The sequence below is a fragment of the Elgaria multicarinata genome, chromosome 14 (assembly GCF_023053635.1).
Source record: "Elgaria multicarinata webbii isolate HBS135686 ecotype San Diego chromosome 14, rElgMul1.1.pri, whole genome shotgun sequence".
NCBI lineage: Eukaryota > Metazoa > Chordata > Lepidosauria > Squamata > Anguidae > Elgaria > Elgaria multicarinata.
In genome coordinates, this window is record NC_086184.1 from 5,363,762 (window position 1) to 5,429,474 (window position 65,713).

Here is a 65,713-nt window from a genome sequence, read left to right on the forward strand (position 1 = left end):
CCATAGGGGTATGCAGGTCAGGTTGTTGTGTTGTGTTTTTGTTTTTAAGATACAATAAATCATTTTTATTAATTTAGAATCATAGAACAGTAGAGTAGGAAGGGGCCTATTATGCCATCAAGTCCAACCCCCTGCTCCATGTAAGAATCCACCTTAAAGCATCCCTGACAGAAGGTTGTCTAGCTGCCTCTTGAAAGCCTCTTGTGTGGAAAAGCCCATGACCTCCCTAGGTAACTGGTTCCATTGTCGTACTGCTCTAACAGTCAGGACGTTTTTCCTGATGTCCAGCTGGAATCTGTCTTCACTGTGTCCATGAGGTTGAAACCTGCAGTAACATCTTCAGCCAGTCTCATACGTCCTACTTGACAGACTTCCCCAATCAGCACATAGCTTTGCAGGCCATACAGCTGGAAGCCCTGAATGATTAGAAAGCCGAGGGGCACAGTTATACACCTTCCCTTTAATCCTTCAGGGGAATGTCTGGGGTCAAGGGGGGTTGGAACATACAGTCCAGTCATCAGCCACTCTGTTTCTTAATTCACAACATTAATGCAAAGGCACTGATATGAAATCTACTCATTTGCAAAATGTGGAGAGCATCTACTTACTCTCACAGCCATTCAGTGTGGGGCTATTGAACTTTCACGAGATCCACAGGAGCTGAATAATGCAAGGAGGCTCTACTGGTTGTTTCTCATGTATAGGAAGACATTTACCCTCATTTACCCAAGAAAAGGAAAGACAAGCCTGGATGGCAAAAAACAATATATAGAAGAAGGGGGTAGGACTCATCACTCCTGCATAGTGATAAAGAACAGATGCCCTTTCTCCCTGCCAGCGATCCAGCCTTGGCATCCATTCCTGTCTCTCCTTTGGACCGCACAATTATATAAGCAACCCTAAACTAATCCTGTTGTGGATTTTTGTTTTTAGAAATAAACGTTGTTGTTGTTATTGCTAACTAATGATGGTGCCAAAATTCGGAATTGGGGGACGTTTAGAAATGAACAATACAAGCTGCTGCCAAATGCCCTCTGAAGTTTGGGTTTGGATGTCAGTGGGTTGAGCGTGGCAAAGGCTCTCCCTAACACTGCTGACCCCTTCTTTCCCCATCCAGACTTGCCATACAGTTATGGCTGGGAGGGGTCCTTGTTATGAGACTTCTGTTGGAATTCCAACACCACCCACAATAGACTGCCAGGTGCAAGAGACCCTGGGAGGTGTTGTTCTCATGGATCCTTATATCCTAACAGCGTCATCAGGATTCATGGGAATGGGATTTCCCATGGATCTTTAGGATCCATGGGAAATACCCATAGGCCTTTATACCTGAGATGCTGCTTCTGCTCATGCTCACGACAGCATCCTAGATGTGAGGACCACGGGCGTCATAGTTCCAATGACCCAACTGGATCCATGCATCTCCCATGGTTTCTTGAACCGAAATTATAAGGCTGAAGGTCTAATGGAGTCCCCAATATGCGAGCTTGCCACACCACCACCATAACGGGGCAACTTTTGGGGTAAAGGGAGCTAAGTGTGAAGGTTGAGCCTCCAAGCCAGGTGGCACTACTGCTAACATCGCAAGAGGGTCTTACCTCCAAACAAGGCCAAACTTTTGAAAGTTTAATTTTAGCCAGAGTGCAATTGAGCCCAAAGTCACTTGTTTGAAGTGTGGCCATTTCAAATCCAACTTGGGATGGGGTTGTAGAGTTCACCCATCACTCAATCTTCAAGAACAAAGCCTCTATTAATTTGACCACCTTCATTGGGGAGGATCAGTTTATGTGAGAATGTGGAAAACTCCATCCCCGTTGTACCTAACAGTTTGTTATCACCACAGACTAGCACAATGAAAGGCCTATTGCCCCTATGATGCCACCAGGGAGAGAGAAATGCCATCACCTCCTTGCTTACCCTGTGATCAGAGTGGCCACCTTCTTCTTTTTTAACTGGCCCATGCTACTGTACCTTTAATAGCAGTTTGATCTTCAGTGGAACCAAAGGCAAAGAGTCCAATGCCAAAAGAGAAACTTATTTTTAGTTTAAAGACACAATCCTATGCATGTTTAGAAAGGAAAACAACTCCTACAACTCCCAGCAGGTCTTTTTCCTCACTTAAAATGCATAGGATTGACCCCCTAAACCTCTTTCGCACAGTAACAAAGCCTTAAAAGAGGCATTTCGATTTGTCAGAATGGGAAATGAACTGCACAATAGCTGGGGGACTATTAAATGATTGCAGTCAGGGGGGAAAGGGGGGAACCCCAGAGGGCCAGATTGGGCCCCCAGGTAGGTTGACTTTGGCCCATGAGCTTGAGGTTCAACACCTTGGGTGCAACACAATATCAGGCAAGCACAGTCCAAGATTAAGGCAATTTCTCATATTCCCTTCTTAAAGTACACAGAGGAGGAAACCCTTATGTCTCCTAGAGATGGGCTGGCTTTGAGAGCTACAAACTTTTATCAGCTTAGGCTGATATACCAACTGTGCCCTTATCTGGACAGAGATAGCCTAGCTACAGTGATCCATGCTCTGATAACCTCTCATTTGGATTACTGCAATGCATTATACGTGGGGCTGCCTTTGAAAACGGTCTGGAAACTTCAACTGGTACAAAACAGGGCAGCACGTTTACTAACAGGGACTGGCCGACGAGACCACATCACACCAGTCCTTTTCCAGCTTTATTGGCTGCCAGTCCGGGCCTGATACAAAGTGCTGATATTAACATTTAAAGCCCTTGGGGCCAGGCTGTCTGAAGGAACGCCTCCTCCCATATGTACCTGCCCGGACCCTAAGGTCATCCTCAGGGGTCCTTCTCCAAGAGCCCCTGCCAAAGGAAGTGAGGCAGGTGGCTACCAGGAGGAGGGCCTTCTCTGCTGTGGCACCCCGGCTGTGGAATGAGCTCCCTAAGGAGGTTCGCTTGGCACCTACATTATATGCTTTTAGACACCAGGTGAAGACCTTTTTATTCTCCCAGCATTTTAACAGTCTATAAATCAATTTTAACTTGGTGTTTTAAATTTGTAATTTTGCATTGCTGCTGTTTTTATCTGGTTGAGCTTTTATATTGTATTTTATATTATGGTTTTATACTGTTGTTTTATACTTTGAATGTTTTTAATTTTTGTGAACTGCCCAGAGAGCTCCGGCTATTGGGCGGTATAGAAATGTAATAATAAATAAATAAAATAATAAACTGGCAGCCATCCGACTGCCTGCACCAGGTCGCAGCTTGGGGCCCGGGGCAGTGCAGTTCACAGAATGTCCTTTCTCTCCCAGCTTGAAAGAATCCACATTTTAAAAGAAGAACTCTATTAAGGAAAACCTGGATCTTGGAAGGAGAAAAGTCTTCACCTGCTTGGCTCATATATATATTTCCCTCCACTTACCTGTGCAGTCCTCCACAAAATATGTTTTAAGGGGAACTAGGGCCACAAATGTACTCTAATGTCCTCTTTGCTAGTCACCCCTTGCCTTGCATCTCCCCTCACAGTGACTCAGAATGCTTCTGCTAAATGTCCTGAGTCCCACTTCACCAGGGCCATCCCTACTATTAGGCAGTGTGAAGCAGTCACCTCAGGCGGCAGATGCTGAGAAGTGGCAGCAAGTTTTGGAGGAGAGATTTCTGCGTCATTCAACTTGTTCTGCGCCCCCTAAGTTAGCAGGCTGGCTTCAGGGGCAGCGGAGGACACCATCAATGTGGAGGGCAGATTCATCGGACAGCTTCTGTACATGGAATTGGAGAAGGGTGCCATCTTATTCTTCATCTTGGGCAGCAAAATGTCTTAGGTCTGCCCTGCCCCATCACTGCATTTGTACTCCCCTTCTCCTTAAGTTACACTAGTTGCCAATTTAGTCCTTTATCCAACCCAGTGTTGTCAGAAGATCACTTTGATCCACAGGCTCACATTTCTCTGCTTGTGTCTATAATTCAATGGAAATTGGAATGGCTCTTGGCAAACCCCAGACAATAGTAGAGTAATGGCCTATATTACGGCAACATCTCCTGGCAGCTGTGAAATGCTGACAAAAATAAATGTATTGATGACGATGCGGTTGGCTAGGAGATGGGTAATTGCTTTTAACGCGCTTACATAAGTTCGGTTTTAATTTCCATGGTTTGTGTTATTCTTAGGTTTGAAAAAACGTATTGCAAACTGAATAAACATAATTAACTTACTTAATTTGTTGGTGTTTATTCAGATTTCTCCTCTGAATGTAAGAAGATCTATGACGTTCTACCTTGTCCAACAGCCTGTTTTCCACAGAGCCTAACCAGATGCCTCTATGGTAGGGATGGTGGAGAAATTCATTTGGTTCTTGTTTTAATGCAAACTTACCAAATTTAATACTCTCAAACCAATGTGGCAACCGAAACTTAGTTATCCTTCCAAATTTGTAGTTCTCGGAATTCTGCAATTGAGTTTGTCTATACAAAAATGCATGTATCAAGGTGAAATGCGTACAAATATGTTCAAAAATGCATTCTATTAAGAAAATGTCTTGGAGAAATGTGTATATTAAGCAAAACTGCATACAAAAATTCAGTCTATTAGGAGAAAAACTGAATCTGCTGATTCCATATGGCCATCATAACTAACGAGGTTCCTAAAAGGATGTTCTCCAAATATTGTTGGACTACAACTCACATCATCCTTGGCTATTTGCCATTCTGGCTGGGGATGATGGGGAAAGGATAGGATGGCCACTTAAAAGGGGGGAAAGCAGACACTGATTTGCATAAAATTTGCGTACGCTTATAAATATGTATAGCTGCAAATTTAGTAATTATTATAATCATTCTAAATAGAAATACTGTGCATCTCATCATAGCGTAGAAGGCAGGGACCAGGTGATCTGTCTACCTGTCTGTTCAGTCTATTGCTCAGGTGCTAAATGTTGATGGCCAACAATTGTTATGATTCTTGATGATTAAACCAGACTTGGACAGGACAGCCCTCAAAGAAAGGCCACCATCAAGTAGAGGATGTTCTCTCGCAGCCCTTTGAATAGTGGATTGTCCTCTGTAAAAGAAGATGCATGGCCTTTGTAGAGCAGGACCCCTGCCCCAAGGTGAGATGCATGGCAAAAAGAGACATAGCCTTTTCGGTTGCAGCACCTTGTGTCTGGAACACTCTTACTCTCTACATTCACAAGGCTTTCATCAGTCGCAAACTCACTGCAAATATGAGATATGATGAATTAACTTAATTTTACTCAACATATGTCACAGAAACATGACAGAAGGAGAAGAAGGAGAAGTTGTGACCCTTTTATTTAGTACTTTCCATTTTTAAAGTCCGGTCTATTACTCATATTTAGACTCCCAATTTCTGAATTGCTAATATTTGGCTTTGGGCAAACACAGGTTTACTTAGGGATGATCTTTTTATAAACTTCGACCAGTCTCCCCATTGACAGTACTACTGAAGGAAGCTCTTTTCTGCCTCTGCCAAGGAAACCTTCCCTGAACAATCCACCTTGCTGACTGTTTAAAGTTCAGCTGTTGGAACCTTGGCAGAAGCCAAGTTTCCAAAGGCTGCATCCCTCAAAATGGGCATGGCCATTCTCTGTGGGATTCCGGTGGTGCTAATTTTAAAAAACTGGATCACAGAACAGAAGGGGAGGGAGAGGAAACCAGAGGTTTTCCCAGCTGTCCTGCCATAGCTGAATGCTACCCTCTGAGAAGGGACCACACAAAAATCCTTCATTTATTTATTGAGATCACATATGATGTAAAGGGCTGGGCAAGTTTACAGTGCAATAAATAAGCTATTCTATAAATCTGTTACACTGGAAGTTTTGGGATTCTTTTTTTATACTGGAATTAACAGCTAGGGTGGCACCTTTTTTTCCTTTTTTGTAGGATAACTTTTGTTCCCTTGGGATTAGGAAACTTTCAGATGGAACATGACTCATTGATCAAGAAGAATTAAAAGTAGAAATTAAAAATAGTGCCATTTCCAACTGCAGAGACAATGTCTAGGTTCAGACAACACGATAACCAGTGGTGGGTTAATTCTGTACAGCACCATGTACATTGATGGTGCTATATAAATAAATAAATAATAATAATAATAATAATAATAATAATAATAATAATAATAATAATAAATAATAGTCAATGGTGGGTTAAATAGTCAACAGTTGGCTGGTGATTGTGTCATCTGTCAGGACTTTTTCATACTATGGTTGGTTATACAGCCGAAATAACCAATGCAAATAACCAACACTGCACAGAGTTGATTATTTGAACAACTATTGGTTCTCATGTCCTGTGCCAGGCACTATTGACTATTTTGTCACACACAGTTGGTTATTTTCGGTGACTACAGAGTCCCCTGGCAAGAGCGGCAGCTGCCACTCTAGTCCAGCTGGCCTCACTCACAATGGCTGAACAGGAAGACTGAGGGGAGAGAGAGGTTGAGGGATGTGTCAATCAAACACTCCATGTTGACTAATAATCAACTCAACACTGGCCTCAGTCCACACCATGGTTGATTGTAACAATGTCTTGTGGAGAGTACCGCCATGATAATCAACCATGGAGTTGACTGTTAAACCACCATTGATTATTGGGTTGTCCGAATGCAGTTAAAGTTGGTTACTAGTCCAATTTACAAAGGCATTTCACCTAATCAGGAGTGGGCAATTGAGGGTGGGTCCAGGGGCCATGTTCCACTCTCCACAAGCCACACTCTTTAGGGCCTAGGTAGTTATCCAGCCTGATAGCTGACCAGTCTTGACAATATTCTTAAACAACAAGATGCTGACTTCATTTGACTAAATGTCCTTGTGAGCACACTCTTCCTGGAATCTGAATCACAATTACAGATGGCTTTCTGAACTAGGGTGACCAACTGTCAGGATTTCCCCGGATTTGTCCTGGTTTTTGTTCTTTCCATGGTGTCAGGGGGGATTTTCTATAATTTTCAATAATGTCCTGGAATGACACACCTTCCCCTTTAAGGCTGCCATTAGCATGGCAGGAGGGAATGACATGCTTTCTTGAGGCACATCATTCCCCCATCCCGAGCTCCAATTGAGGTCTTAAAGGGGAAAGTGGGTCATTCGTGGACATTATAGAAAAGGCCCCAATTGGAGTGGATGGTGGTGGTGCAGAATGAAATCCTTTCCCCTCCTCCACTCCAATCGGGTTCTTTAAGGTGGCGGGGGAATAACGTACTTTCTGCAGGACTCAGAAAGCTGCTTCTTCACACACACACACTAGGTGTCCTCTTTTTTGTTTTCCCAAATATGGTCACCCTACTGTTGGGGCCCATGACACATACCATATACCACTTTCATAGTGTTATATTCTGCTTGGTGTAGATGTGTCAATGGGCCCCAACAGTTGTCAGTGCACTTCAGTACCACTATAAAGCAGTAGTGTAGCTCCTGCAGTGCAGTTGAATACCTCTATAAAGTAATAGTGTGACTCCTGCCTTTTATATACCACTTTCATAGTGAAATAGCCTGCTTGGTGTAGCTGAGCACACTGTATAGCAAAAGCTTCAACGTACAGCAAAAGCTACAGAAGTAGGAATGAGTGAAGTTAATTTCAGATACATTGAATGTCTCACTTATACTTTATTCCAGTGATTTTAACGTGAAGATGTTATGTAGATCAGGTTTGTCTTAATTGTGTGCTGTGAAATCAGACCTGTGACCAAGGCCATGTTTGGATGGGCATGCCCCCTTGGGGGCTGGACATGTTGATGAGCATGCCTCCTTGGGGGCTGGACATGTTGGTGGGCACACCCCCATGGGGCGGCCATTTTGTCCTCCTTTTTGGTTTCCAAAATATGGTCACCCTACTGGAATCTGAATCACAATTACAGATGGCCTCATGAACCTAAAATTGAGTGCATACGAATGCTATGTGATGCCAGCAGTGGTGTGTTGCAAACCGCCCAGAGAGCTTCGGCTATTGGGCGGTATAAAAATGTAATAAATAAATAAATTAATAAATCTCTTTTTAAAAGCATAGGCCTGTATGTCATACTTTTGATACCCACAATGTTCAAAAGATAAGTTTGCATGAGGTTATGCCATCTCAAGGAGATATTTAGGTCCCCAAGTCAATAGGGGTGTTTGTTACAAATCAATTTGGTTCCACAGGACAATATTTCTAAAGTCTTTAAAACAAAAAGGTCAACTTTTTGTTATCTTTTCGGCGCCAGGTCAAGACTTTTCTCTTCTCTCAGGCATTTTAACAGCATTTAACAATGTTGTTTTTAATGGACCCCAGAATTGTTGCTTTTAAATGGATACTGTTGTTTTTATACTGTTTTTATGTTTTTTAAATTTTTGTATACTTTTAATGTTTACTATTTTTAATTGTTGTAAACCGCCCAGAGAGCTTCGGCTGTGGGGCGGTATATAAATGTAATAAATAAATAAACTAAATGATCAAGGGGCTGGAACAACTCCCTTATAAGGAAAAATCACAATGTCATGGACTGTTTAGCTTACGGGGGGAGGGGGAGGTGAATAAGGGGAGACATGATAGACATGTACAAAATTAGGCGTTGGGGTGGAAAAAGTGAACGGGAGACATTTTTCTCCCTCTCTTATAATACTAAAGTCATCCAATGAAGCTGAGTGGTGGAAGATTCAGGATGGACTTCTTCGCAAATTGCATAATTAACCTATGGCATTTTCTACCATAAGATGTAGTGATGGCCGCCGACTTGGATGGCTTTAAAAGGGGATTAGATGTATTCATGGAGGAGAAGGCTATCAATGGCTATGACTCCTGATGGCTATATACTGCTTCCAATATCACAGGCAGTATGCCTACACACAGCAGTTGCTGGGGAACATGGGTAAGAGAACAATGATGCGCTCATGTTCTGGTTGTGGATTTCCCATGGCAGCTGGTTGGCCATTGTGTGAACATAATGCTGGACTTGATGGCCTTGTAGGCCCCTTCCAACTCTACTATTCTCTGATTCTCTGATTCTATGACCCTTGGTCTGATCCAGCTGGGCTATTCTTTTATTTTTTTTTATGTTTAAGTCTGTGAAGAAACAGCAAACAAAATACATGCTGGAGGTTTGATGTAATTCTCAAAGGTTTTATTCCAACAAATGTCATAAATCAAAATAGCAAGAAATTGGGTAATTTTGCTGTATAGATATTTTTGCAGAGGGGGGAAAAGGAGCCGTTTGAAAACTAGAAACCCAGCCCATTAAAAAGATCATGCAAAGAGAAAACAAAGCCATTTACAGTCACCTTTTTTTTACACAGAGGAAATAGTAAAAAATACATCATTTTTCATAGAAAAAAAAAGCAATATACAAAAACTGCAGGCTATTGCTGCCTACAAATAAGATCTATGCAGATCCATACATGCTTCAAAACAGATAAAATGTCACCCAGGCAGGGAAAGGTTTTTCCTGGTTCTCTGATTGTTTCATATTTGAATGTATCGTGTCTATGGAGTATACTCCTTTTGTTCCTTTTCCACACTCATGGAATAAACTACTCAATGGGAGCTACAGTGATGAATTAATTCCATGGATTACTATGGAGGTCAGTGAACTCTGCCAAACCTGGATGTATTACTGATCTGGCGAGCCTGCAAGTTTCCATTTCAGTCTGGAGTCCAGACAAAAAATTGAGCCAGGTTGTGCCCTTACTGGCCTCTCAGCCTTGGTATATGGCACAGGTGGGCAATTTCTGAGGGTTGGAGTGCATTGCCCACACCCCCAAGAACACACTAGGGGACACATCCCACCCCACCGCTGGTGAATGTGCTGTGGCGGCAAAAATCACCATGATTTTTGCCACTGCGGTGAATTCAATGGTGCAATGGCAGAGGAACACAGTGAGAACCACAAAAATGGTCTCGAGTGTTGACCACCCCTGGTATACAGCAATGACATCATCACCGTGCGCCTAGGTGTGAGGCCTCAGTTCCTTAATGTGGCCTTCACACAGCTCGACTGTCCTCTCCCTTTGCCACCTCCGATAAATATGCCCCCTCCCCTGTTGTATGAAGTCCTCAATGGGGCTGAGTCTTTCCAGCTCAGATTCATGGTGATGATGTCATTGCCTCAGACCAGGACTTCATGCTCAATGGACACTTAGGAAATACATCCATTTGGAGGAAACCTGTTCATCCCTAATTAGCACCGCTTTAGCACCATGGCTGACGAACAATCTCACACACTGAGGGAACAATTTAATTGTCTGCATTGGGGGGAGGGGGGTGCGCATGGAAGTGTTGACCACTGTGAAAGACTACTTCAAAAGGAATTGTTGCCCACTTAAAAGACTGAAAAAAGAAAGGAACCTCTCGTGCAAGCACTGAGTCATTACTGACTCTTGGAGGGACGCCAGCTTTCGCTGACATTTTCTTGGCAGGCCTTATAGCGGGGTGGTTTGCCGTTGCCTTCCCTGGCCATTATTACCTTTCCCCCAGCTAACTGGGTACTCATTTTACCGACCTCGGGAGGATGGAAGGCTGAGTCGACCTGAGCCGGCTGCCGGAAACCAGCTTCTGCTGGGATCGAACTCAGGCCGTGGGGAGAGTTTTCAATAAAAAGATGTTTCATATTCAGATTATAGTATTTGTCCCATTTGTGGTATAGTGCAGGCTCAAAGTCTGATAGTGAAATGGAAATACATCCAAAACGCCACCAGGCACATGCTAGCCAAATCTTTGGAACCTAGTTATGATTGATGTAAAGTTTTTAAGGATAAATATAATGGGTGATAAATTCTGAAAATCCAACCCTTTGAATAACTGGATGAACATTGGACACTATTCTCTATAGACACAGTTAAGACCTGCATGTGACACACACACACACACACACACACACACACACACTGAATACAAGAAAGCAGACCTGCTCTAACAGCTCTGTATAATATATATGTTGTAGTTAACCTCAACATATATTTTATATAGTCCTGAATCTATACAAACAAAAAAGGTGAAGCAAACACTATTTATGATTCTAACAAAATAAAGATCAACTTTTAGAGATCACTGCTTACTTAAGATATAACCAGCTCTGCTGAATAAAATAAGTTGCATTTAATTGTAAATAAAATAACGCTGCCTATTGTACTATGGATCAAAATGTGCCTGGACAGGAGTCCTAATTCCTTGGCTTCTTGCTAGTAGCCCCACCTGCCTGACTTCCTGCAATTGTTTGGCCAGCAAACTCAGCTATCCCACATTGATCTTTGGGTTGGAGAGAAACCCCCAGTTTCCAGAGATGGTGCTCTTTTAGTAAGGCGGCTTCCTTTTTGACCGCCTCGCGTGCCCTTTCCAATATCCAAAGAAATGCCTGACTGTATTGTTTCGGCGTTGTATGTCGAAACTGAACTCATCCCTCCGTTGACCCAAATCAAGACTTACCAGAGTGATTTGGATCCATGCATACACAGAAAAATACATTACCAAAACCTAGAGGTGTCTCACCCTCCATAAGGGGCTGCGTTGAAGGACAGATGGATTTTATACTGGGGAAAAGGGGGTGAAGACAGGGGAAGTGGGCACGGCCATTTAGGAAACCTTGGTAGGTGAGATTTGGCCCACGGGCCTGAGGTTCATCACCATTCACCCATCTAAGTTCATCCATTTGTTAAAAATACATCCCCTGCTTTGGAAGTGGTAGATTCTATGAAGGACTTTGTACAATTAAAACTGTCCACCAAGGGGGAAGGCAAGGTGTCCACCACCCCTCTCTTATAATTAGAACCCACAACCTTTGCTGAATGTCCAAAACATTTGAAAGTCAAAATAATAATAATAAAACACTGAGCCAATGCTGATGAGTTAAGTCACAATGTGATTTCTCATGGCCGTCTATTTCTTCCCTGAAAGAGTTTTGGCTAAGAGGGCTTCGTCATACAGCATGCCAGGACAAACTCCACCATGCATGAGCTACCCATCGCTTGGGTACAGTGCCTCATGCGCTTCCCAGTGGAAGGGTTCCTCTTTCTTGAATGTTTATTGCTTCACGGCAAAGATGCGGAAGGCTTTTCCTTCTCTTGGAGGCTTTAAGCTGCAGGGGGAAATCAAAAATAAAGAGAGAGAAAAACGCTGATTTAAATCCACGAGAGATTCTTTCACTAGAGCAAAAGAAGTTGTGGGGTTTTTTTTATGATGTCATCAGAACATGAGTATAAGAAGTCCCATGCTGGATGAGACCAAGGGTCCATCTAGTCCAGTACTCTGTTCACACAGTGACCAACCAGCTGTCGCAGGATGTGGTGCAACAGCACCCTCCCACCCATGTTCCCCAGCAACTGGCGCACACAGGCTTACTGCCTCGAATACTGGAGGTAGCACATGGTCGAAAGACGCATGAAGCATTTCACCTGTTGAAAAGAAACTCAGGTCTGGCCCTCTCAACTGTCTGGATGGGAGACCTGCTGAGAATCATATGTAAGTTGCATGAAATCAGACTGTGATCATCGGCCCTTTCTACACCTAAGGATTATCCCAGGAAAACGGAGGGATTGTCCCTGCCTGCTCCCGGGATCCCCTGTTTGTCATTTGAACGCACAGGGATGATCCCGGGACGATCCCAGGGGAAAAGGCAGGGGTAGAAACGGCCAATGACGAGGGGCATCAGTCTACCAGATAGTTGTGCTGGATGTATGTTATTGAAGCTGGTTGACTGAAGCTAGAACTTCTGGAGCAAAACGTTCCAGTTATACCTTATGTTCTTTGTCTATGGGGAAGGCAATGGAAAACCACCCCGCTACAAAGTCTGCCAAGAAAACGTCAGCGAAAGCAGGCGTCCCTCTAGGAGTCAGCAATGACTCAAGTGCTTGCACGAGAGGTTCCTTTCCTTTCCTTCTTTGTCTATGACTTGGGAAGTCTCCATTGCAATACGTGGAAACATGTGGGGCAGAGGTAAGAAATAAAAGTATTACCCACATTTAATGCCCCAGTATACTGGTTCATATTTGCATTTATATTAGGGGTGTGCACGGACTCCCCAATCCGCTTCGTGGACTGATCCGGAAAATCCGGATCAGGCTGGATCCTCTACGTGCTGCTCCGCCCGTCTCCCGCTCCGCGGAGCGAGATCCGGCTTCACCGCCATCACTATATCGACAGAGAAACCACCCACCCACCCCGCCCCCTTACCTTCCTCCGTCGCGGGATTCAATTGAGGCCCCGGTTGAAGCCGGAAGAGGCCTCGGCCTACACTTCCAGCTTCAACCGGGGCCTCAATTGAAGCTGGCGATGGACGAAGGTAAGCGTCCCTCCTCCCTGCTCCCCTACCTGGTGCTGCCGCCGCTGCCGGCAGCGCCAGATTAGTCCCCCTCCCCCCCACTTACCTTCAGGTGAAGCTCCGGATTGAGGCGATCCTCTTCGCCTCGATCCGCCGGCCCCCCAATCCTCTTCGCCTCCGCCTTAAGGATAGGCGAAGCCCCCCGCTCCACTCCTGCTTCTCCGGTTCGAGGAGAAGCGGAGCACATCCCTAATTTATATCCTGATGCCAAAGTTCACATCCTGTATCTTTCAAAGGACTTATCTCCTAACATGCCCAAATTTTGAATCCCTGAGCATCATTTGAATCTTTAGAGGGAAATTCTTCCTTTAGCATTTTTTTTTCATCTGTAGCATGAGCATGTGTAGCTCTGTGTTATGTTTGTTATGTTCTATTGTGTGTGTATGTCATTGTTGCTGTTGTTTTCTATTTAGCATTTGCTTGTGTTTTCTTAATGTTCTTATCGGTTGCTGGTCTGATCCGATATTTTTTTTTCATTATTGATTATTAATAATACATAGTACATATTTTGTTAATTGCGCCTTTTTCAAAATTCCATACATCTATTTGACATGCTCTTAAATGTTTGTTTATGGAAGCACTTCAACACTGAAGGAAAGGAAAGGAACCTCTCGTGCAAGCACTGAGTCATTACTGACTCTTGGAGGGACGCCAGCTTTCACTGACGTTTTCTTGGCAGGCCTTATACCGGGGTGGTTTGCCGTTGCCTTCCCTGGCTGTTATTACCTTTCCCCCAGCTAACTGGGTACTCATTTTACCAACTTCGGGAGGATGGAAGGCTGAGTCGACCAGAGCCGGCTGCCTGAAACCAGCTTCCGCTGGGATCGAACTCAGGCCGTGGGGAGCGTTTCAGCTGCAGAAACTGCTGCTTTACCGCTCTGCGCCACACTGAACCTTCCCTTAAATGCCCTCTTCACACAAAACAGCTTACAATACAACAAAGCAAGTAACAACAAAACACAAAATAATACACTACACAAATCTAAATCTTTGGCGAGTGTGGCGGACCTGTTCCATTCTGGAAATTAGCATTTTGGCTCATTGCCGGGTTGGCTTTAGGAGGTCCTAGCTTCCCCATATGCTGGCAAAGAGTCCCAAAGGTGCATGAGTCATGTCGGATTCTGCCCCAAAATGTGTCGCCCCCAAATTTAAAACAGTATTACATTAATTGGAGGGGAGAAATCTAATATTAAAAATAGATGCATTTATTCATTTGACATATGCCCTTCCTTTCCACCAACTGCTAAAGATGCCTAACGTTAATAAGAATAACAAGAATAAGAATATATAATTCTAAGAATACACACACACACAAATACTTATAAAAAGCAACAAAATGAAATTGCTATCATGTTCAAGGCCCATATCCCTCAACTTCCTAGCTAACCTCTGGCTCACATATGGTGTTCATATCGAATTTCATCTCCAGGGAAGCATTCACGTTCCACCCAGCCCCAATTTGTCATTTAGCAAGTAAAACCGATGTCATTAGCAGTGAAAGTCAATGAGGGAAGATTTGTGGCAACACTGTCCATGTGCTTCTCTGGGTGAAGGAGCTGCTTTGAGATGCGGAGTAGCAGCAGGCACAGGGTCGGGGGGGGGGGGAGAAGAAAAAATCAGAGAGGAAACGGGAACGTCCCTCATCCATGCCATAATCATCCAGTTCATCTCTCTGAGGCAACCGCGACACATTTTTTTTTTGTTTTCCGAAGCAATCAGGCACTCATCCAAGCCAGACAACAAATGCACTCTGTTGTATGGAGCAAAGCTTTTACCATTTCCACAGGACTGCCAGTATTGCTAAGGGAGCTCTTGGCAAATTTGGAAAAAAATAATAACCTGTGATGTAATAGATCCATAGAGGTAGTCCCCTTGGTTATGCATTTGCACAACAATCTAATCTAAAACACCAGCAGTGTACAGTCAGGGCTGTGTGAGTACACTTTGCATGGGTGGAATTTGGCACTGGAAACAAAACCCAGGCTCTGTGGGACAGATTCCAGCTTTCTTTCATTTAAAAGCAATTTGGGGTGTTCCTTGTGACTGTAAAGATAAGCTAGACAATAACCAATCATTTATTTTTTTTGAAACCCGGAGGAAGGCTGAGAAAAACTTCCAGCAGGCTATGAGTGTGGGTTCAAATGGAGATACACATTTCTTATTATCTGTCTCCAGCATGTGGGTCATCAGACATCTACTGCTTTTAAAGGTTGTGTATTAGGACCAATAATTCGCTGATAGACTTATCCATGAATCTCATCCCCTTGTAAATATCTCCAGCCTCCAAAAAAGAAAGAAAGAAGAAGAAAAGATTGGTACTGTCCCCCAAAGACTTTTTGATGGCTGTGAGACAGGAAATAAAATTCAAAAGGCAGCTAGTAGATACAGCAAACCCAATGGGAATTTAACTTAGCAGCTCAAGAGAGAGAATGAAGATTGCTGCTTTTCAGGTCAACCTCGCTTCTTTCATTCTTCTATGTCAAAACAGACTCATTTAAAGGAAACGGGAGTCTTATTCTGTGTCTGAAAGCACGAGATTTCCCCCTTCCTGTGCTCAATTTTATTCCAACATTGCTTTGCTGGTTTCATTCCACCCCACCCTTGCCCTTTTTGAGTCCAGGGGTGAAAAAAGGTAAATGAATCTTTGCAGTCAATCACAATCCTGAACATTCCAGTTCTTACAAAAGTACTGATCTCTGCTATCTTGGGAAATTCCCAACAGTCTTCCCCCCCCCCCCCAGGAATGATGCAGTGATGGATTCTGTAGGTCTGAGAAGAACAGGAGGAAAGCAGAACTTTCACAGATGTTCCCATGGGACCAGAGACAGGAATGATGGAGATGTTGTTCCTGGTAACTTAACCACATCGGAGTCTCAAAGACCTCTTCTACAAACTAACTCATATACTGCATTCTTGCAGCAGGAGCTGAGCGAGCGCCCCAGAAGGAAAGGCGTGACTGCCTTACCTTTCAGATCGGATCCCATTCTTCAAAGAACCATTGTAGTATTTTTTCTTCTCCACAGGCATCACATCCACGTAACCACCAGAAGTGTCTCCAATGACCCCTGCATGTACAGCAGTTTTGCAGATACTGGAATTCTGAAAGATTGGAGAGCAATCACTGTTACGAGAGACCCAGAACTCACCAGCGTAACACTAAAGAAAACCAGGGGTGTCAAACCTCCAGCCGGGGGGCCAAATCCACCCCTCTGGCCTCCCCCATGCTCACGTGACCAGGTGGTTCTCAACTGCCCTTCCTGATCACTGATTCTTTGGTGGATTCCCCAGCTCTTGTGCATTTTCCCTCATCCAAAAAGGTTGAAATGCCTCTCCTAAGGCATTTACTTGCAGTAAGAGCTTTTGCGAGCGGAGAAGGAAGTTTCAGAAATAAACACACGGACAACAGAGTATGGGATTAAACAGGGCCTCTTTATTTATGCATGGAGATTCTCCCCTCCATGGATCTGTGCGTGACCGTGTGGGAATCGAACTTAACTCTTCAGGCAACTAGCCTGACCCCAGGTCGAGCCACTCCGCTGAAACAGGGGGTCAGGTAAGCCGGCCCCCCTTTTCCAACCACACTTGTGTGTTTGGAGAGACCAACCTGCGTCAACTCCACTCGGGCTGCACAGGCGAGTAGATGAGGCAAGAAGGTCCCCAAAGGCAAACCATATCCTGGCACGCAAGCCCACGAGGAGCAGGCCTCTGGATTGCCAATCATCATAAAGGTGCCAGAGTGCTCACCATCCCTGTCCTGACTACCCAAAATTCCTGCACTACTAGAAGGAGGGCTTTCTCCGCTGTGGCACCCCGGTTGTGGAATGAGCTCCCCAGAGAGGTCCGCCTGGCGCCTACACTGTACTGCTTTCGTCGCCAGCTGAAGACCTTTTTATTCTCTCAGTATTTTAACACTTAATTTTAACTTAAATTTAAATCTTACTGTTTTAACTCTGTATTTTAATCTTACATCAATTTTGCTGCGTGGTTTTATCCTGGTTGTGCTTTTTGTACTGTATTTCGTAATTGTGCTTTTAACCTGTCTGGTTGTTTTATTGTGGTTTTAATTTTTGTGAACCGCCCAGAGAGCTTCGGCTATTGGGCGGTATAAAAATGTAATAAATAAATAAATAAATAAATAAACCCTGCCATTATAATTCACCTAATTACCCTCCATGTCTAAAGATCAGCTCCAGTATAGAGTAGGCGAAAACCTGCACATTGCTAAAAGGCAGGGAAAATTCCTACTCAGCCCCTTCTCCAAAGAAGACGACTGGTTATTCCTACACTGGTTTATAGGTGGGGGCGAAAACAAAAGAGGCCAAGTGCCACGTGGGGGTGAGCCTTTATAGCCCTGGCTCCACCCCCACCCCACGAGGCAGCACACGTGCAGCTCGTGCTGCGTTTGTTTCTGCCTCCTCCCCGTCCGCAAAAACCAGCCACTTGCCAAGCCGTTCCTCCTGGGCGGTGAACGGGCTTAGCTAAAAAATGCTGGTATTTTGGGTATTTTAGCCCCGCCCCTTTTGCCTTCAGTCCCATCCACCACTGGAATGTAGCTCTTGAGAGCGTCTCCAAAACTGAATTCAGCCCTTCGCTGACAGAGCTTTGGCACCCTGAAACAGACCTATTTTTTCACATTAGCTGGGCGCCGTCAGTAACGAACAAAATGGCACTTTTCACATGCTCATAGCCCCAAGTTATAACTCTTGTTATTGCTGGACATGTGCCAGGATTGAGGCCTGGCATTCAAAACCAGTGCCCAGGTCCAAACGTATTATCTCCGTCTGTTTTCATCAGTGATGACCCAACTTTTGGTGATGCCAACAACACACTGTTCCCCAGGATCTTTCTAAAAGGTCTGCAGATGGCGAGTCACCGTTGAAACAAAAAATTAAAAACAAAAAATAGTGCCAAGGCTTCTGAATTCCCAGTTTAGTTTAGATTGTCTTGAAATTTACAGGGACGTCATGTCTGACTTTAAAAGAATGCAAGAACCCTTGATGGATGAGTGTCCCCCCGAACTATTCAGGAAATGGCGTAGAGAAACAGAGTCTTGGAATTCTAGAGGATTTATGGACACACAACTGCAGAGGAACGAATAGACATTATGCATTCGCTCCTTTGTAGTGTCTGCAAACAGCAGGAAAAGAACATTTATCCTTCTCGACCATTAAAACTACAGTAGTATTACAGGTACCAAAAGGAATTTATGTTGCTAGCATATAATGTGTGTAGATCACACACACACACACACACACACACACACACACACACACTATAGATCATGTTCTCACTCTCCCTCCTGCCCAAGCCATAAAAGGCAGGTTCTCTTTGACCCTTTTATACATTCATCACTGCCTCCATGTTGGCAGCTTTCACAATTTCAATTGCCAATTTGATTTGGGGCTGTCTATATATGGTCAAGGAGAGTGAAGGAACACTACGGAAGCAGCAATCCTTTGAATTTGCCCTAGTGTGCGATTGCAAGGCATCTAACATTGGCTCGTAAAAGTCACCCTGCCCTCAAGGGACTCCAACGGACCATTCTGTAACACCCCATATTCCCTGCTGGGAAGCTTCCTGTTCCAATTCTCTTTCCAAATCGTTCATTTCCAGGCTGCACTGCCTGCCGAAATTCAGCACCAGTGTGGCCAACACACCCTTTCGGTCCCTGATCTCTCCCTGCCAGCAGAAGTTTCTTATCTTCACAAGCAATTTACAAAGCTCTTTGAAGAGGATAATCCCAGGAAAAGAACAGGAAGGAATTTCCTCCCTTCGTTAAAAAACAAACAAAGCCCAGCAATTATACAAAAGGGTTGCCAAAAAGCAGATGAAGTTCTTTACAACCAGGACCACCATGATGTCCCTCACTTGGTCAATGCCAGAGTGATTGAACTTTAGATCTACAGGCCAAATCTGACTTTCCAAGGTTCCCCAGATAACCGCGTCTCTTGCAAATTAATTCCCCTGCAAATGAATTTGCATACATTTTGCAAAAGTATATATCTGGCATTCTGCAGATTCCGTGCAGGCGGGGGAAACTGGTCCACAACGGATTCCGCAGGTCAGACTCTTAGAAATACAAACTCATTTTAGTCCGTCTCGAATTTCTCCAGCCTCTGCCCACTGGATTTCCAACTCAAGACACTTGGCTTCTTTCTAAAACATTGAAGGGAACCGGCAGCACACCACAGGGCTGAAGGCTGCACACTTGTTCCATTTCAGGGGCCCACAGATTGTGCATTTCATGCCTGGCTTTTAAAGAGGAAGCGCTTAACCTGGAAGGCATTGCTGCAGGAATGAGATTATCTTAGAGCATCAAGGGTTGGCTTCATGATGCATAGATTTGTTATAGCAGGGGTGTGTGAGTATCTCACTCACAGAAGAGTGAGATACACACTTGGGTCTACACAAGGAAAGAAGGTCATCAGTGGGGCCAGTCCAAACTCAGCTAATTTCATCAGTTTCCTCTCATTTATAGGATGGTCATGTGCCCTACTTTACAGATGCCAGCTCTCTCTTTAAAGATGCCATCTATTTAAAGGGCTGTCTAGTCCAAGTCTAGGTTAAAGGGGGTACCTTAAGAAGGGAAAGTAGGGGGTTTGCAATTCATAGAATCATAGAATAGTAGAGTTGGAAGGGGCCTATGAGGTCATCAAGTCCAACCCCCTGCTCAATGCAGGAATCCACCCTAAAGCATCCCCGACAGATGGTTGTCCAGCTGCATCTCGAATGCCTCTAGGGTGAGAGATCCCACCACCTCCCTAGGTCATTGGTTCCATTGTCATACAGCTCTAACAGTCAGGATTTTTTCCTGATGTCCAGCCAGAATCTGGCTTCCTGTAACTTGTCAGTACCTGGACAGCAGACTGAGAAGGCACAGGGATCTACACTACTGCTTTAAAGCACTTTATAATAGTTTTGACAACTGTATATAGAGTGTGTCCTGGGCCCCAACAGTTGTTAAAACTGTTATAAAGCGCTTTAAAGCAGTATTGTAGATCCGGCCTTAATCACAGCCTTCCCCATTACAGCGAGATACATTGTGTTTCTATTTAAACTGTAGCAATTATTTCTAAATTTGCACCTATACCTACGCATTAGCATATGCAGATTTTATGCACATCTGTGCCCCTGTGTCCTCTTTTGGGGTGATGCCACCCTTCTGATTAAGAGGGAGCTACAGTACTTAAAAATCCTCGCCACTCCACTGGATTGAAACAATTCACTGTCCATGAAAAACCAAGCCAGAGAAGCTTCTGTTCTTCATGGTGTTGTGCATTTGCATCTGAATATGCTTTTCCGTTCCTTTTTCCCCTCCTTGAACTATTTTAGAAGCAGCTGACCACCATCCTGTGTTCCCTGCAGGGTTATAAGTTGACATTTCTGCTTTGGAAACCCGCTTTTGATGATGAGGTTTTGTTGCTTTCAAACGTTTGCTCCCTCAGTTCACCCAGCGCTTTCAAAAAGCTTGGAGTGCAGCTCCAGCATGTTTGCAGACTCATTATTTTGCCATTGATTACAAGAACCTTTGGCTCTTTGGCCCCGCGAGAGCATTTCCAAACCCAACGTGACCTCTTTTCTTGCAAACATACCTTTCCCAAGGCCTCAGCATGGCGCAAGCTAAAATAGCGCACTGATTTCTATGGGAAAAAAACAAGCTTTTTCTCATACAAGTCCCCCCAGGCAGGAACTAATCGTTCTTGGTCCCTATGGACAAAATCACAGCGAACCAGGCTGGGGGAGGGGGAGGAGACCTCTACCATTTATAGTGCTGTAGACATGACAGATCCCTCAAGGCCCAGGTCCTCTACGAAGACTGGCTCTGACTTCTTATGCAGCTCTTTTTTCATGTACAGCATGCCAATACACTGTAGCACTGAGCTCAAGAAAAGAGATTGAGGGGAGACATGAGAGCACTCTTCAAATATTTAAAAGGTGGTCACACAGAGGAAGGCCAGGATCTCTTCTCGATCCTCCCAGAGTGCGGGACACGGAATAACAGGCTCAAGTTAAAGGAAGCCAGATTCCAGCTGGACATCAGGAAAAACTTCCTGACTGTCAGAGCAGTATGACAATGGAACCAATGGCCTAGGGAGGTTGTGGGCTCTCCCTCACTAGAGGCCTTCAAGAGGCAGCTGGACAACTATCTGTCAGGGATGCTTTAGGGTGGATTCCTGCATTGAGCAGGGGGTTGGACTCGATGGCCTTGTAGGACCCTTCCAACTCTACTATTCTATGATTCTATGATTCTTAGCCATGACCTGGCAGCTGAAAATTCTGAAGTCTCCGCTAGAGACAGGTAGAGTAAGCTGGAGAGGACAGAGTTGTGGCAAACTGGCTGTCTGACCTCTCTCTCTCTCACACACACACACACATACACACACACAATTTTTTTCCTAAGGAATTGGTAGGTGGAAGAGGAGGAACAATTAGCCACTGAAGGAGAAATAAGGTAGCAAAGGTGAACAATGGATGGAGGAAGGCAACCAGAGACTCTAAAATCCCCTCCTGTTTTCTCTGCCTGACTCCAGAGGTTGCTCTAGAATCCCATTTCCAGGGGCTAATCTTCCCTAAATGTTGGGATGGAGAAAAGCAGAGACAATCAGCTGCTGAAGGAGCGATAAGGGAAGAATAAGCAAACAATTCCCTACAACTTTCTCCACTTGTCTCCAGGGGAGACATCAGAATCCTCAGTAAGTCAGAGCCTGGCTTACTGCTTTTCTTCTTTGATGCCATGGATGTCACAAGCTGCAGAAGATGCACACACCTGTCATTCATAAAACTCTTAGAAAAAAGCACTCTCAGATTTCCACAGGGCCCGTTACGCCAAGTAGGAAGGGGAAGGGGATTACTCACATCCGCGTAAACATTTGTGCCGTACACTGGCGCCCAGTAGGATGGCTCATCTTTGCAGTAAGCTGGACAGTAGGACCTAAAACGCAATGCAGTGAGATGGAAATGTTACACCAAGGAGCTTTGCATGCAGGAAGTTCAAGGTTCTGCCCCCCCCCCCAACGTTTATGGGCGCATAAATATTGGAATAGCCTTACAGGATCAAAACGAGTGTTAGAGGCCATTGGTGAAGGGGTTTGCTGATGGGAAATGCCAGCTCCTGCACTGCTGCAGAGTGAGCAAGTGGAGAGGGGACAGTAGACCCTTCCTTGTGGGGAGGCAACAGGGAATCAGGCTGAGTGGGTCAGCGAGCCCTGTGCAAGCCCTGTGGTTGCTGACTGGCTAGACCCTGCTGGCATTAACAGCTTGAGAACTGCTAACTGTGTTTCTCCCACACTAGAGGCCTTCAAGAGGCAGCAGGACAAGCATCTGTCGGGGATGCTTTAGGGTGGATTCCTGCACTGAGCAGGGGGTTGGACTCAATGGCCTTGTAGGCCCCTTCCAGCTCTGCTATTCTATGATTCTGTGTTGCTGACTGAAATTCTCCCTTCCTCCACTCTTGCCTGCCAAGTGTAGCCAGTAAGGCGCGCTTTTCCTTCTTAAATGGATAACCATCAGAAGGTGGTTCCCACCAGAGAACTGTGGCACCAGCTAGCTGCTGTTGCTGTTGCTGTTGCTTGCCATCCAACCCAGCCTTCATGCACAATTTCAGCGGGGCTGACCCACCAAGCACAAGCAATGGCAGGGGAGGCTGGTGACTCCAATTTTTGGTGGGGCTCTGAACCCACACTGGGTTTATTTATTTTTATTTATTTATTTATTTATTACATTTCTATACCGCCCAATAGCCGGAGCTCTCAAAATAGATCTCTCAAAATAGTCCCAAAATAGATTCAGAACATTGGACAGCTCCTTTAGAGTTCTGGCTGGTTCTTATTGAAACCCGGAATGAATTCACAGCCCCACCGAAATCGGAGCCACCAGCCTCCACTGAGCAATGGTGCAGTGGAGCCAGGACTGACAGGGATGAAGTCCCAGGATGCTTTGATTCTCAGGGATGACCACCCTCTCTGGCTTCCCCGTTCCCTCTGAACCCAGCTCCAATTCTCTCAATTGCTGGGGGGTAATTTGACTTTCCCAGCAAGGATATGTTGCCATGATCTATCAATGTTGTAATGTAAAGTATTTTGGTGAGACTTGTTCATGAATGGGCAATTAAGGCCTATTCACTTTACCTCCTCTTGGTAGAGATGAAAACTGCTAGAACCAGTTTGTTGACAGAGATCAGCACCATTCTCTGCATTTTGGCGTGCTTCTTGAGGGCACAGCTGCACTGCCAAATTGACCATGACACCACTGAGGATACGTTTACAGACACACATACACGACTTACCTTGGGCAATGAGTGGCCGGCTTCTTGAACGGACACAGCTCCTCTACCGTGGTGTAACAATCCAGGGTCTGCACTGTGGAAATGAATACAAGGATAAACTGTGACTTCCCACAACAGTTTGGAAGGGAACACGTGACACAATCTCCTTGTTCATGCACCCATTGCATCCAGCCAGGGACACATTCATAGGGCTGAGAAGGTTTCCTTTGTCAGCCAGATGACCTGGCTGCAGTGGCAAAGCACTGAATAGCACCAAGGAGTTGGATCAAGGGACCTTTTAAAATTTTAAGAACATCAGAAGAGCCCTGCTGGATCAGACCAAGGGTCCATCTAGTCACACACAGTGGCCAGCCAGCTGTCAACCCCCACAAGCAGGACATGGTGCAACAGCACCCTCCCACCCATGTTCCCCAGCAACTGGTGCACACAGGCTTACTGCCTCGAATACTGGAGATAGCACAACCATCAGGGCTAGTAGCCATTGATAGCCTTCACCTCCAGGAATTTATCCAACCCCCTTTTAAAGCCATCCAAATTGGTGCTCATCACTAAATTCTGGGTGGGAACGCCAGCCCTGCCTGTTCATTCCAAAAGCAGTAATTGTGTCATTTCAAACACATTTTGCACAAAAGAGACACTTCAAATGTCTTCTTCCTCTTCTTTTTAAATTCCAGAGATCTGCCAAATTGCAAAAAAAGATCTCTTCGTCTAAATGGGTTGGGAGAAGAAGAAAAAAATCCCCCTAAAACCCCTGCTTTTTGGAAACGGCCTCATTCTTCCCTGCAGGTGTCTTCTGAAGTCTCCTGGCAGGTTTTAAATCAAATCCGAACTTGAAAAGGCTCTTGATGGCATCTCTTCTGAAATGCCTTTGCTTTTCCTGTCTAATCCCTTTGTTCAAGGCAAACAGAGGTCTGGCAAAAAGCAGTGTTTTGCCTGGATTGTAGCTGAAACTGAATGGAAAACGGGCCCATTTGGGGACAATATTGGTCTTGTTTGATTTGCAGAGATTTCTTGCTTTGCTCTTGTTATAATTATAAAGATCGTCTCTTTCAGGGGCTTGTGAAAACAAACGTCTCCACGGATGAAGGGAGGAGGAAAACCAACAGGAAGAGATTGTCTCGGTTCAAAATAAATTGCATGACACATTTTGGACCAACCTAACTGAGATGTTCATGTTTTAGGAAAGCAAATCTTTGTTTGTTTGTGGGATGGGGTTAAACACAATCTGATTAGGCAACTAGGATGATGATGGCGATGATGATTTTAATTGACAGTTTTAATTAGGGCTGTGCATGGCCTAATTTCAGATCGGGCCCGAACTGCTTCGGGTCGATCCGACCCTCCCCCGCTCCGCTCCACGGAGCGAGATCCGGAGGAGCGGATCAAGATTTTGCCCCCCTTCCCTACTTACTTGCCTCTACAGCAGAGGCAGTAAAGAGGGGAAGGGGGGACAAAATGGAGGCCAAATAAGCCCCCCTCCCCTGCCCCCTTACCTGGCTCCACTGCCGTCGCTGCACGGACTGTGGTGGCGGAACCAGGTAAGCCCCCCTCCCCCCAACTTACCTGCCTCCAATGCGGTCTGGCGCTGGCTTCAACTGAGGCCCAGGCCTCAGTTGAAGCCGGCGCCAGACCTCGACAGACACAGGTAAGCCCCTCTCACCTGGCTCCGTCGCCGCTGCTGCACAGACTGCAGCGACGGCACCACCGCCAGATGACCCCCCTCCCCCCCACTTACCTGCGTTCGGAGCTCCGGATGGAGGTGAACCGCTTCGCCTCGATCTGCAGTTCCCCCAACCCAATTCGAATCCGCCTTTGGCGGAGGCGGATCGGGTCGCTCCACTCCGGATTCACTATCCGAATCGGAGTGGAGCACAGCCCTAGTTTTAATATCCATAATTTTTCACAATGTTAATTGTACTTCTCTCTCTCTCTCTCTCTCTCTCTCTTTTTCTCACTCCCTTTGCTTTTTTTTCTGCCTCTTTCTTAACAAGAAGAGCTGTTCAACAGTGGAACAAGCTGTCTCAGGAGAATAGTTTGGATGTAGGCCAAGAACCAGTTCTATTCCAAGGTAAGCCACCAGGAAGCCCGGCCTTAAACCACTAGAGATAACCTCCTAAGTGATTGCATTCTCTTCAAACATTACAGGCTCCCCATAAGAAAATACTTACCCGTGACTTTTGAAACGGTGAAGGAATTGGAAGGTTTGAATTTACTGTGAAATGCAAAAGGGAAAAGATTAATTCATTGTTTAAAAGTAAAAGAGATGCATTCAAACATCAAACCTCCATGCACCATAGTAGAAGGCGGATTAACAATTTTAGGGCAGAACCCTATGCAGGTTTAGACAGAAAAATGTCCCACAACTCCCAGTATGTCCCAGACTTTTTTCTGTCCAAACCTACCTAGGATGCACCCTTAGATACCGTAATATGTAGCAGGAAGGCCCTAGAATAACAAGTCAAGGGTTCAGGTTTACTAAGGTGACCAACTGTCAGGATCTCCCCGGATTTGTCCTGGTTTTTGTTCTTTCCATGGTGTCGGGGGATTTTCTATAATTTTCAGTAATGTCCTGGAATGACACACCTTCTCCTTTAAGGCTGCCATTAGCATGGCAGGAGGGAATGACATGCTTTCTTGAGGCACATCATTCCCCCACCCCGAGCTCCAATTGAGGTCTTAAAGGGGAAAGTGGGTCATTCGTGGACATTATAGAAAAGGCCCCAATTGGAGTGGATGGTGGTGGTGCAGAATTAAATCCTTTCCCCTCCTCCACTCCAATCGGGTTCTTTAAGGTGGCGGGAGAATAACGTACTTTCTGCAGGACTCAGAAAGCTGCTTTCCCCCCCCCCCACTAGGTGTCCTCTTTTTTGGTTTCCCAAATATGGTCACCCTAGGTTTACCAACATTTAAACTAACATCAGTAGATGGGCCTTGAAAAGCTGGTAACAATCTACAGGAAATAGCAAAAAAAATTCCTTGCTTCACTGACTGATTTTGGCAAATTGAGCTGCACTTTAAGGCAGAAGAGCAGAATAGGCCATTTTTTTTCCTGGTCAGTTGGCAACTGTATAAGAGTTTGGATGCATGCACCCAAAATGGCAGGCTCCAAGTAGCTCAAATCAAGGGCCTTGGTTATTTTCCCAGGGGCAAATTACCTTAACGATTCTACGCCGTTCCTTGGAGATTTCATGAAGACGTTCGTTCTGCCTTTCCGGGTGATATCGACCAGGCCTCCTCGGTTATCTAACACCCCGGAATGAATGGCAGCCCGACATATACTGGACGACTGCAAGGAATAAATGTTTTAAAATGAAGTTCCGCAGAGTTATTTCCAACAATATTCCTAGCTGATGAACAGCTTGCTGCGGCTTCTTCTTCTTTTCTTCTTCTTTTTTGTGCCAGCGGTGTTTCCTTTGCTTAGAGCAAGACTGTGGGCCAAATGCAGCAGCAAGTCCCACCAGCCCCACTAAACAGTCTCCTTAATTTCTTTTTATTTTCTCCCTCTTCCCTCCCCATCCCCTTTTCCTTGTGTGACATGTCTTTTTTAGAATGTAAGCCTGAGGGCAGGGACTGTCTTCTTTACTGATTTATTTATTTATTTATTACATTTTTATACCGCCCAATAGCCGAAGCTCTCTGGGCGGTTCACAAAAATTAAAACCATAATAAAACAACCCACAGGTTAAAAGCACAAATACAAAATACAATATAAAAAGCACAACCAGGATAAAAACCACGCAGCAAAATTGATATAAGATTAAAATACAGAGTTAGAACTGTAAAATTTAAATGTAAGTTAAAATTAAGTGTTAAAATACTGAGAGAATGAAAAGGTCTTCAGCTGGCGACAAAAGGAGCACAGTGTAGGCGCCAGGCGGACCTCTCTGGGGAGCTCGTTCCACAGTCAGGGTGCCACAGCGGAGAAGGCCCTCCTCCTAGTAGCCACCTGCCTCACTTCCTTTGGCAGGGGCTCATGGAGAAGGGCCCCTGTAGATGATCTTAAGGTCCGGGCAGTTACATATGTGAGGAGGCGTTCCTTCAAATAACCTGGCCCCAAACCATTTAGGGCTTTAAATGTCAATACTGATCGATTGTAAGCCGCTCCGAGAGCCTTTTTGGCTGAGGTGCGGGATAAAAAATACTCTAAATAAATAAAGATAAATAAAATATGTGGAGTCCCAAACTAGTTCTCTGGGCAGTGGAGGCTGGTGACTCTGGTGTTATGGGGCAGGGAATCCATTCCAAGCTTCCGTCAGAATTCTAAAGGAGCTCTCAAAGGTACTTCTGTATATATGTTAGCTTCTGCAACTTTGATCGCTCCTTTAGAGTTCTGATTGGTTCTGACTGAAACCCGGAGCAGATTCACCGCCCCACTGACATTGGAGCCACCAGCTTCCACTGCCTCCAGGACTTCCCAGTTGGGTATATCCACTTCCCCTGCCCCCCCCATACTTTCCCCCAACAGCTGATTGTTTGATGGGTCCCTGGTCCCATTCGTCAGACCCCACCGTCACCCCCATACTGATGACCAGACATAGTATGGTTTTCCCGGCAACTTACAAATGACTTCCCCTTGGAAATGACTTTCTTTTTCTTTTTTTTTACTTACGCTCTCGTAGTTGAAGATCCCAAACACTTTTGCATTACTATTCAAGCAGCCGGCAGGACACAAGTATCTAGTCAAAGAAATGGGGACAATTGAGGTCATCAAGATGTGTGAGTTGGTAGCAAGGCGTTCTAAGCATGATTTGGAAGGTGTGGACGAAATAGGAACGGCCCTTGGGGAAAGAGACGTTCTCGAAACGGGAACCATAAACATTGGTGAAGCTGTCGGGTGTAAGTGGGGTGTGGGTGGGGAGTAGCTTTGTCTTGGTTTGGATTTTTGCTTCCAGATGGGGTTTTGCTTTTGCTTCCAGATGGGGTTTTCAACCTGCCATCACACTGCCTCGTTCATTGAATGGGTCTACCATTGATTGATTGATTGATTACATTTCTATACCGCCCAATAGCCGGAGCTCTCTGGGCGGTTCACAAAAATTAAAACCATTCAAAGTATAAAACAACAGTATAAAACCATAATATAAAATACAATATAAAAGCTCAACCAGATGAAAACAGCAGCAATGCAAAATTACAAATTTTAAACCATGTTATTTAAAATTTATAGATTGTTAAAATGCTGGGAGAATAAAAAGGTCTTCACCTGGCGTCTAAAAGCATATAATGTAGGTGCCAAGCGAACCTCCTTAGGGAGCTCATTCCACAGCTGGGGTGCCACAGCAGAGAAGGCCCTCCTCCTGGTAGCCACCTGCCTCACTTCCTTTGGCAGGGGCTCACGGAGAAGGACCCCTGAGGATGACCTTAGGGTACGGGCAGGTACATACGGGAGGAGGCGTTCCTTCAGATAGCCTGGCCCCAAGCCGTTTAGGGCTTTAAATGTTAATACCAGCACTTTGAATCGGGCCCAGACCTGGACTGGCAGCCAGTGAAGCTGGAAAAGGACTGGCGTAATGTGGTCTCGTCGGCCAGTCCCTGTTAGTAACCGTGCTGCCCTGTTTTGTACCAGTTGAAGTTTCCGGACCGTTTTCAAAGGCAGACCCACGTATAACGCATTGCAATAATCCAAGCGAGAGGTTATCAGAGCATGGATAACTGTAGCTAAGCTACAGTTGAGCTTGTCACGGGGGCAGTGGGGAGGAAAAGACAAGTACTGTACATAATGCCTTGGTAATGTTAGGAGCCCCCCCCCCCTTTGCCATGAGGGCTGGATTGGGACCTCCAGAGGGCCAGATTTAGCCCTAGGGGCTGAGGTTCTGCACGCCTCCTCCAGCCCAAAAGAGCCAACAGGCATGGTCTTCCAGTGATCTCCCATCCAAATTGCTGATCCGGTCAACCCCAGTTGAGCTTCAGTGACTCTACAGCATGAGGTGCCCTCAGACTATTCAATGGATGTTCTTACATGCCATCGTTTTTAGGGCTGTGCACCGCCTCGGCCCCGAACCCTGAATCCGAAGCAGATCCGAGTGGTTCGGACCCAATTGGCTTCGAAGCTTCGGGCCACCTCGGCGCTTCGGAGATGGCCCCGGCCGCCACCCACCCCCACCAGTCTCCTTACCTGCTGCCTCCGTCAGCAGCGCCATCTTTCTTCTGATGGCTTCCAGTGCCACCGCTGCCTCTGGAAATGAAAGGGAGTGGGCTGCGCGATTTTAAGTTATTGCTCGGCCTACTCCCTTTCATTTCCGGTGGCACCGAAAGCCGCCAGAAGAAAGATGGTGGCGGCGACGGAGGCAGCAGGTAAGTCCCCTCCCCACCTGCCCCACTTACCTGGATCCACCACCACCACTGCCAGCTTGTGTCCAGCGGCTTCCACTTGAGGACGCTGAAGCGTCCTTGAGTGGAAGCCAGCAGCGGCAGATGGCAGCCGTAGGTAAGTGGAGAAGGGGGGAGGGGGGCTTACCTGTTGTCTCCGTGGCAGCAGATGGCAGAGGCACCAGGTAGGTGGGGAGAGTTTTATGGGTGCCAACTGTGCAGCCGGCACCCAGAAAACTCCAAGTTACCTCGGAGGGTCAGGATTTTGCCTCAGCTTCGGCGCCGAGGCGTATTGGGAACCCCTGAGGCAGCTCCGAGATGGATCGGGGCTGCTACAGGGGCTCCAAGGCGGATCAAGAGGTCCCTGCACAGCCCTAATCTTTTTAATGTGATTTATTCATATACGTCTGTTGCATCCCAGGCCATGAATGATGGAGCAACCTTACTGAAGCAAAACAAGTCTCAATCTACTCAGTGCCTAGAGGGCAGACAACACTGAAAGCCACCTTGTGCCTTCCCAATGCCTCACACGAATTGACCTTACACACTCTTTAGAACAACTTTCCCCAACCAGGAGCCCTCCAGATGTCTTGGACTACAATATCCATTATCCCCAATCATGCCGGTAGTGATAATGGGGGGGGGGGGGTTGTAGTCCAAAATATCTGGAATGCTCCAGGTTGGGAAGAGCTGCTCTAGAAGGTGTACACCAGATCTCTGAACCAACTGGCTGACGTGGGAAGTGTTCTGTGAAGGTAGAAAAAAATTGGAAAACCACGACATTAGAGCATGCAAAATAAAAGGGAGGGAGGAAAAACAGGTGGGGGAGGATTTTACAAACTTCCCAATACACACTGGACTTGCTAACCTCATTTAAACTACATATATATATATATATATATATATATATATATATATATAAAGGCTCCTCTCTAGATTTTAAAACAGCCCTCTCTTTAAGAATCTGGCCAATATTTACTTTGGGCTTGGCTTGTTTGTCTTCCTCCCGCAAGCCCCCAAAGCGATAAACTGTACTGTACTTAAACGAAAGCCATCACACGCAGGCTGGGTGGACATAACTGATGGCCCAGCTGAGACGAGTAAACATTGCCGGAGCGGGATGCTGGAAGGTCGGTGCCAACCGTGAGCCAAGCCCCGTCGGGCACCCAAAGAACTGTGGGATGTCGTAGTCGCTCATCATTTGGGGCATGAAGAAACAGAGTCCCCGTTCTTCCCTGGCTGCAGAGGAACCTGGGCTGCATCATTGACATGAAGGGGCCTGAAGATTTGCTTGGATTCGTGTCGCACAAATTTTGACCTTGAAATTTATATTTAAACTTTGCCAGGGCTGAGGCCTCTGTTTTCCCAGGAAAGTGGGGGGGGGGGTGTAAGGTAGAGACGGCAAAGAAAGGAGGAAAATTAGCTACCTGTTACACGTCGATCCTTTGCATTTATCTCTCATTTTGGTGTCGCACTTGATCACTTGCGCTAGAACAATGAGAAAAAACAGAACGCGTGAGAGGAAAAGTAACGAGGCAGAAGGGAAGGTGGAATCTACTAGTTCATGGCACATAGAATCATAGAATAGCAGAGTTGGAAGGGGCCTACAAGGCCATCGAGTCCAACCCCCTGCTCAATGCAGGAATCCATCCTAAAGCATCCCCGACAGATGCTTGTCCAGCTGCCTCTTGAAGGCCTCTAGTGTGGGAGAGCCCACAACCTCCCTAGGTAACTGATTCCATTGTCGCACTGCTCTAACAGTCAATAAGTTTTTCCTGATGTCCAGCTGGAATCTGGCTTCCTTTACCTTGAGCCCGTTATTCCGTGTCCTGCACTCTGGGAGGATCGAGAAGAGATCCTGGCCCTCCTCTGTATGACAACCTTTAAGTATTTGAAGAGTGCTATCATGTCTCCCCTCAGCCTTCTCTTCTCCAGGCTAAACATGCCCAGTTCTTTCAGTCTCTCTTCATAGGGCTTTGTTTCCAGACCCTGATCATCCTGGTTGCCCTCCTCTGAACACGCTCCAGCTTGTCTGCATCCTCTTGAATTGTGGAGCCCAGAACTGGACGCAATACTCTAGATGAGGCCTAACCAGGGCCGAATGTGCGATCACATACATGTGATCGCACAAAAGTATAAGGTCTAGAAACTTGAAGGGTGTCCCCCCCCCTTGCTTGAAGATAAGGATTTCCAGATTTGGTGCCAGCTACAAGATCCATACAGCAGGCTCACGCAATGTACACAGAGGAAGGTGCCTTAAACCCTGGGCAAAGTATGCGTCTATCTAGCCTAGGATTGCTTGTTGTAATTGGCAGCAGCTAACTACATTTTCAGGGAGGGAGGAGCCATGGCTCAGTGGTAGAGAATCTGCTTCACGTGCAGAAGGTCACAGGTTCGATCCCTGGCAAACTACCCTGTCTGAAACCCTGGCGACCTCCAAATGAATGGCAATACAATGGGAATACAACTCCCATTCACAAGGTAAATATGGCTGCTTATTGCCTTGCGAATAACTGGAGCTATTCGCTCCCATCATTAAAGATTTCCCACGCCTGTTAAAAATCAAGACCCTCCCAGGTCTGGGGAGACTACTTTGCTTTCTTACTCATGTACGTCGCCGTGGCTGGTTTCTTTTCCTTCGTGGGTTTGGTGGGTCGGGTTTGAACCCTCTCTTGGACCCACACATGCTGGTCCTCAGTCACTTGGGGCGTCTCCACTTCGTTCGTCTCCTCCGTCTCGGGCTTTTGTACATAACGGTCATCTTTTAAATTTGCAGAGGGTTACAAAAGGGAGGCATGTTAATATTTCGGGTCAGTGGCACAGAGCGTAGGTGGCGGCAGAGGGCAGTTCTTTTGAATTTGCTTAGGGGGACTTGGTTGAACCGCACAAAAGTTCACTTCTACTCGAAAGCTTAAAATACAAAGTAAACAGGTGGGGAAGTCAGCCGTTCTCAGCTTGGGTTTTGCAGTAGCAAACATGACCTGAATGTAAAAATGTCAGAATTACCACGCTGGAGTAGATTGAGGTCTACCTAGTCATCATTTGGGTTCTGACAGCAGCTCCTCAGGTTCCCCTGGAAACTGCCAAGTGGGACATTGGAACTGCGTAGGGTGACCATATGAAAAGGAGGACAGGGCTCCTGTATCTTTAACATTTGTATTGAAAAGGGAATTTCAGCAGGTGTCATTTGTACATATGGAGAACCTGGTGAAATTTCCTCTTCATCACAGCAGTTAAAGCTGCAGGTGCCCTGCCCTCTTTTAAATCTGGTCACAGTACAGCTGCAGTATAGCTCCTGCAGCTTTAACTGTTGTGATGAAGAGGAAACTTCACCAGGTGCGACATGCATACAAATGACACCTGTTGAAATTCCCTTTTCTATGCAACTGTTAAAGTTACAGGAGCCCTGTCCTCCTTTTCATATGGTCACCCTAGAACTGCGCCTCTCCTGTTCTTTGTCTGAAGTATCCGGTACTCGGGGGAATACTGTCTCTGAACAGGGCTTTCTCTGTTGTGGCACCCCGGCTGTGGAATACCATCCCCTTGGAGGCCCCACTGGCACCAGCACTGCTTTCATTTAGGCCCCAAGTTAAGACATGCCTTTTTAACAAAGCTTTTAATAGCTAAATTCACCATGCCTGTACATAGTTTTAATTGTTTTAATTGGTTTTACTGTTTTAAATTCTATACTGGTTTTAATATATTAATGGTTTGATTTGTTTTAGCTGTGTATGTTTATTGTTTTATATTGGTTGTATGATTTTATCTGTACGCCGCCCTGAGATCCTTGTGATATTGGGCAGGATACAAATGTGGGGTGTTTTTTTTTGGGGGGGGGGGTTAAATAAACATGGAGGTTTCATTTAGCAATCATTATTATTATTATTATTTATTTATATAGCACCATCAATGTACATGGTGCTGTACAGAGTAAAACAGTAAATAGCAAGACCCTGCCGCATAGGCTTACATTCTAATTAAATCATGGTAAAACAATAAGGAGGGGAAGAGAATGCAAACAGGCACAGGGTAGGGTAAACAGGCACTGGGTAGGGTAAAACTAACAGTATAAAGTCAGAACAAAATCAAGTTTTAAAAGCTTTAGGAAAGAGAAAGGTTTTTAGCTGAGCTTTAAAAGCTGTGATTGAGCTTGTAGATCTCAAATGTTCTGGAAGAGCATTCCAGGCATAAGGGGCAGCAGAAGAAAATGGACGAAGCTGAGCAAGGGAAGTAGAGACCCTTGGGCAGGCGAGAAACATGGCATCAGAGGAGCGAAGAGCACGAGCGGGGCAATAGTGTGAGATGAGAGAGGAGAGATAGGAAGGAGCTAGACCGTGAAAAGCTTTGAAGGTCAACAGGAGAAGTTTATATTGGATTCTGAAGTGAATTGGAAGCCAATGAAGAGATTTCAGAAGTGGAGTTACATGGTCAGAGCGGCGAGCCAAGAAGATGATCTTAGCGGCAGAGTGGTGGACAGAAACCAACAGACTGATGTGAGAAGAAGGAAGGCCAGAGAGAAGAAGGTTGCAGTAGTCCAACCGAGAAATGACCAGTGCATGAACAAGCGTCTTGGCAGAAGAGACAGACAAAAATGATCGAATCCTGGCAATATTATACAGGAAAAAACGGCAGGATTTAGCTACTGCCTCAATATGAGGAATAAAGGAGAGCGAGGAATCAAATATAAAGCCAAGGCTACGAGCTTCCTTGACTGGAGTAAGCGTAACATCATTGACAGTAAGACAGAATGAGAGATGAGGAGAAGGTTTAGGAGGAAAAACAAGCAATTCAGTCTTTGCCATATTAAGTTTCAAACGACGATGCTAGTGGCTGTAAATCAGGGGTGCACGGCCTGCAGATCAAGCACCATATGGAGCCCCCAGGATCCCTGATCCTTCCATCACTGCTGAATCCCCAACACCACACACACACACACACACACACACACACACACACACACACTGCTTGTACTCTCTAGTACTCCAGTCTTCTCCAACCTGTTGCTTTCCAGATGTTTGGGACTTCATCACCCATCAGCCCCTGCCGGCATGGCCAATGGTCAGGAATGCTGGGAGTGGTGATCCAAAACATCTGGAGGGCACCAGGTTAGGGAAGGGTGCTCCACCCCTCAGAGATCCTCATAAAAATGGCTGCTGCATCTCGCAGCGATGAAAGAGCAACCTGTGTCAGGATTGCTGGTGCGCATGCGCAGGGCCGGCCCAACCATTAGGCAGGGTGAGGCCATTGCCTCAGGCGGCAGATGCTGGGGGGCAGCAGCAAGGTATTTGAGTAGAGAGCTGCAGGCCTTGCACCCTACTCTGCACTTAGCCTGCTGGCTTCTGGTTCAGTGGAGGACCTTGCCTTATCATTAGTATCGAAGACAGATTTATTTGCCTGTACAGACAGGTTTTGTACGTTTAATGGGACATGGAATCTTATCTTTTGTCTCAGGCAGCAAAATGTCTTGGGTGTGCATGTGTAAGGCTGTGTGTTTGTGAGTGCATCTCTGTGTGCAGCCCCAAACCCCAAACCAGAATCACACATGGCCTTCTCTTGCAGCTACACATGCCGTAAATGGACTTAGCAGCTTCTTAGAAGAGCAAATCTCTCCAAAGAACTGGCAGGCTTCCATTGGGACTGTCCCCGGTAAATAATTCATAGTCAGAGCCCTTACGGGTCCCCTCTGGTCATCAACAAAGCCTGGGCAAAGGGTTACCAACTTCTTGATCACATACCTTTGTAACAGAGATTATTCTGGCACACTCCACCATAGCTAGGTGGGCATTCGGAACATGGCCTGCCATTTTTGTACGGGGCTTCTCCAATCCAGTTGCCTCTGGGAAAAGCATGCAAAAATAAATGTTCTCTCAAACATCCTCTGTAAGACACATAACACACACACATACAGTTGCTTCGCCGGACTGTTCCAGGCCCAATGCCTGGCTTGTTACCCTCCTGGGGCCTCTGGGCACCGCGGAGCCGTGAGAAACTGAATGTTCCTCCTGTAGTTCCGCTTTGATAGATGACTGTAAATATGGGAAGGGATGACTCGTGCCACAAACGTATAGTTCTGTAACACTCAGACGATAACTTGGCAGATGAAAGAAATGAAGTGAAGGAACATTAGCATGTGTGTGTGTGTGTGTGTGTGTGTGATCCACCAGGCCCCCTGACTGGGTTTTGCCATTGGTTCCCTCAATCTCATCCCATAAAGTCGTTACTCAAGACTGTCACCATTACTTTCCCCACAAAGCCATTCAGGTGGCCACGGAAACCAGCTGGGATGTCCAGATCTTTCCCTCTCCACAACATGTTCCATTTTCCATCCTGGAGAGCTGCCACAGACTCTTCCAGAAGGTCAGAAATACTAGTTGTGATGTGTAGTAGCCAGAGGAATTGCCAGGGAACATTGGCTTCACACCGTGCTTTCCATAAGCTCAACGCTCATCCTTAATGGGCAAAAATCACTCGGCACACAATTTGTCTCCAAGACAGAGAAGAAGCCTATGTTTGACCGGAACCTACCAGAATCAGGAACTCCATTCCCTAGGAGTAGAAACTGCCATTTTGATACAAACGGTGGTACCGATAGGTAATTTTAGACCCTGGATTTCATGGTCTTATGGGGGGGGGGGGAGGCTTTTAAACAGCGCTGTGTATTACTTCAGCTGTGAAGCACACAATTCACATTTCTCTTTCCTCACACACACACACTCCACCCCATGCTTCATAACTGCTACAAAATTCCTAATATGTTAGAGCATGGATAGGCAATGTGGTTCTCATAGGCATCAATGTGCCCTCATTTGATGCATTTTTCTATGCTTGCCCCCCCCACACACACACACACACATTTCAGTTTCCGGCTGCGATGTCCAACTTGACCTGCAATGAATCAGGCCAGCTTGAGTATTTTCTGGGACTTGTATACATTTGTGGAGGGAGGTTCTGCAATTTGCACACATTTCTGAGCAATCTGCATGAACCACAACCAAATGCGTGCACGTTACGCAAAATGCCGCAAAACTGGTGCAAATTCAGTCATCGTTTCTGCAAATTTTACTGTAAGTTGTACAAAATGGGCTCAGAAATTTGCACAAATCGTTCAGAACTTTTTTAAATAGTGCAAAAAAAAAAAAATATTCCTGGAATTTGGGAAACAGCCACAGCTCGGCTCACAGATGCAAAGCCAGTTGTTCATGACATGGAACTCTGTCAGGCCAAAAAGAACAGGATTTCCGAGTGACGAACATCCCCTCTTGCAGTCAGTCTTTTTCGGCAGGCAGCTTGTCCTTTGCCATGCCTCCCGTGATAGCCATTTTGTGGGGGTGCCCAGGAGAGTTTTTCAAACTGCCAAATATACCCATGGCCCAAAAATGTTGCCTATTTTTGTGTTAGAGCAAAACACAAAACAAAGAAACCACACCAAAACAAAATTGTTTGCCAAGCCTGACGAAACAAAGAAAATACTCAAAGCCAGCCTTCCTCAACCTGGGGCGCTCCAGATGTGTTGGACTGCATCTCCCAGAATGCCCCAGCCAGCTGGCTGGGGCATTCTGGGAGTTGTAGTCCAACACATCTGGAGCGCCCCAGGTTGAGGAAGGCTGCTCTAAGCTCATGCGGTTTTGCACAGACAGCATCATCTTAGTCTTGAGTCCTTACTTGGGGGAATAGTTGCAGACCAGGTAGACCGCGTTCTCCCAGACCTCTCCCCACACATCCATCCTCTGGCACGTGTTCACGGCACAGCCAATTTTATTTGTGGTGGCCCAGACAATCTGGAAAGGGGCACAAGGACACATACGTTAACGCTCGCCACCCTGGATCCGTTCCTTTGCACGTGCGCCATCCTTTCACAGCTGCAGGCGCACTATCTTCGCACAGTTGGTAAAAAGGTGTTGCAGGTTCCAACCCAAGGGCCTGGTGCTCCGTTGCGTTTCCCTCACCTGTGTGTAGTGTGTGCACATCGCTCCAGAACATCTATCTGGACACCACGGGTTACATTCATGTGCATACGGATAGCTATAATCTTTCACTTCATCGTACCAAGACTGGACGTGGAAAGCTGGAGAACGATGCCTACGAAAAACAGAGGCGTATTATAGCTTGACGGAAAACCAGTAGGATAGTGGAATCAGGGCTCACAGGGTTGAAGACCTAAGACTTTTTTTTACCAGCAGGGACCATGACCCTCTCAGGTTTCCCTGTCCCATCAGTGCTTAGCTCTTCCCTGGGAAGCTAGACTGGCTCCCTCCTTGATGTGCTTTCGGAAGCAGGCAAAAGCTTCCTGGTTTTGGAGAATAATCTGGCCCTCCATCTATGTTAAGGACTTGTAAAACTGTCGTGTATTTTAAACCTTTGTTTTAATATTTTATTTTATTTTAATTTTTGTACATTTCTTTTCCTAGGTTTTAAAATGTATATGTTTTAAATTTTGTAAGGTCTCTTAGAAGCCCAGTTTTGGGCAAAAGACGGAATAATAATAATAATAATAATAATAATAATAATAATAATAATAATAATAGCAGCAGCAATCCACACAGTAGCTGGCAGGAAAATGGATTTTGCCAGCAACACAATATCTGTGTGAGCTAGCCCTATTGTCATGTGAAGTATTTTGGGGTAGCTTTGCCTTGAATCGGTAATGAAGATCCATTCACTTTGTAAAAGATCAGGTCATATACCATATTTCTTTGATTGTAAGATGCCATCGATTGTAAGATGCACACTAATTTCAGTACCACCAACAGGGGAAAAAAAAACTGAGACACACCCGGGATTCTAAGACGCACCCCATTTTTAGAGATGTTTATATGGGGGAAAAAGTGTGTCTTAGAATTGAAGGAATAGGGTATAAATAAGAGAGAAAGGGATGGATCTGGAACTCCCCTTGGGGACATGGCTATGGGACAGTCATGATCAAGGCATCTGCACTTCAAAATTTACACCACTGTAAAGAATACCGACTCCAACAGGTGAGAATGAAAAAAAAAAGGCTTCTCTGAGTATTTACGAAGCATAACCTAAGGACAGAAGCGTGTAGCTGGATTAGACCAAAGGCCTATCCGGTCCAACATTCTGTACACCACAATTCCATGTGATGTGGTAACGGGTGCAGAATTCAATTCACTGAAATCTCGGCATTCGTTTTCTTTTCTTTTAAATAAGCAAGTTCCTAGCTCTCATGAATGCAAAGATCCTCTTGGAAGTGTGTGAACAATGCCTGCTAAATGCTGTGAAGCTAGAGGGGTTTGGCTGAAGAAAAGCGCTAGTTTGGGGAGGTGGGGCTACAGATGAAGCTCCTTTGCTTCATTCACATGAAGTTCCTTTGCTCTCTCCATAACTTAGGAGAACTGGAAGAATTTATGTAAATGTGTGTGTGTGTTTAAAAAAGCAAGATGAGAAATATCATGCAATTGCACAGAATTTATACATGGTGCACAACTTGGATAGCGCAGGTGCAAAATTATTTTATTGCTTTCAGGGTAGAGACGTAACAGGTTGCCTGCTGGTGTGGGAAATTAAGGTAGCCTTTTTATTGGTGCAAATTCACTGAATGTTATGAAAGGATTTGGGATTCAATGTCAGTCGCATCATAAAGTATCAAGCTAGAACCTTCGCCAAATGTTCCTCTGCCATAAATCCCCCACACCCTGCATGTATTCGTCAGTGAAGGGGGAAGAAAGCACTCTGCACAAATTCAGGGGCTCCCTTTTATCCAGCCAGCCTGCAACTGTGTGTGTGAGTGTGTTTGAAACCTCGTAATGTGTGATGTGGGAGATATATACCTTGGATGGCAAATGTGTCCTGGAGCTGAGCCCACACTTCAATTAAGGTGCAATGTCAGCCAGTTCTTAAGAAGAGCTGGCGAAAACACACAGCTGGATAAACAAATGCAATTTCTTACCCTGGCCCACAGTGTTGGGATGAAGCATTCAGCCAGGATTATGTAAGGTACTCTCCTTCTTAACTCGCATATGCGCTCATAATTGGGGAATGAACACAAACCGTTTCGTTTTGTACGTATGCGTGTGTATGTGGGAAGAATCGAGCAAAACACGGAATGACAGTAAGATATATGTAGAGGATTAGAGAGCATTGCAATTTGGACATCGTGTTCAGTAGCCAAATAAGGATTTCTGCAAGCTACAGAAGAATGCCTTGCCATTGAGATTCCAGTGTGCCTTCAGCCTCTTCGGAGATGTTTGTTTCACCTCCTGGGAGTGGTTGTACTTACTCCCTGTCCATGCTCACTAATACTTCTTTGTGCATGAAATCCATACAGTCAGGAGGAACATTTTTCTTTTTAGTCTATACAGATGGAAAAATTTGAATGGCAATAATAGCTATCTCCAAGCCTGTATGATGCCAGAGCGTGGACACACATCCCATCACACCAAGGCCTTCTCTTATGAAATATAGTGGCGGCCATGTGGTTCTCCCAATTCTTACCTGCCCCAGTGAACTCCCAGATTTTGACCGATGGACATAAGGAGGGTGGCAGGTCCATGATCCCAAATGCATTCGTGGGCCCAGGCCTCAGCTGTTCTCTCCAGCTCATCATCCCATATCTGCATGAGAGAAAGAAGAAAGGACACTAAAAGCTTCATCCCACATACCTGCTTCCCTCAGATTATCCCTGTAGCACTAAGCTTTCGCCATTGTTGTTTTTGCTACCGGGCGACAGCGATCCAATGCATACCAGGAAGTGAGTTTAAGGGGGGAAATGTAAAAAATCATAAAAAACCAATAGATAACCTAATTCAATTCAAATTTGGTATGCTTAAAGCTCTCCCTAATATCTATTACTGTGCCAATTTTGGTGTCTTTATCTTTAAATCTTATGAAGATGTAAGCATTTCTTTAAAATCCTGCTCCTGCTCCCCAGCGGCGGCTCGGAAGATACACTCAAAAAGTAGGGGCTAAATAGGGCGAATCTTTTTGCTTTATTGCACAATTAGGCAGGATGCATTTGATTCACAATCAAAGCAGATTATAAAGTGGAAAATTCTGAGTCCTTTGCATGCAATTTGCAGTGATTGCACAGTATAACGCTGGAGTGATAAAGCTCTAAATTAGTAGCTTGCTAATTACAATAACAATGATATTATAGCCATAAGGAAGCTCCCGTCACAACCCAACAACAGAGCACAACCCAGTGTGGAAGGGATTCTCGCCTAGCATCCTTGCATCCCAATACAGAAGATGAGTTTATAATACAATTCCCACATTGAGAATCCTCTGGGGTTTATGGGGAACTAGGCGTGTGCATTTGGGTCAGATGAATCCTGAATTCTGAACCGAACTGGGCAGATCCGGAAGGATTTGGGGCTTTAGGAACACCCCGAGCAGAATCAGGATGTTCCTAAAGCCTTTCTGATGGGCTTTGGAGTGCTGTGGTGGTTTCTTGCTCACTATGGCCTTAGCTAGACCTAAGGTTTATCCCGGGATCGTCCCTGCCTGCTCCCGGGATCCCCTGTGTGTCGTTTACATGAACAGGGGATGACCCCGGGACAATCCCGGGATAAACCTTTGGTCTAGCTAAGGCCTATGTGATCCCTGATTGGCTGGGATTGTGTAGTGAGCAGGGCCAGGGCCAGACTATTTTGCGCCCTAGGCAGGCGTGCCGTACTGAAGCCGCCCCCCTGCCCCCGTGCCCGCTCCTGGTTTTGAAGCCACGACGGCAGCTTTGGAACAGCACGCCTGGAAGCCACTCTAGGAGAGCGGCTTCCAGGTGCGCCATTCGGTGTCCTCCTTTGCTTGGCATTCTAGGCTGCCACCTGAGCTGCCTCTATGGCAGCACCGGCCCTGGTAGTGAAGGAGATGAAAAGAACACCCAAGAAGAAGCAAAGGCGGAGGGCATCTGCGAACAGCCACGAGAAGGGGATACATTTGTGTGTGTTTTCCAGGAGGCAATTCACACTGAAAAATGTTGCAGGTGACAAATCTGGCACAGAAGCCCCCATATCCTCCCTGATCCTGTGATAAAAGGACCCTACATAAACAGGTTGCTTTCAGTCATAGGCTCCTAAGCCACTCATTCCTGCACTTAATCTTTCATTCCAGGTTCATAACCGACATGGAATGCGTTTGGCTTTCGCTGCTTTCCATTGTATTGACTACTGTTCTAGAATAAAAACTTACACTGGGAGTGCATGTCCCGGAGTTGCAGAATGATTTGGGGCTGTTTTATTTTCTGGCACAGGAACATCGTGAAGAATGTGTGCCGTTCACATCTGGCCTACGAGAGGGACCTGCCAAAACCCAAGCTGTGGAATTCGTTGCCCATTAATCCTGAAGACGGCGGCGAGCGTCCCAACTCTCCACAATCCTAGCATAGCGCACTACCTGTGGCAGCAAGCCCATCGAAAGGACTGGGAGATGTGCAACAGCAGAGCACTGTCAATGTACTAAATAGGAAATGGCCAGGTTCTGCGTGGACATGATTTTAAGCCATCCGCGTGACTTGTTTGGGAGTTGAATTAATTCAGGGCTTAAACAAAATTCCATAGCCTACAGACAGGTGTATCCAAGAACAAGATCTGGATCAAGGCAAGGAGCAGCATGCAAGGACCCTACCATGCCCTGATTTGGCTGACATCTGGGCCGACATCAAAGGTAGGCATGGTTGGGTACCCAACCAAAGACCCTTGTGCCAGAAGGGGCCCACTGACTAAACACCCCCTGGAGTTGATCCTCCTCTTCAGCAATGCAACCTGCTGAGTCACCTGCTGTTGTTCTTACCTGCCAGATGCAGTAGACAGATGTTCTGACCAAAGCGCAGGGTAAAAAGGAAATAAGTGCCTACATTATCATTAAGTTCAAAGGTGGGAGGGTGCTGTGGCACCATGTCCTGCTTGTTCCTCCTGGCCGATGGCTGGTTGGCCACTGTGTGAACAGAGGGCTGGACTAGATGGACCCTTGGTCTGATCCAGCATCAGGGCACTTCTGATGTTCAATAGCCGCTGGTGACAAGGTAGCCACTAGTGAGAAGGTAGATTCACTGGGGCAGGGCGGGATGCTTTAAAGCTACCTTGCTAAGGGCCCCAAGACCCTAGAATGGCGCTGGTACTAAGTTTTTCCCTAAGGAATCCCAAAACCAGAGCCTTATTCAGGACAGGACAAGGAGTTAGGTTTTACATTGTCACTTGAGGCTCAGGTGACCTCAGTGGCACGGAGTGCCTTCTACAAACTCCGGTTGGTGGCCCAGCTATGCCCCTATCTAGACAGGGATAACCTGGCTTCAGTTGTCCATGCTCTGGTAACCTCCAAGTTAGATTACTGCAATGCACTCCACGTAGGGCTGCCTTTGAAGACGGTTCGGAAGCTGCAGCTCGTGCAAAATGCAGCGGCCAGATTGATTTCGGGAACCAGAAGGTTCGACCATATAACACCTGCTCTGGTCCGCTTGCACTGGCTGCCTGTATGTTTCCGAGCCCAATTCAAGGTGCTGGTTTTGACCTATAAAGCCTTACACGGCTTGGGACCACAATACCTGGCGGAACGCCTCTCCCGACGTGAATATACCCGGTCACTACGTTCAACATCTAAGGTCCTCCTCCGGGTGCCTACTCCGAGAGAGGCTCGGAGTGTGGCAACGAGGGATAGGGCCTTTTCGGTGGTGGCCCCCAGACTATGGAACGATCTCCCTGACGAGGCTAGCCTGGCACCAACACTGCTATCCTTCCGGTGCCAGGTTAAGACTTTCCTCTTTGCCCAGGCATATGGGGGCACATCTTAATCACCCACATGTTTAGTTTTTTAACGGTTTTTAATGCTTTATGTGTGTATGTTCTGTGTTTTAGAGTTTTAAATTTTGTATACTTGTTTTTAATCTCAATTTTAGAATTTCTATAAACCGCCCAGAGAGCCCTGGCTATGGGAGCGGTATATAAGTGTAATAAATAAATAATACTGTTACTGCTTTGCTTTGCTTTGGTTTTAACGCAAAGAGGAGTTTAACATGAATTTAAAATTGGCAATGGAGTTTGCCAGGCAATATGTTTGTTTGTGACGTTTAAATTTAAACCAGGCCCAAGCCAGAGCAAGGTAGCAGCTTGCTGTCTGCCAGCCTTGCGTGGAGTTGTGGTTATTTCAGTACACCCAGGCTTGGGTAAGCCTGGCTTTCTATATCCAAAGCATGGCATGGAGTGAGGGAAAGGAGTGGAGCGGGGAGGGGAGACATGAGCCAAGAAGACACGTTCACGCAACTTACTTCAAATTAGCACCAGCTTTAGTTGGAACCGTTTGCCGAAGGGCATGCAGAAAATAAAAACATTGGCTAATCCTCTCTCTCGAGAACGGCTCCCAGGCTTAAAAAGGCACCAGAGATCCCCTGAGGAGGGTATGCAGTGGGCAGTGAAAAACAAAAGGACTTCAAAAGCTCCGTTTGTATTCTGAAAGCCTACATTACGATTTCCAAGCCCTATTAGGTAAATAGGACTCGATGAAAGGTGGATTGTGAGCCATGGTCCCGGGAGAGCCATCTTGCCTCAGCCTTTTCTGCTTGCTCTGTGAGGCTCTTCTATGAGCCCCAGAAAAAGAAGGGGGGGGGGAAACACACATGTACACACATGAGACAAGAACATTGAGCAGAGCCAAAGATGAAACAGTAGCCTCTGCCGGACAAGTACATAGACATTGGCTTGAAGCATCTAACACTGCAGTGGACCCTGAAGGCCAAAGAAAATACATCTGGCTTCCTTGCTGAGAATGCTGTTTACTTTCAGAGAAGCAACATGGCCGTCCTACTTTACAACATCTGGAGCAGCAGCTCATCTGCCCAACGGAAAAAGAAGCTGTGATCCTCAAGAGTTTGGTAGCAGGAACCTACGGGCATTGGTGGACCTAGAGATGGACAAATTTGTCCATTTCTTTTTCTAATTTCTCCAGTCTTAAATTCGTTTCCTACCAACCTTTGAGCATTTCCATTACGATTGGTTCATGCATTTCTCCTAATACCAATAGCAGTTCGAGGATCCTGAGGGCCCGTGGGCGAGTGCAAAAATCAGTTTGAAAGTGCAAAATTAGTTAAGTTTGCATTAAAATGCGAACTGAACAGATTTATGCAACCCTGTGCCCTCTTTTTTTGGTGATGCATTTCCTCTCCTTTGGTGATGCTTAAGCGGCCACCTAAATGGATGGACGCACACAGCATCTTTGCTGTATCCTCACATGCTTTTGGTTTTCTGTTAAATCAACTTTAATTCATTATTTGTCGGTCTACGGAAAGCTGGCCCTGCATCAGGCATATCTTCCACTAAAAGCCATGGATTCCCCCCATAAATATAACATCTTAAAAACAAAAAAGCATTGACAGCAAATACAAACTTCTTAGAAAGGGCTTATAAGTTCCTCACTCACTGACAAACCAGGATGACAAGTAGTGAAGAACTGGGAACACTGAAACGTGCTCTCTCTTACTCCCTCCTTTTCACTGCCTCTGTCTTTTTAAGGTGTTTTATTTTTAAAGTAGGGTGACCAACTGTCAGGATTTCCCCGGATTTGTCCTGGTTTTGGTTCTTTCCATGGTGTCAGGGGGGATTTTCTATAATTTTCAATAATGTCCAGGAATGACACACCTTCCCCTTTAAGGCTGCCATTAGCATGGCAGGAGGGAATGACATGCTTTCTTGAGGCACATCATTCTCCCACCCTGAGCTCCAATTGAGGTCTTAAAGGGGAAAGTGGGTCATTCGTGGACATTATAGAAAAGGCCCCAATTGGAGTGGATGGTGGTGGTGCAGAATGAAATCCTTTCCCCTCTTCCACTCCAATCGGGTTCTTTAAGGTGGCGGGGGAATAACGTACTTTCTGCAGGACTCAGAAAGCTGCTTCTCCACAAACACACTAGGTGTCCTCTTTTTTGTTTTCCCAAATATCGTCACCCTACTGTTGGGGCCCATGACACATACCATATACCACTTTCATAGCACTTTCATAGTGTTATACCCTGCTTGGTGTAGATGTGTCAATGGGCCCCAACAGTTGTCAGTGCACTTCAGTACCACTATAAAGCAGTAGTGTAGCTCCTGCAGTGCAGTTGAATACCTCTATAAAGTAATAGTGTGACTCCTGCCTTTTATATACCACTTTCATAGTGGAATAGCCTGCTTGGTGTAGCTGAGCACACAGTATAGCAAAAGCTTCAACGTACAGCAAAAGCTACAGAAGTAGGAATGAGTGAAGTTAATTTCAGATACATTGAATGTCTCACTTATACTTTATTCCAGTGATTTTAACGTGAAGATGTTATGTAGATCAGGTTTGTCTTAATTGTGTGCTGTGAAATCAGACCTGTGACCAAGGCCATGTTTGGATGGGCATGCCCCCTTGGGGGCTGGACATGTTGATGAGCACGCCCCCTTGGGGGCTGGACATGTTGGTGGGCACACCCCCATGGGGCGGCCATTTTGTCCTCCTTTTTGGTTTCCAAAATATGGTCACCCTATTTTAAAGCAAGTAACAATTCTGTTGCCCTGCCCCACCCCACCAATTCTGGTAAGTGGGAAAGTGTTCATAATTCAGCCATTTTTCCAACTCACAGTTCTCGGGAGTGATAGCCGAAATCATCTAGCTCAAGGCTGGCCCACCTGGTCCACCTGGGTCGCCTATCCATATCTCCCCAGGTGACCATGCCCCTGGCTCCACCCTCATTCCTCCTAACCACTTCTTATTTAGCGGTTTCCCAGTTTTTCTGCAGGTTTCCCCAAAAAGTCAAAATCCCTCTCTTAAGGTTTAGTTACTGACACTAACAAGGGAGAGGGCCTTTTCTGTGGTGGCCCCCCGACTGTGAGATGATCTCCCCGATGAGGCTCGCCTGGCACCAACACTGTTATCTTTTAGGCGCCAGGTCAAGACTTTTCTCTTCTCCCAGGCATTTAACAGCATTTAACAACGCTAAGTTTGTTTTTTAACGGACCCCAGAACTGTTGTTTTTAAATGGATAGTCGTTTTTATACTGTTGTTTTTATGTTTTTAAATTTTGTATACTTTTTAATGTTTACTGTTTTTAACTTTTGTAAACCGCCCAGAGAGCTTCGGCTATGGAGCGGTATATAAATGTAAAAAATAAATAAATAAGTAAAATAACAGCTTCTAAATTACAATATATTGCTAATTTGGGTATTTTGGTTTCACCCCTTTTGCAGCACAACCCTAAATCCCACTCTGCCCAAAGAGGATTTACTCCCAGGGAACTGTGCGCACAGAATCACAGCCTTAGAACAAGCACAAGGGGTCTGGGGTCTGTTCAGGGCTGTGGTGGGTCAAAGTCTCCTTCCTAGCTCAGCCCTTAATCTGACTGGTTGTCCGTTTCCTTTGCTTTATTGCAAGTGTTTTTTTGCTGTCTTAAGTTATACTGGTAAGCAATTGTGAGGATGTACATGGTGGAAAGGTAGAATATAAGGCTTTTACATAAATCACTCCTTCTAACAGCAAACTCAAATAGAGAGTGCTAACATGATTGTAGCCAAATAAAATGGGCATTTTACAACTTTTGTGAACCGCCCCAGAGAGCTTCGGCTATTGGGTGGTATAAAAATGTAATAAATAAATAAATAAATAAATAAATAAATAAATAAATAAACAAACAAACAAACTTGAGAGACAGACAGACAGACAGACAGATTAAGCCCAAAGAACATCCCAATAAGATTTAGTAAGCTCAGTAGCCCTGGTATGTTGGCTGTTAGTTGGAAGGGAGGGAAAAAGGAAAACATGGCGGCATGTAATAGCCTGTCATAAAAGGGCATGGCTGGCTGAAACCCTGAACAGAAGCCTTCCTGAAAAGAACTGGTTAAACTTATATTGGTTTGGGAGGGTGGATGGGTGGGTGTCTTAATTACTTCTCAGAATTTACTGATGTGGCTTCTCTGTTCCGGCTACTCCATTTCACAATGATGGAAAAACCTTAAACCTCCAGCAGGGAAATTTTAATTTAAAAGTTCGGAAAGTACTTGGATGAGAACTAGGTAACGGAAGAGACTGCCAGCCATCTGTGGGAGAATTCTCATCCTTAGAGAAAGCTACAATCCAGAACAGCTACTCTTAAAGGTTAGCAAAAGGGATGCCATTTCCATGTACCTCACCTCGATCCAGAGGGAGAGGTAGGTAACAAATAAATGATGATGTTGATGATGATGATGATGATGTTTGCATGAAAAAGAAAAGATGGAACTGATGTGTGAGGACTTCTGATGGGTAGTGCTAGGAGCCATCCATCTGGAAGCACCATATGCTTAAAATAATATTAATCTTCATCTCACCCTCCGCCCAAGGAAGACAGGGTCTTCCGTACCCCTGATTTTATCCTCACATAAACCTTGTGAGTTAGATTAGGCTGAGAGTTCATGGCCAGCCCAAATTCACCCCATGTACTTCCTGGCAGAACAGAGTTTAGAACCACGGTCTCCCTGTTTGAAGTCCAGTGCACACTCTCACCCAGGGCTGGTGAATCTCTTTTGGACCAGGGGCTGAATTCGAATGTGGGAAAGGTCTCAGGGGCCAAAGCAAAGTGGTCAGGGCAGTCGTAATTCATACCACTTTGGATATTTCTCCACCAAACATACAAGCCACAGCTTAAATCTATGCAGGGGTAAGCCCCAACGTTTGTGACTGCAAACCACAGCTCAGATTTATCCAGAGTATTTAAGAGCAGGAGAGGCTTGTGGGTCAGATGAAGAACCCCAGGGGCTGCGTCTGGACCACCATCCGGAGGTAGGGATGACAGAGGAATCCACCACAGATTCAAAGGAGTTCAAATTTCTATGATCTGACCTGTGGATTCTGCTGCAAACCAGCTTTTTGAGAGTTGCGCAGACTTGCAGACGTATATATTTGTTTTCTGTTTACTTTTGGGAGGAATTTGCACAAATTCACGTACTTGCGCAACTGGAACAAAATTCTAGTACATTGCTAAAAACAACCCCACCTGATTCCATCAACATGCAGACAACAGAATGAAAGACTCCTGTCAATCCACAAAACACAGACTGAACAGATTTTTAAAAATCCATACATCCATAGCTGGAGGTGACCCATTCCTGCATTAGCCACAATACCACATTGGCTCTCTGTATTATTCAGGGCCCCTGTGCACAGAACATCTAGCTTTACTTCCTCCCCAACTCAAACTTAGTGGAAGGAGTTTAGAAGCAAAGATAGTCCCATTTGCACCGCCCCACCCTGCCTTCCGTGTCTTGGCCACGTGAGTGAGACAGAACCCTGGGGTTGGGTTTTTAAAGCAAAAGATCTTGAGCAAATAATTTAGCCCCGGGTTAACCTGACCTACTAGCAGTTCCTTTCCAGCTGACATGACTCAAGAAGCTGCAATCCGAGCTGAATTTATTTCAGGAAACGACTTGACGGAGCAACTCCTTCTGCTGGAATTTGTTGCAGGCACGTGGCCTCAAAGGAGAGCAAAATGAGGTCAGTTTGAGGGCCGTGTCTAAGGATGGAGCTGCATGTCAAGATCAGCACAGGGACGTCACCCAAAATGGCAGCTCCATGCCATCTTCATCTCCACCTCCTTTGGAACATGAAATAAAACTGCACAGTTACAAGATGGGGGATACTTGGCTCAGCAATACTACAAACGAGAAGGATCTTGGAATTGTTGTAGATGACAAGCTGAATATGAGCCAACTGTGCGATATGGCTGCAAGAAAGGCAAATGCTATTTTGGGCTGCATTAATAGAAATATAGCTTCCAAATTGCATGAGGTACTGGTTCCTCTCTATTCGGCCCTGGTTAGGCCTCATCTAGAGTATTGTGTCCAGTTCTGGGCTCCACACTTCAAGAAGGACACAGACAAGCTGGAGCAAGTTCAGAGGAGGGCAACCAGGATGATCAGGGGTCTGGAAGCAAAGCCCTATGAAGAGAGACTGAAAGAACTGGGCATGTTTAGCCTGGAGAAGAGAAGATGGAGGGGAGACATGAGAGCACTCTTCAAAGACTTGAAAGGTTGTCACACAGAGGAGGGCCAGGATCTCTTATTGATCCTCCCAGAGTGCAGGACACGGAATAACGGGCTCAAGTTAAAGGAAGCGAGATTCCAGCTGGACATCAGGAAAAACTTCCTGACTGTTAGAGCAGTACAACAATGGAATCAGTTACCTAGGGAGGTTGTGGGCTCTCCCACACTAGAGGCCTTCAAGAGGCAGCTGGACAACCATCTGTCAGGGATGCTTTAGGGTGGATTCCTGCATTGAGCAGGGGGTTGGACTCGATGGCCTTGTAGGCCCCTTCCACCTCTGCTATTCTATGATATCCAATTTCCTGTAGGCTATCAATGCCTACTAGTCCTGATGGCTGGGTGCAATCTTCAGTATCAGAGGCAGTAAGCCTGTATACATTAGTTGTGGAACATGGGTGGGAGAGTGCTTTTGCACTCATGTGCTGCTCGTGGATCCCTGGTCGACAGCTGGTTGGCCACTGAATAAACAGAGTGATGGACTAGATGGACCCTTGGTCTGATCCAGCCTCATGGCTCCTCTTATGTTCTTATGAAATTGGTTTCTTCCATGTCTTTTGTCTGAAACCCCTCCTTCTGTTTGCTCATATTTTAAGGGGAGTCTGTACGACACCACTGGCAAACCGCTGGATTCCTGTGTTATCTTTAGCCCTATTCAGTGGTTTCATTCTCCCACGCAAGTAGTAGGCACAAGTGAGAGTGCGGAACTTTGCTTTTTTTGCATAAGAAATTTTGCTTTTAATAAAATAATAATAATAATAATAATAATAATAATAATAATAATAATAATTTGTTTCCCGTCTCTCCCTCTGGATCAAAGCGGGGTACAAAACTAATACAAACACCATAAAACGCATAAACTAATTAAAACTTTTAAAACTAATACATTATTAAAAGCAGCACATTATTAAAAAGGCATCTTAAAATTCAACTGGGTAGGCCTGCCGGAAGAGGTCAGTCTTTATGGCTTTCTTAAATTCCGGAAGACTGTTAAGTTGACGAATCTCTCCCGGCAAGCCGTTCCACAAACTGGGAGCAGCAGAAAAAAGGTCCTCTGGGTAATAGTTGTCAGCCTTGTTTTCATTGGCTGGAGTAAATTCTTCCCAGAGGACCTGAGTCTGCAGGGCGGATTGTACGGGAGAAGGCGATCCCGCAGGTAGCCTGGACCCAAACCATGTAGGGCTTTAAAGGTGAGAACCAACACTTTATACTTCGCCCGGAAACTAATTGGGCTTATGTTGGGTTGTATATATGGGTGGGTTTGTTTGTTTTCATGAGCCCCCTGCTACCCTCCTCAATCACAGAAACACACACTCACACGCATGAAAATAGTAACTCTTCCCATGGAAATAGAGTTTTAAAGGATGCTGATCCAAAACCTTCACTCATCATTTTGAACTCACCATGTATTCCATGTTGGATGCCGAAGGGTAGACTTGGCCTCTCAGTTTATTATGAAGCATCAGGATCTCTTCCTTGTCCGAAAAGGAAATTGTTCTCTTTGCCCTTGAGTGGGGTTGCTCATCCCGGTATCTATTGAGGATGTTTTCCAAATGGGTGGCATTGGGCAAGAAAAAGCATTGGACTCCATGGACCAAAAACAGCAGCCCCAATGGTACGATGGTCCACCATCGAGTGAGATTCCTTGCCATTCTCTGCTCTGTGGAAATGGGATGAGCGAAGCCACTCCCTTCAAAGGGACCTCTATAGGTCTTTCCTACAGATCTAGAATACAACAAGAAGAAAGGAGAACCTTTAATCCAAGTTTGAGCAAGCTCTTCAGCCTATAAAATCAGATCCACAGATTTCTTTTCTCTAAGTGAAATGGAAAGCTCTTAACGACATTTCATTTTTTAAAAAATGACCCAGGCACCCAAATGACAGCGTGCTCTGGTCTCAGAGGTTCCATTCTGTACAAAGCCCTGCTGGGTTCTTGCTGGTATGACGGAAGAAAGAGCAGGGTCATTTTTTAATTATTTTTTAGCTTCTCCCAACCCTTACACACACACACACAGAGAGAGAGAGAGAGAGAGAGAGAGACCATAAAGGAAGTTCAGTTAGATCAGCCTCGGGGTTGGTCAGATTAGATCAGCCTTTGTGTTGGGGATGTGATTGGAGGCTGAGAAGGCTGAAGGGTCTTTTGGAGATCCCTCCCCACCTGGAACAATGCCCTCACCATGCCCTTTCCAATCCCTTCAAGCTCAGAGTTCCAGTCCTGAAAGAAAGCCGCCAATCCTTAAAGACAAGAAAACGGCATGTGGTCAAGGTTCCATGAAAGTACCATGGGATGGACTGAGAGCCCTGGTTGGCCAGATCTAGCCCATGGGCTAAAGATTCTCCTCCCCTGGCATAGAGGGAACCCCTTCTACAGAGGCTAGGAAGAGCAAGGAGGGGGGGGTGAACCCTCTGAGTTTGGAGTTCTGAGAAAGATGTCATAGGCTGAACAATCCAATGGAGACCTTTGGCTATTGGGTGGTATAACAATGCAATAAATAAATAAACAAACAAATAAATGCCCCTGGGATGCTGTCTAGGATTGCTCTCTGAGGGACCCGTTCTAATGGACTAGGAGCCTTGGTACAGCAGCTCAGGCAGGTTGCTTGGGTAATGTCAGAAGCAACCAGTCCATGTGGGAGGAATCCATGATTCGGCGTCTTTTCCCCTCCCAATAATACTGGGATGGGAAGAAACTTTATTGTGGATTTGTCTCAAATGGCATGGATAGATGACATCAGACATTATCTCTGAACAGTAGAACAGAGGGAAAGTTTAAGAAAGCGGGAGGGGGAGGGAGAGAGAGAGAGAGAAAGCTGAAATTTTCCAGGTGCTAACCTGCAACAGGTAGGCAGACAATATTGTTGCCTTCCATTTTAAACCTCCCATTTTCCCACGGCTTCTTCCATACATGCCCCCCTCCCCCAAAGAAATCCCTGGAAGAGGAAAAGACAAAAGAGTTGCACAGTGTCTTTGGATTGGTAACACCCGGATCCGTCCGTCTGGAAGCCCAACTGGGGCTCACCACAAAAAAAGAAGACGGATCGTGACCCTGCTTTGAAGCCCTTGAATAGCACCAAACTCAAAGCCCAACCTGGCTTCCAGGCAGACCCAGAGAGGAGGGGCGAGGTTGCCAAGTCCCGTCATGGAAGCAGAATGCCGTCCTCATCGAAAGGGATGGCAGACAACATTCCCAAAGAGCCGAGTTCAAGAGGTCAGCCGTGAGCTATGAGCTGCGAACCGTTTCTGCCTGGCAGAAAAAAGAAGTGGAGCCCTCTGCCAGCTTCCAGAATCTGGAGCTGTTTCTGTGAAGCATCACCAGAAATATCAGAGCAATTGAAAGATCCATCTGCTTTATGCTGCATTGGGATTTCTCCCCTCCCAGGGCTATTTATACACCCGTTCGCTGGAGGAAAGGGGTGTAGAGAGAGCTGCACTGGACCGACTCCCAAATGATGCTGGTGGTATGGCTGGGCCCCTCATCCTTTAACCATTGACTAGAACGGAGAACGTCGCAGTCACAGTGCAGTGATGACGGAAGCCCAAGCGAATGACCAAAGGTCTCTAATCCAAGATCATGTTTCCTGCAAAGCCCAATCAGGTGTCTCCAGGGAAGCCCCAAAGCAGAAGACAGCAATAGCTCTGAATCCACCTCCATCACCAGAACGGTGTTGATCCGCCTATGCTCTGCTCCGATCCGCTGTGGGGCTCCAGATCCAGATTTTATTTATTTATTTATTTATTTATTACATTTCTACACCGCCCAATAGCCGGAGCTCTCTGGGTGGTTCACACAAATCAAAACCACTCAAAATATAAAACAACAGTATAAAACCATAACATAAAACACAATACAAAAGCTCAACCAGACAAAAACAGCAGCAATGCAAAATTACAAATTCAAAAGCATGTTATTTAAAATTTATAGATTGTTAAAATGTTGGGAGAATAAAAAGGTCTTCACCTGGCGTCTAAAAGCATATAATGTAGGTGCCAAGCGAACCTCCTTAGGGAGCTCATTCCACAGCCGGGGTGCCACAGCAGAGAAGGCCCTGCTCCTCCTGGTAGCCACCTGCCTCACTTCCTTTGGTAGGGGCTCACAGAGAAGGACCCCTGAAGATTACCTTTGAAACTCCATGTTTCCCCCCCCCCATAAACTTGCATTGAAAATCAAATGCCTATAACGCCCCCCCCTCCCCACTCACCTGCCTCCATCATGGTCCGGCAGCAGCTTCAGCTGAGGCCCAGGCCTGGTCTTCTGGTTTGAGGCCTGGGCCTCAGTTGAAGCCACTGCCAGACTGCGACGGAGGCAGGTAAGCCCCCCTTCCCTCCTGCCCCCTTCCCTGGCTCTGCTGCTGTCGCCGCACAGACTGCAGCGGTGCCAGGTAAGGCCCCCCCCCCGCCACACTTACCTTTTCTCGGAGCTCTGGATAGAGGCAAAGGATCCGCTTGGTCTCAATCCACAGCTCCCCCGACCCAATCCGTCTCCGCCCTTGTCAGAGGCGAATCAGGCCGCTCCGCTATCGGTTCTAAGAAGTGAAGCGGAGCACAGCCCTACTGATCACTATGGTCTCTGCAGGCATTTAAGCAAACGGGCTCACCGTGCGGATGCTGTGATGATTATACAGTTCTTTTGTCGTTGTTTATAGACGTCTAAGAACATTTTCGATACAAATATACAGTCGCTTTTGTTTTTAATCTCATGGCTTTGCAGCCAGCTGAATGAACCAGGCTGGCAATTTCATTGATACGGAGGGAAAATTAGCAAGGAACATCCCCCCACCCCACCCCACCCCCGTGCAACACATTTCTGCAGAAAGGTTAGTTGGGGGCGGGGGAGAAGCAGCAGTGTGATTTTCTTCCCCTGCAGAGCAAATCCCTGTGAAAGAGGCTCCCTTAAGAGGGCCTCCTGCTTTCTAAGCTGCGTGTGGCGGTCCAAAGCATCTCTTCCATTCATCCTCTCCACATCTATTTGCCAGAGATGAACGTAGGCAGACAACTTCTCCCCGCCCCCACCACCACCACAAATGTGCACCCATTAGCTGCCTGGACGATGACTTCAGAGCTCCCGGGACAAATATTGTCTTAACCTCTTTTTCTTTGCGGCATTGCTCCCGCACACCCTCCCCCCTCCCGGCCTCCCTTCCCTGCCTTTCTTTCATACCCACTACGCTCCCCTCCCCGACGCCCCGGTCACCTCCCTTCGAGCAAGGGGCCGGCTTGGTGTGGCTAACCTCAAGCTGTGATTTTTTAGACCGTCTGACCCAATTGAAGGGGAACAATCCCTACTTTGAGAGGATCCTCCGAGGGGGTTATAAATAGATGCTCTTCTGTACGGCATCCACAATGCGGCCTTTGAGACTGAGCCGTGTTCCAAGGCGGCCAGCTTTTTAGGTACGGTGTGCGGAAGCAGACGGTTAACGTATGCGGGCCCCAGTCAGGCCTACCCACATGGTCTTGACTTGCTTTCTGAAAAGAGGGCCTGGCCTCTGCCCCCCCCCCCCCTCTCTCTCTCTCTCTCTCTCTCAGGAAACAGTAAAGTTACTGAGAGATCAACGCAACAATGTGATGCAATGTTTGTTAGAAGACAAGGTTCAAGAGATGCCCCTGACTTGAGCCCTCAGCGTCCTTGCCCAGAAACATTCCCACCCTCAGGCTAAAAGTGATCCACCACCCCTGCTCTATACGGAAACAATCTGACAATGGATCACGTGCCCATCAACCATCCTAATGGGGGGCACGGCACCATTTTAATTTCCCACAATGCCCTGGGATGACACTATGTTGTTGTCGTTGCGGGGGATTTAAACAGCAGCCCCCCCCCCCCCAAAGTGCTGTCCTTCCCCAAAGCCATGCTTCCCGGTTCAGTCCTCAGCATCTTCAGGGTGCCGGCCTGGGAAATACCTCTGAGTGAGACCCAGGAGAATTGTTGGGAGTGAACTGCACTCCATGCGAAGACAACCACCACGTGGACGGATTGGAAGCAGGCTCCGACGAGAACTGTAATGTGTCAAACTGGCCCTTGGAGGGCTTCGTAAATAAACTTAGTGAGATCATCACCCCTGCACCTCTCTCTCTGTCTGCTTGGGAGTGTTCAGTGACTCACCATTTCCTGTGTGAATAATTTTCAAGACACACGAAGTGCCACACTGTAAGAAGAAGCCGTTTCAACTAGACTGATAAAAATCAGTGGAAGAAGAGATGTAAACACAGGCGCTGGCCAGAATATATCCACAAGTTTCATTTCTCCACTCTCGTCCAGGATCCTGTCACTGACAGTGGCCAAAACCAGATGTTTCGGCCACGACGTGATTTAAGCAAAAGGATGAGATTGTGGGCCAAGCCAGCGCTTGACTCGTTGGCCAATCTCACATTCCTTGGCCGGCTCTGGAACCAAAAGGATCGGAAGATCAAACTAAGGTTGCTGCATGGTCTGCAGCTGCATAGCAGAGTTCCACAACTTCAGCCCTGATCCAGACTTTCAGGGACCCGATCTTCAGCTCCGCACCCCTCAATACCTGACATATGGTACTGGAGCGCTTAGGTCCTATTGAGACTGTCAGGATGGCCAAAATTTACATCCATCCCCATATTCAACTGCTAAAACTGAAGTGATTTATCAAGGAACCCAGGTTCTAGTACTCTCTCCATAGCCTCCATAATTTTATAAACCTTGATCATGCCCACCCCCCGCTCACCTTTCCTAAGCTAAAAAGGGTAAACATGTCAGAAATGCATAAATAAATAAATAAATAAACAAACAAACAAACAAACAAATAAAGAGATGCTACCTCAATGCACCATCTTCTGTGTCCAGACATGGGCATAAATGGAAAATGCCCTAGCCTGACCTTACTCCATCCCAGCACAGAAGAAACCAACTGTCTGCTCTTTACACCACTTAAGCTAACACCACTGTCTGGCATTTGTCTCCAGCTGGGAATTTGGCTGCTGCCCTTCTGTCTTGTGAGAAAAGGAACAGACGCTGAGCTCTCTCCGCTTAGGTTTTTCTGTGCTTCAGAAACATTCCACGAGGCAGTTATAGTCCGGATCGTTAAATCACAGGAGGGGCCTTGCTCTGAGCGTTACTTAGGACAATGTGGTCATCCCCTCCTCCTCCTCCTCCTCCTCTCTTGAATCCAAGCCCTGTGTTTAGCTGCTGCATTGCATCCGGTGCTCTGTGGGTCTGGAATGGGCTGTGTGTTCCCTGCACGGTCATGGCTGGTCATCCACAGAGGGAACTTTAGGCACATAGAACAGGGGGGGGGATCTACACTACTGCTTTAAAGCACTTTAAAGCGCTTTATAACAGTTTTGACAACTGTTGGGGCCCAGGACACACTGCATATATAGTTTTCAAAACGTTTTCAAAGTGCTTTAAAGCGCTTTAAAAGCAGTAGTGTAGATTCCCCCTCCCCCAGGATACTTTTAAGAATCAAGCAGTCTATCTTGCACTCAGAGAGAAGTTTTCACCAAGGGAAGCCACCCAACTACTCCACTGTGTTTCCCCAAAGCCAAAGGAGCACGGGGCCAGCCTTAAACCAAGCCAGAACTCTTGGCCCATGAAGCTGAATCATGTCTGTCCCCGGAGTGATGGATCTCAGTCCCGTGGGCCAAACCAGACCACCTCTTCTCCCAAGCTGACTCTCGCGTTCCCCGGATGGACACGCTTATTTTCCCCTGACTCACCCCCTTTCTCTTGACCACCAATGGGTCCAGAAGAAGAGGGCAGAGAAACAGGCATCAATCACAGAGTCAATGACAGGGTGGGCCTGCTAATCAGGGAGCGCACCTTATCCAAGCTACCTGCCCCCAAAGCTTTGCACAGACCCACTTCCCAACTCATGCAGTCTCACAGCATTCCAAATGCCTTAAAAGCAAACCATCTCTCCCCGACAAAACTGCGTGTTGAGTTGGATTTTTCCAAAAGGAACTTGCTGCCATCTAGCCAGCTGAATAAACTTTGCTTTTGTTTTAAGCAAGGAGAGGGGGGGGGCGGGGGGCGTGTACGGAAGCATAGCGAAGTGACCTCCTTTCAAATGCATCCGGCTCGTGCTACAGATGCTGCACCAACATCTGGGATGAATCAGAAATCCATGAGTCGACAGAAAAATACCTCCCGGTGCCGACACAGAAGAGGCTTCATGCGGAAAAGTCATCAGGACGGGTGAAACGAAAGGGGGGAGAGTCTTTCTGCAATCCGGCGAGGTTGAGGCTTTATTTGGTTTGGAATTAAATGTGTCGGGCAGCCCCATCCGTCTCGGGGCAAGATGGGGTAACAGAACACCATAAAGGAGCCCCGACCATTCTTTTCACATGGTGTCACGTCGGCACCACTGCAGAAGGCCGGATTGGGTGGATACAAAACGAGGATGAGTCGGGTCTGTGTATGGGAACAGCATTCAGTCTGGATTGTGAAACCAGGCAGTAATGCTCTCCTATCTCTCCTCTCTCATCTCACACTATTGCCCCGCTCGTGCTCTTCGCTCCTCTGATGCCATGTTTCTCGCCTGCCCAAGGGCCTCTACTTCCCTTGCTCGGCTCCGTCCATTTTCTTCTGCTGCCCCTTACGCCTGGAACGCTCTTCCAGAACATTTGAGAACTACAAGTTCAATCGCGGCTTTTAAAGCTCAACTAAAAACTTTTCTTTTTCCTAAAGCTTTTAAAACTTGATGTTGTGCGGACTTTATACTGTTAGTTTTACCCTACCCTGTGCCTGCTTACCCTACCCAGTGCCTGTTTGCATTCTCTTCCCCTCCTTATTGCTTCATTATGATTTTATTAGAATGTAAGCCTATGCGGCAGGGTCTTGCTATTTACTGTTTTACTCTGTACAGCACCATGTACATTGATGGTGCTATATAAATAAATAAATAAATAATAATAATAATAATAATAATAATAATAATAATAATAGGGTCGAGGAGGTCCTGGGCACTTGCTCTTCCCCTTCCCCTGCAGTCATTCTCCCCTCTGGTGCCCCCTCCCCAGCCCCCTTGCCAAGCAAGAGCAGCATTGATGGCACCACCTCCTCCTTCTCCTCCTCCTCCTAAACGTGGAGAAGAGTTGGGGTGTGCTACAGTCACATCCCAAGTGCCTCTAGGGGCCTAGAAATCCTCTGCGGCTCACAGGCAGCCTAGAGGCCCTCTGGGGAAATCAAGGCAATGGATGTGGCCTCAGCTCTGCCCCATTGCATGTCCAACCGCTTCTGTAAGTCAAAAAAAGGAGATGTAGCATGGGGAATGCATTGGGAGGCCATCTGGGCTGCAGCACCCTGGACCCGCGTCCATTGGCCCAGCCAAGATGGCGTCCCTTTAAATGAGATGTTAAGTTCAGAGCACCGTTGGTCAAGGCAGGCAGAGATATTTCAATGATTCTCAGCAAGGTTTGCAGACCTACTCTTGGATAGATTGAATTGCACACACACACACACACAAAGAATATTTCAAGAATGGGTTTGATGATTACCTGTTTATAATTGACATGTATAAGAAGGACCCATAGCTCAGAGGTAGAGGTAGAGGCCATGGGCCAGGTCTACAGGATAATACACTTTGGAAGTGCTTTGAAAATGGTATATGGAATGTGCCCTGGGCCCCAACAGGTGTCAATACCATTATAAACCCTTATAAAGCAGTAGTGTAGATTCTTCCCATGCTTTGCATGCAGAAGGATCCGGGTTCAATTCCAGGTGTCTCCAGTTAAAAAGATTGTTGATACAGAGAGCAAGATGGACAAAACAGTCTAACCTGGATAAGGCATCTTCCTGGGTTCCTGGTGTTATCCATGCAAGTCAAACACCCACGAGCAAAGATATTAATGCTTTTGCCATGTATGCCTAAAATGTTACAGGGCTATTTCGAAACTTGAGGGGGGGGGATTCATGCTGCAGATCAATAGGTAAGGGTTAAGCGCCAACCTGGAAATGTGATGAATCAATCCCACAGCCATGATCACACCTACTGAACTCCACTGTCAACACGGAGTTTTGTTCCATGCAAATCAGCCCACCGCATCTCATAATCCTTTCAAATAAACGTGTATCATTCCCTGAACTAAAGGCTTAGAATCCTGTTAATTATATCTCCCTCTCTGTCTCAGACATACCTAGATCTTATGATTCTTAAATGTCTGTTAATCCATCGAAGAGCTGACTTAAGGATATCATTTTCCTTTTTGCATTAAGCACTTGCACAGTTGAAAGATTGGAGAACTTGTTCTCTAGTGCTTCCATGACATCAAGCATGGCAAAGATATTTCAACCCTATGTAATGAAAGCTGCAATACCGTGCACATAGAGTAAATCCCACTGAATGGAGGAGGGTTTATGGTTGAGTAAATATGCATAAGATTGGCCTAGTACAGAACTCCTGGGTATGTCTGCTCAGAAGTAATCCCCATAAAGGTTCAATGGAGCTCAGGTCAGTGTGTAAATGTTTGCAGACTAAATTATGCAAATTAGATTAATACATCTTTCCCAAGGCAGATTAGTCATTAAAATAGGACAAGCTACAGAGGGCCTGAGAAGATTGGGTAATATTTAAAATTTGCAATTTATAGAATGCATCCAATTAAAAATCTGGCTTCTTCCAGACGTTATTAGCTCCAACTCCCATCAGCCCCAAACTACATGGTCAATGGATGATGGAGGAACCCAGGTTGGGGAACACTGGCAGAGCAACATAACTGTTTTTCTTGGTTTTAAGCAGGCTACTGAGCTATCATTTAAAACTTCATCCAGTATTTAGACAGGCAGATTTGACTACACAAAGAACTTTTCTTCATGAGTCTGTTAATCCAATGTTTCTCCTTTGTTTTGTCACAGAATTGAGATCTGAGCACTAACAGTATTCCCTTTTCTGCTATATAACCCGTAGGTGGCAGTGTGGTACAGCAGAATAGCACAAGTGCAGAAGTGGAAATAGCATTTTCTTTCACTTTCATTAAAAAATACCACATTTGCCCTGCTCTAAAAACAACAACACCTTGCCAAAATGAAACTTGAGGGTCACATCATCTAAAGAACCCATAAACAACCATGAGCAGGGAATAATCAATGCACCATACATGCTTCATATAGAAACACTTCTAGAATCAATTTGAAATCAAGCATCTCTTGTCACATTTCATTTTTCTTTACATTTTTATACCGCCCAATAGCCGAAACTCCATCATGCATTTCAGTTTGTTTCTTCCATTATTCTGCAATGCTAATCTTTGCGATTTCCCATAAAGAACTTCCTCTTGTCAGTACTGTTTTCTCTTTCTGTCTCTGAATAAGAATACTGAATATGTGGAATTGCACCAATGAGCTAATATAGATGCTAATTTGGTGGTGGAGGATGTAATTTGGGTCATATGCAAGGGATTGTGAAGGAGTTTAGGTTGAGCAGGTCAGATCCAACCCTTCTCTTTCTGCCCACCACTGACACCAGCCTTTCATAACCTGGCTCCCTTTCGGATATTTTGGACTTCAACACCTTTCAGCTCTATTGAGCACAGTTAATGGTCAAGAATGCTGGGAGTTGTTACCCAAAACATCTGGATGGCATGAGGTTGCGGAAGGCTGACTTAATATTTGCAGAAGAATTGTCTGTGGTGGGTTGATGCAAATTCAACCTGGGGGGAAAAAGTAGAGGGAGGAAAACTTGGATAATGAAGAAGGAATCAGATGAATGGATGGAAATGTGCAGGGTCAGGTTTGAGAAAAATGAGGAGGGGGGAGAGAATTCTAATGAGGGAGACTTTTAATGTCCTAAATCAAACACACTGGAGAATTTGGGTGCAATCCTATACATGTTTAGACAGGAAAAAAATAATCCTACAACTCCAAGTATTCCCCAGCCATCCATGCTGGCTGGAGAATGCTGGGAGTTGTAGGACTTCCTTCGGTCTAAATTGCTCCTTTGGTGTCTCTTTATCAAGACACTACCCTGCAGTACCACTGATCAGGAATGGTCAGTGCATGAGATAAGGTGAAGATTGCACCAGATGTTCCACCGTTTCCAGTGACAAACTGTTCAGACCTATCAAGACCCACCCTTTGTGAGAGAGCCAATATGCAGTAGCAGACAGAACATTAGCCATTGGCTTGTGTTCAAATCCTCAGATCCTGCTACAATCCAACCAGATATATTTCACCATGTCAACCACACTCTTTCTGCTCACGTAGATTTCGCATCACAAGGGGTGACTGAGAGTCTTAGTTTAGCATAAATAAATAAATAAGGCACATTTTCATTTAGAAAGCCAACACACACAATATACAGACAGCTGTAAGAAGTGGAATTGCAACTTGATTTGTAGTTCAAAACTCTGCAAATTCAATCTTTCTGAGTGTCATTGCTAGATCACCTGGATATATCTTTTATTCTCTAAAGAAAGAAAGAAAGAAAGAAAGAAAGAGAGGGAAAGACTGTATTCATCTGAAAGAAACCCCTCAAAATCTCTACTGATCTCTGAGGATTAGGCTATTATACTCTCACTTCAGAGGAAAATGCAAAACCCTCTTGATTCTCTTGGGGGAAAACATTCGATCTTGTGGAGTACATAGGAACCCACTTTCCTATGCATTAAAGTCCTTTTCCCTCCACCTGGCAAAAGAGAGAAAGTTTTACTTACCTTTGCAAAGGATGAAAAAAAAAGTCTTCTTTATTTACTCCTCTGAATCCTGCTGGTGGCGAAGAGAAATGTCTATATTAAATGTGAAAAGTGGGAGCAAGAGAAGAGTCTCTGTGTCTCTCCCGGGGGTTCCCAGAATAGCTATTGCAGAACACTGTGTGTTCTGTCGCATTTATACCATCTTCGCTCCTCCTCCTCCTGCACACACACACACACACACACACCCTTCCCACTCCCTTTGAGAAGATAAAAGCAGACGCGAGGATCCTCTTTCTCGAAAATTTCTTGGAAGATACGTTCCCTGAATCATCATCACCATCAACATTATTAGAATTTGTTTAACCTCTGCAGGCGAGGAGGAGAAAGAGGCTTGGCTCTGAACTGATAGTTAAGCAGGTTTGGATAAATAAATAAAAAATCTTCCAGCATTTGGATAAATAAAAAATCCCCCAGCATTTGGATAAATAAATAAAAAATCCCCCAGCATTTGGATAAATAAATAAAAAATCCCCCAGCATTCCCTTAATAGAACATTAGTAGTTGCAAAAAAGGGGAGAAAGGGACCAATCGGAATCCCCCCCCCAATGCAATCGACCGCACCCCCACCCCCTGCCCTCCAAAACAAAAGTGTTCGAATTTCCCTAGCAAACAGAGAAATACAGAGAGAAGCCGTCTGGAGTGAGTTAGCCATCCGTGGGTAATCAAGTGAAACTGACAAGCTTTCCAGGAAACTGACTTGAGCGGGTGCGGATGCGAATGGAGACCAGAGAGGGTGGAAAGCCAGAACCCAGAAACTCACCGTTTCGCCCGGCGGGGTTCCAGGAGCAGCTGTTTGAGTGACTCCCTTTAACCGGGCACCACCGCGCTTTTTCTAAAGGGCTCTTTCCCTTCTGGCTCCGAGTTTCCTTCGCTCCGAAATGCGATCCTCCTCGCTAGAGGTTTAGGCAGGCATCTTCGCGGCTGCCCCCCAGGCGTTGAAAGAGTAGTTCTCTTCGCGGCTCCCTCCAGCGCGACGTTTGGGGTGGAGTGACGGCAGGCAGGCGCACAGATTTGGGCACGGGTGATCAAGCGCTCCCCATCCGAGGCGAAAGGCGCAACCCGAATAGGTACCTACTCAAAAAGTAAGTCACGTTTGAGTTCCATGGAGCCGCCTCCCAGAAAACTGGGGATGGGGTCGCAAATCACGAGTGCTTGTGTGGGGTGTGTGTGTGTGTGTGTTGTAGGGTTTGCAAAGGGTGTGAGGGGACCCAGAAGGCTGGATTTCAATTACTGGTCATTTTCTTCTTAAGTCCGGGCCCTTGAACATTGCCCTCCAGCTCAAACACAGCAGTTTGGAGAGCTCCTTCAGCATTCGGACTGGTTCTGACTGAAACCCGGAGCAGATCTAGCACCCCACTGACATCAGAGCCACCATCCTCCACTGTTGGACCCCTCAGCTGTCGAAAGCCCCTCCCCCCTTTCAAAATGACCTGGGCCGGATCTACACTACTGCTTTAAAGCGCTTTATAACGGTTTTGACAACTGTTGGGGCCCAGGACACACTGCATATACAGGTTTCAAAACGTTTTCAAAACGTTTTCAAAGCTCTTTAAAAGCAGTAGTGTAGATCCCCCCTCAATTCTTTCTCCCTTGCTGCTCCTTCTGCCTGCCAGAGGACCCTCCCTGAGGCCACCTCTTACTTCACTCCCTCCTTAAAGTCCACTTTCCTCAAGAAGACTTCAGCTCAACCACGTGGTACCCATAATCCCACTTAGGCTAGATCTACACTACTGCTTTATAGCAGTATGGAAGTGTTGGAGCACAATCCACATCCCATATACCGCTTTTTCATAGTGTGACTTCCTGCTTTTTATTCCACATTATCCAAAATACCACAACAAATGTCATTGCGTGTCCTACGAGGCATAAACGCGCAAGAGGAATATAGCGTTACCATGATGGGATCGTGTTGATTTGACACGAGGTGTAGATCTGTCCTTAGTTTCCTATGAAACATAGAGTCATCACATGCAGGGGGGAATCGTGTTTCCTTACCATCACGTCTCCGCCTGTCCTTCTGTTCCTCATTACTTCCTCTTTTGAAAGAGGAAGTAAACAACGTGTACGTGTCCCATTCAGTGGGCCGTTTTGATCCCGTTGCTTCTCCTGCACACACCAGGAGATAGCAGCAACTTCTGCTTCAAAAAATACGTTGGACTTACTAGGGTGTTGTTTGTCAGACAGAGACAGCTAGAAGGGGTGGGAGGCAGATGACATCATGAGAGGGACCTGTGAAAATCTGTGAGTGCCCAGCAATGAGCATTTATTTCATTTATTACATTTTTATACCGCCCAATAGCCGAAGCTCTCTGGGCGGTTCACAAAAATTAAAACCACGAAGAGCATTAAAAACAACCAACAATTTTAAAACACGAATACAAAATACAATATAAAAAGCACAACCAGGATTAAAACCACACAGCTAAAATTGATATGGGTTAAAATATGGGATTAAAACAGCACAGTTTAAATTTAAGTTAAATTAAGTGTTAAAATACTGAGAAAATATAAAGGTCTTCAGCTGGCGATGAAAGGAGTACACTGTAGGCGCCAAGCGAACCTCTCTGGGGAGCTCGTTCCACAGCTGGGGTGCCACAGCAGAGAAGGCCCTCCTCCTAGTAGCCACCCGCCTCACTTCCTTTGGCAAGGGCTTGTGGAGAAGGACCTGTGTGGATGATCTTAAGGTCCAGGCAGGCACATATGGGAGGAGGCGTTCCTTCAAATAACTTGGCCCCAAGCCGTTTAGGGCTTTGAATGTTAGTACCAGCATTTTGAATCAGGCCCGGACCTGGACTGGCAGCCAATGAAGTTGTAAAAGGACATGAAATGCTCTTCTGATGGAACTCTTTATCTTGGGAAACCTGGGATCACATTCCCGGTTGGCCCAGAAGTTCACTGGGTGAGCCTGAGATAAAGTGGAGTACACCTACACTCACAAATGCCACACGAGATCAATAGATGGAATATGTTGCAAGCTGCCTTGAACAGGTTTTTTCCTAATGGGAAAATGGGGTGGGTATCACTGCTATGAGACGGTGGGGGGGGGGGGAATAATCTGCATGGCCAGATTCCTTCCTCTCCTCGATTGGCCCATTTGCCCTAATCAGAACACACACAATTGCCGAAGCTGCCACCGAACTTTCAGAAATGGGGAAAGAGTCAGAACGGAGCGGCGTGATGAAATAATCAGGCAACGGCATTCAGTGTTCGCTGTCTG

At 45.9% G+C, this 65,713-nt stretch overlaps 1 protein-coding gene across 1 annotated transcript; it reads right to left on the bottom strand.

Annotated features, from left to right (window-relative positions):
- Nucleotides 1-10,447: 10,447 nt before the first annotated feature.
- Nucleotides 10,448-53,060, bottom strand: CRISPLD2 (cysteine rich secretory protein LCCL domain containing 2). Its single transcript, XM_063141046.1, has 15 exons — nucleotides 52,931-53,060; nucleotides 51,246-51,567; nucleotides 40,322-40,440; nucleotides 37,816-37,948; nucleotides 37,532-37,647; nucleotides 35,605-35,705; nucleotides 32,475-32,630; nucleotides 31,297-31,357; nucleotides 28,170-28,236; nucleotides 26,716-26,846; nucleotides 25,729-25,772; nucleotides 23,561-23,633; nucleotides 22,132-22,207; nucleotides 16,241-16,374; nucleotides 10,448-12,033 (listed from the first exon to the last, which is right to left on the bottom strand). Exons 1-15 carry the CDS (start codon nucleotides 52,981-52,983, stop codon nucleotides 11,979-11,981), a joined length of 1,641 nt encoding a protein of 546 aa, XP_062997116.1. The 5' UTR covers nucleotides 52,984-53,060; the 3' UTR covers nucleotides 10,448-11,978.
- Nucleotides 53,061-65,713: the final 12,653 nt, after the last annotated feature.

Coding starts and splice junctions, on each gene's coding strand:
- CRISPLD2 (XM_063141046.1), bottom strand. CDS start 52,983: ATGACGGGACTTGGCAACCTCGCCCCTCCTCTCTGGGTCTGCCTGGAA. Junction 31,358..32,474: donor AGCCACGGCGACGTACATGA/GTAAGAAAGCAA, acceptor TCATTGTTCTAG/CGCAAGTGATCAAGTGCGAC. Junction 22,208..23,560: donor CCGGCCACTCATTGCCCAAG/GTAAGTCGTGTA, acceptor ATTGCGTTTTAG/GTCCTACTGTCCAGCTTACT.